General features: G+C 40.0%; 4 protein-coding genes across 4 annotated transcripts; 3 read left to right on the top strand and 1 right to left on the bottom strand.

The window, feature by feature from the left end:
- Positions 1–3,278: 3,278 nt before the first annotated feature.
- Positions 3,279–6,641, top strand: LOC149160150 (uncharacterized). Its single transcript, XM_089434522.1, has 2 exons — positions 3,279–4,471; positions 4,994–6,641. Exons 1-2 carry the CDS (start codon positions 3,279–3,281, stop codon positions 6,639–6,641), a joined length of 2,841 nt encoding a protein of 946 aa, XP_089290648.1.
- Positions 6,642–6,653: 12 nt separating this feature from the next.
- Positions 6,654–7,205, top strand: LOC149160149 (uncharacterized). The gene has a single exon (XM_089434521.1). The coding sequence runs from the start codon at positions 6,654–6,656 to the stop codon at positions 7,203–7,205; it is 552 nt and encodes a 183-aa protein (XP_089290647.1).
- A 25,549-nt stretch (positions 7,206–32,754) lies between these two features.
- Positions 32,755–64,311, top strand: LOC149160148 (small ribosomal subunit protein eS6-like). The gene is made up of 7 exons (XM_089436639.1): positions 32,755–32,909; positions 61,854–61,918; positions 62,901–62,958; positions 63,108–63,216; positions 63,298–63,414; positions 63,511–63,666; positions 63,791–64,311. Exons 1-7 carry the CDS (start codon positions 32,904–32,906, stop codon positions 64,033–64,035), a joined length of 756 nt encoding a protein of 251 aa, XP_089292765.1. The 5' UTR covers positions 32,755–32,903; the 3' UTR covers positions 64,036–64,311.
- A 4,416-nt stretch (positions 64,312–68,727) lies between these two features.
- On the bottom strand, positions 68,728–69,597 carry LOC149160147 (uncharacterized). The gene has a single exon (XM_089434520.1). The coding sequence runs from the start codon at positions 69,595–69,597 to the stop codon at positions 68,728–68,730; it is 870 nt and encodes a 289-aa protein (XP_089290646.1).
- Positions 69,598–72,089: the final 2,492 nt, after the last annotated feature.

Raw genomic sequence — 72,089 nt, 5'->3', positions numbered from 1 at the left:
TAGACTTTAGACACATGCCTCTAAGTTTACCTACCTTGGATGATAATAAATCTAGTCTAATCTAGCACCCTAGATTGGCCACTACACTCGGCTAAATCGAAATCTAAGAGCCAATACGACAAGAATCTCAGGTTGGTTTTAATGTCCGTAAATTATGGACTTATTCGTTTTCATATGTAGATAAATTCTGGACATCGGTTTTTATTGCATATGTCGATAAATTATTTTGAAACACCAACCTGTTCATTCACTTTGCTGAGAAAATCCATATTTTGTAATCTCTGCGATGTGAAAAAATTCAAATTGATTGAAATCATAATTAATCCTTTCAATCATTAACAATCAATATTAATTGATGTTACGAAATAGAAGAAATGGATAATTTTTAGCGTGTAAATTTAACGTCTGGAGAGTCTCATCGGTTTCATACCACATGTAAACATTTGGAGGCCCTGGACCTCAATCTGGTAGGAAACATTTTATTGGAGTTGGATTGGCTAAAAACATGTCCCGAGAATGAATTTTTGACCACTGAGATACCTCCACATTTTGGTAATCTTGGTGAGAAACCAACCCTTCGTCTTTTATCATCAACCTGACAAAATCAATTTCTTAGGAATTAGTCACTTTGATGCAACCTTGAATCCAAGAGTTCTACCCAAATCAATGAGATTCAAGCAAAGGGTGATGTAATTGGAAATCTATGCATGACGAGCAAGGACAAGTGTCCATATAAATCCATTAAGAAAAGAAGGGTAATTGAGTAAAGAAGGAAAAATGTCCATATAAATCCATTAAGTAAAGAAAGGTCCACCAAAAATAGAACATTATATTCAAGTTTCTCCTTTCAAAACAAATTCATTCTTCGAACATTATATATAGTTGATATAGTTGAACATTATATTCAAGTAAATTTCTACCTTTCAAGTTTCTCATTTGAGCTCACTATTTTTAGTTGGTTGGATTGTTAGGTGATATTTAAATTGGTTCTATGATTCCTTTTTGCTCTAGAAGTGCAGAGTGAAATTGTTAAAAATTGTAGATGACAGTAAATGTGAATATATTTATTTCTCAATTAAAAATACAATAATATTTACACTCAATGTCAATAATATTACAATAATAAAAATAGAAATAATATTACAATATTATTTACAACAATAGAAATAGATAACAATCCATGTGATTAAGGGATTTTTGTTAAAGGATGTGATTGGATCTCATGATGGGCGCGATGGCTCTGAAACCGCGCTCCACAGAAGACCGCGACGGTTTCGGGTAAAACAACGCATCGGACACAGGACCACAGAACGGTTGTTTTCGGTCGGGAGTTAGGGTTTCTTGAACAGGTGACAGCTCGACGTCGACGGTTGTTGTTCGCTCTCGGTCGCAATGGAGGACTTTCCGGTAACGGACCTCGTGGATTATTCCGAGGATCCGCTATCCGGACAGGCGGTGTTCACCGACCCTATATTCTCATCTCCGTTTCAGGCAACTGTTACAGATTCTGACCTCCTGTCTAGGGCAAACTTGTCGTCAATTTCCACTGCTGATCAGGGTCTCGAGGCACCTCCCCTATCGCCTGCTACCGCTTACTTGCTCGCATCTTCATACCCAGAGACTCTGACTCTGGATGACATTCCTCCCACACCGATTATTCTTCCTTCCTCACTCCCGGATCCTAGGGTTCATGTGCCCCCGCTGTCGAACCCGGCTACCCCTCTTGCGTCATCCGGGTCAAAGCCCTCTGGATGTTTTGGCACACCAGTGATAAATTCTAGCGCTCCGGGGTCCTCCTCGGCGGGCAATACAAATCCCCTCTCTGAACACCCATCCGCCCCGCGAACAAAGAAGCCGAAGGCAAGATGTGTTAGGGCTATCAGGAAGGACACCACCGTTACCTTTGGGAATTCGACAAGCTTCGAAGAGACCATGGCGCTCGCCTGCACCGTCTTGGTGGGTCACGTGCGAGGGCGCACATTCTCGGTTGATCGTTTGATTCGATGGGTGAAGGAAATCTGGGGCTCTTTGCTTCCAAAGCTCCCAGAGGTTGAGGTACTCCCACGGGGATGGTTTACACTCCAATTTGCGCACGAAGATCACACGAACATCGTACTTGAGAACTATTGGCACATAGAAACAGCCCCTGTACTCCTGAAACGTTGGACCCCGCTATTTGACCCTGAGAGGGAGCAGATCGCTGCTGGACCTCTGTGGGTAAGATTGCCTGGACTCCCTAAGCAATATTGGAATGAGGAGGCGTTCATCAAAATTGGAAACGCTCTGGGGACATACCTGGATCATGACCGCTCTTATATAGATACTCGGAGAAGAACCTTGGCTCACATCCTGGTACATCTTGACACCAGGGAAGGATTGGAGGAGGACATCACCCTGCAATGGGGTAGGCACAAGCGCATCCAGATTCTGGACTACGAGGGTGTCCCATTTCGGTGCAACAGATGCCACCAGGTAGGGCATCTCTATAAGGATTGCCCTCTCAATAATCGTGGGAACAGTCCACCAAAGCATACTCCCATTGTTTCCCGAAGATCGGCGCCACAGATCTCCCCGCCTCAGATGGCTTCATCAGCACCACAGGGAGGGTTTCAACATCCACCGTCTTCTGCAAAGGGCACAGCCACTCCTCCCATGACGAGGACAAGGGCAGCTGCGACAGCTTATCAGAAATCAGGTTCTGACTTACCTCCCTTATCACAATCTCTTTCCCTTACATCTGATTGCATTCACTCTATCTCTGTATCTAAGGCTCAATGCTCAATTCCGCCGCCCCCTCCTACTACTGCCACTATCCCCCCTTCCCTTACCCATGATCGCTCCCTGTCCCCATCTCGCCCCAATGTGCCTCTTTCTGGATCAAATCCGCCTCACCATTATTCACTCCGGCCCCGTCCCTCTCAATCTGTATCTGAGGGTACCTCGGGGTTGTGCATTATTCCCCCTGAACCTGGTCACACCTCATCCAGGGGTCGAAAATCCAATTTGAATAAAGCCATTAGGCGTGCTGGGGCTGAAGTTGCTTCGGGACGTCAATCCACCATTGTCGGGGCCCTTAGAGCTACAAACCCCCCTCGGAGGGTTCCCCCATGAAGTGTCTCTCATTCAACTGCAGGGGTCTAGCTAGCACCCCGAAAAAGCTAGCCCTAAAACGACTTTTTCAGGTCGAAAATCCTGACATCATCCTCCTTCAAGAAACCCTGGGTTCTGCAGAAGCCATATCTCTTGCCTTGAAATCGATTGCGCCAAAGTGGCAATACATGGGGTTGGATGCTATGGGCCGTTCAGGTGGTCTGGCCATTGGGCTCAACCCTCTTTCCATCAGATTGGACTCCTCATGGGGCGGACCAGGATATTTGGGTGCTGACATTTTTTCAAAAGACCTTGGGATGCCACTGCGCATCATCAATATTTATGGTCCTTGTCAGCAGAGGGAAGGATTCTGGCGCACCCTCCTTAATCGTTCTTTGCTGCAAGAGGAAAACCTGATCATTGGAGGCGACCTAAACTTCTCCTTGGGATATGGTGAATCTTGGGGCTCATCTGCTCAATCAGATCCCATTTCAGACTTCATGAGGAATCTGCTTGAACAGCACGATCTCATCGACATCCCTATGCATCACCCTCTTCCCACATGGAGGAACCGAAGGATCAGATCAGCAGCCTTGGCTCGTCGTCTTGATCGTTATCTGATCAAGGGACCGTTGCTCCGCAATCTCCATCACTATAAACAGTGGGTAAGTTCCGGGGGAATCTCGGATCACTCTCCCATCCTGATGGAAATTCTGGGCCCTCACCCTAAACCAAAAGCTCCTTTTAAATTCAACCATCATTGGTTACAGGACCCTGGTTTCTCTAAGCTGGTCACTGACTTTTGGGCAGCTCACCCTATTGACAGAGAACCCTCTTTGGCCAGGGGATTTGTAAAAAATTTGACGGAACTCAAGCATATTGTGATTGAATGGGCCAAGAGGAAAAAGGAAAGGGAAGATGAACTGCTCACCACGATAGAAGCAGACATACACGCCCTGTTGGATGAACAAAACTTGGGCTTTATCTCTGTGGAAAGCAAGCATAGGCTGGTTGATCTAGAAGAGCAGAAGTCTAGCATTCTCAGACTCAGAGAAGAATCGATCAGGCTGAGAAGTAGAGCTACTTGGCTCAAGGCTGGGGATGAAAATTCCAGATTCTTCCATAATTTTGCAAATGGGAGGAGGGTTGCAAATACCATCTGGAACCTTCCCTATCCGGATGGGGGTTTGGCAGACTCTTTCAACAAGCTCTCTAGCATGGGTACCTCCTATTTCAAAGGCATCTTCAAATGCCCTGAGGGCTCCAACCTGGCTGAAATCTTCCGTGTTGCTTCCCATTTCCCGAGGTTCGTTAACAATGAAGACTTGGAGGATCTAAATGCACCTATCACCATGATTGAATTGGAGAACACCATTAAATGGTTTCAGAAGGAAAAGAGCCCGGGCCCTGATGGATGGACCATTGAATTCTATCTGGCCTTTTTTGACATCTTGGGTGAGGACATATTAAGGGTGGTAGAGGAAAGCAGAACCTCAGGTCAGATCTATCATGCTATAAATTCTACCTTCATTGCACTTATTCCCAAGTCCGACTCGCCATCATCCTTTGCTGATTTTCGTCCCATTTCGCTATGCAATGTACTCTACAAGATCATATCCAAGATCATAGCCAACAGGATCAGACCCATCCTTTCCAATCACATTGCTCCTCAGCAATTTGCTTTCTTGGAAAACAGGCAGATTCATGAAGCCATTGGATCTGCCCAGGAAGCCATTCACTCTATCTGGACCAAGCACCTCAAGAGTATTCTTCTCAAAATCGATCTCTCAAAGGCTTTCGATAGAGTCAGCTGGCTTTACATCAAAATGATTCTCATTCACCTGGGCTTTCCACATCAGCTTATCACTTGGATTATGGCATGCATTACCTCTCCTACTTATAGTATTCTGATAAATGGTGCTGCATCCCATTTCTTCCACTCTGAAAGGGGACTTCATCAAGGATGTCCCCTTTCCCCCCTCTTGTTCCTATTGGTTACAGAAGCGCTCAGTCGTCTCATCATTGATGCAAAGAGGGAAGGAACTATCCGGGGCCTAAAGATCTCAGAAGCTTGCTTCCTAACTCACCTTCTATTTGTGGACGATGTCCTTATACTTCTCGATGGAAGTATTCGAGATACCTCATCTTTCAACAGAATCCTTAATCTTTTTTCACATGCCACGGGCATGGTGGTCAACCATGAGAAGTCTTCCATCACTATGGTTGGTACATCTGTAGCTGAATCACAATCGGCTATGCAGGCTTTTCCATTTATCACACAACCTCTGGATCGAGGTCTTAAATACCTTGGATATTGGCTAAAGCCTACAAAACAAAAAATTGCCGACTGGGTATGGCTTGTCACCAAGATTGAAAAGAATATAACTTGTTGGTACTTCAGATACCTATCCAGAGCAGGCAGATTAACTCTGATCAAATCTGTGCTGGAAGCAACTCCTGTTTTTTGGATGGCTTTAGCATGGATTCCCCGAAACATTCTCTCAAAGATTCAGAGACTCTGCAACAGATATTTGTGGGCTGGAAAGGAAGAGAAGCGCACCTTTGCTTGGATCTCCTGGAGTAAGATTGCCCTCCCTAAGACGTGGGGGGGCTGGGGATTAAAGGACCTGGCATCCTTTGCAAAAGCCCTCGCTGCTAAAATGGGTTGGGCATTGCTGACTTCCCACAGTTTATGGACAGAGATTGTATACCATAAGTACATCTGGCCTCTCGACATCATCGATTGGGCCAGACTCCCAAGCTGGAACAGAACGGGCATCTCTTCCATTTGGAAAGCCCTCCTACACTCCCTCCCCCTCCTCAGGAGCAACATCATATGGCGCATAAAAAGTGGGAACAGAGCACGCATCGGAATGGATCCATGGAGTGGATGCGGAGGAAGACACAGACTTCACTCAGACCTGATTGCCCTCCTAAACTCCCGTGGCATTAGAGTGCTTGCGCAGATCGCTGACCCTGAGGGCTCGGACATATTGCATCAGGCTTGGAAATCTGGCACACAGTTAGACATCCCGATCAGATGGCACGAACCATGGAAAGCATACTGTGATGCCCTCTCAGAATCCCATATCAGAATTGTGGAAGGACCGGATGAACTCATCTGGCAGATTGCTGATTGTGGGATTTACTCTCCTCGTGAGGGATACAAAGTCATTATTTCTCACAGAAAGCCGGAGGTGCTTGATAGATGGTGGCACCAGATTTGGAAGCTTAATGCATCGCCCAGGTCTAAGTTATTTACTTGGTGTGTCCTTCGCAACCGCATTCCCACTGACGAACACCTCAAGCGCAGGGCGGTATCCGGTCCTTCGCGTTGTGTGCTGTGCAAAGCAGACACAGAGACCACCGAACACCTATTTTTAAGATGCCCCATTGTAAATCAATTATGGCATCATATCAAACATCACATACAGTTTTCGGGCGATTGGTCTGGCACAGACCTTATCAACGCGTGGATGGATTGGGGGAACAGACACAGTGGTTCGAAATCTGTAAACCTTCCGATCATAGTAAATTGGTCTATATGGTAGACTAGGAACAGAATGATATTCGATGGATGGGAGCCTACATGGTCTCTCGTTGAAGCTGGTATCATTACAGCATATAACGAACTACCGAATCCCCCTCCCCCAAAACAGCGACGGCCGACCCCTCCTCCCAATATCGACATAAGCTCACCTTGGGCTTTCTTCGATGGGGCTGCAAACGAACATGGCTGTGGAGGGGGCATCATTATACACAAATCATTGAGGCACTTCTATCACATCAAAGTAGGACTGGGGGCTGGCACAAACAATTACTCTGAGCTCATATCTCTCCGCCATTTACTTCATTTTGCACTCAGCCATCATTGCACCAGCATCAACATCTATGGAGATTCTCAGATTGTCGTTAATTGGGTCAATAGAGTTACCACATGTCACTCACACACTCTAAATATACTGCTTGATGAAGTCTTTATACTAATGGAGGCTTTTAACTCATTTCACATTTCTCATATATACAGAGAACATAACCAGACTGCTGACAAGCTTTCCAAGGAGGCCGCGGTGATGGAAAATGGCTTATGGGAAATCACTGAATCTTTGGAATAGCAGGAGCAGAAATACCACCATCGACCATATATAGACCCGTTATATCCTACTGCGGGTCTACAAGCGACTTAACAATCAGTCTTTCTTGTTTTTTGACTGCACAATATGATATATATGTAAATAGATCGAGGTTTGCCTTAAATGGCACCATTTTTGCACAATTTTTGTAAATGTAACAGACAGATATACAGCACTGATCTGCAAATATCTTGAAAATGCACTGAACAGTTTGGCATATGCGACAAAGCATCTACATATGTAATCTTTCATATTTATAATGAAATATTACGGATTTTTCCAGTGGAAAAAAGATAACAATCCATGTGAATATTTTCATGGTTGCGCTTACTTTAGTGTTATCATAATGAACACTATGGATGTTATTTAAAGCACAATTTCAAAGAATTTTCATGGAATCTTTGTAATATATTATTAAAGTAGATACCTTGGAACATATTCAATATATCTTGTGAATGTTGAGCAATATAAGCACACTATCAAATCTTGGTGGCTAAAAGATTTGAAATATTAATATTAATAAATCAAGGATTGGCCACACTTCCATTGCTTGGGGTGGTTGTGAACCTCGTTTTATTCACCAATATAATGCACTGTAAGAACTACTTATTTATAATGCATCATACCTTTTTTTTTAGACAAAGTTCGGGTGCTGTTCATTAACTGAAAAAAGATGAGGCTAAAGCCTTACATAGGATGCTTCTGGAGCATTTTTGGGCCAAGGAATTACAAAAAGGAATTTTTCCTTGGTCCTTGCCTTAACTGGACTGCTACTAATGCTACTTAAGCTGCTATAGATATTGACATACTGCTGTCCCCAAAATTTACATTTACAAAGCATGATTAGTCAATCTCAATGTGACTCATCTTTCTTGCTGTTGATCCTTCTGGGTCCATATCGACTTCGATTGGCTTGACACTTGAGGAGGAAGTGGCTTCTTTCTTTTCCAGCATCTTCTTGAGAGTTTCAATCTTTTCTTCAGCATGGATGCATCTTTCTTCAGCATGGATGCATCTGTTGTGCAGATCGCTGTACTGTTCATGGAGGGTGTGGACCCTATGCAGAAAAAGATTCATTTCTGCTCTATACTTATCATGGAGGATTTTGACTTGCTCTTCCAGCCTATTCTCCAGAATGCGGACTTTGTCTTCCATCCGATTCTCCATGCTGCGAACTAGGTCCTCCAATGCTCTTTGCTGGGCTCGGACTTCATTGAATTCCATGTTCAGGTCGCGGCAGTGAAAGCAATCCTCTGGGCGCTCCATATTTTCCTTTGTCTGAGTATTAACTGTGTTCTTTTGCTTTTGTCCTTGGTGTTGTCGATTCGCTTGGCTGTTGGTATGGATTCTGCTAAGACTCTCTGTGGTGATAAGAGCACTTAGAAGACAGCACGTTGAGTGCCTGAGACTGCCGCTAATACCTTTTGAGGATCGTTGAACATCAACGGCGCTCCCACTGTATAACAGAGTGAGAGCGAAACTTCTAAAACGCTCCACAATCTTGCTTCTGTCCTGCTTACTAAGATGGCCTGCAAATTCGGCTTCTCTCTCGAAATTACAGTGGGAATTTTCAGATGTGAGTTGAAGCTTATGCGCTGAAGGGGTACTTAAAGAATTTCTACGGTTACAATGGCGGGAGAGGGATCTACTCTTCCCGATGCTCCTCTGGATATTTCTGCGCATATCTTGACTGAGATCAACTTTCCTGAGACAAGGACGATTTCCTGGGCTGTGAATCTTGGTTCCCCTGCTTTGAAATGTGCTTCTGTGCCGTCTGCTGATACCCATGCTATCATTCTGATCTGTTCTGACCTGTGATCCGTTGATTTGGTTGCTGTGGCAGGTTCTGTTGGATGGGATACCGCGCGAGCTGATTAGATGTTTGTATTTCATGGCAGCAGTTGGATGGATACGCAATCATTGCAGCGGAGCTGGCCTTTGGGTTGGTTACATGCTTGGTTGGCGTGGTGGTCCGCCTTTTTGTTGAGTCCCCTTAAGATATGAAAATAGTGGGCTTCTTCCAGCATTCTGTGTAAAATTTGATTTCTGTTATTGATTTGTTGCAGTAGAATGTTTGGTGAAGTCCGCTTTTGCTCCATGAGCCGGATGATAATTGCTGAGTCACCAAAGACATTCACTTTCTTTATGCCCAGCTTGATCACTTGATTTAATCCTTGGAATAAAGCCAGTCCTTCAGCCCGATTGTTGGATAGGTCACCCAATCCCCATTCAAAATACAAGATAGTCTTACCATTTGCATTGCATATGATACCTCCAGCGCCTGCGAGACCAGGATTAGATTTTGAGGCCCCATCGAAGAAGAGGCAATATTTGTTGCAGTTGCCCAGCCAAAGGGCGAAATCCTCCTCCTTAGGCCTCAGCTTCCAGGCTGTAGCTGTCTCTTTTGAGTTTGAGTTATCCTTTTCTTGTTCATGGGCACTGATTATGCTGCCATAATTAATCAGGTTTCTCTCTTCAGCACTGAAGCTGCTGAGATTGATTTTGCTGTGGGAGCGAATGGTCACAGCTTCTACAGCTAAGCTGATAGCTTTGTGACACATGTATCTGGAGTTGTGTCTTTTGTCTTGGAACACCTTCTTGTTTCTGGCTATCCAGATGCTCCAAAGCAGTGTTAATGGTAAAGTGCTCCATATCCTCTGAGATAATTTGATCTTCTTGCTCTTCCATGGGCAAAGTTTCTTCCAATTTTGGATTGCCTCTGCTATGCTTGGCTTAGGATTCCATTCTATTCCCCCTACAGATGCTATTTCTTTCCAACAATTGGCAGCCACTTGGCAATCCATAAACAGATGCTGTATAGTCTCTTATGCTTGAAGACAGATTGGACACCTAGAAGGGCCTGGGATGCCTCTTTTTTTGAGGTTTTCAGCTGTTAAGATCTTACCTTTCAGAAGGAGCCAGCAGAAGAATTTAACTTTAGGAGGGGCTTCCGCTTTCCAAACCAGTCTCCAATGATTCCATGTATCCTGCGGAAAAGTATTGGCGCATAAATGGTGGTATCCTACTTTGGCTGTGTATTCAGTGCCTGAGGGGTCCCATCGAAAGCTATCTCTGTCTCCCTTATGAATAGGAGCCTTACTGTGCAATTGGTCTTTTAGAGCGATGAAGCTTGTTTCCAGATCCCTTGGGTAGTTCGGCAAAGCCCAGCCAATCCAAGCTTGGGAGGAGCTTCCCCACTTGGAGATTTGGGCTAAATTCCAGATTCCTTTGTTATTTAACCAATTTATAGCTGGGATTGCTTCTGCTTTGGATTCTATGGGGCTCTGACCTAGGATTCTATCTTTAGAAATGCTGATGCTGCTTCCCTCTCCTGGGACTTTGGAGACGTGCTGGGCCATGATAGGGATAATTTTCTTGCATAATTTCCAGATGTTGGAGCTGTCTCTGTTGGGTATGTTTACCTCTAGGAGCTTGTGCCTAGAAGCGCTGAGATACTTGGCTTCTAAAACTGATTTCCACCAGGCAGGGTTCCCTGTGATTAATCTCCAAACTATTTTAGCCCCGAGAGCTAGATTCAAAAGATAAGGAGACCTTATTCCGAGACCTCCTTTTTCTTGGGGCTGAATGACACTTTTCCAACCAACCAAATTGAATTTTTTTTTCTCTGATTTCCCTCCTTGCCAGAGAAAAAAGCGAAGGGCCTTTTCCAATTTGTGGTGAAAATTCATTGGAGCTTGTAGCAAAGTAAAACGATAGATAGGGAGAGAGATCAAACCTGATTTGAGAAGAACAAGACGGCCTGCTGGGTTCAGCCACATGGTTCCCCATTGCTGGATTTTCCTTTTGATTTTATCGAGAATTGTATTCCAAGTTTCAGTCTTCAGGGGACCTTTGCTCACCGGCATCCCTAGATAGGTGAAATGGTTCCAATCAATCTTGTAAGAGACCTCTAAAATATTTGCAATACTTTGAATGGTGTGAGCTGGTGTATTCCATCCGTATATGCAGCTTTTGCCTTGGCTGATTCTTCCTCCAGAGCAGTCCATAAATTGGTCCAGGATCCTTTTGAAGCGCCTGGCAATGATAGTCGATGCACCACCCATCAGAAGGGTATCATCAGCGAATTGGGAGTGGTTGATGTTCTTTGTGCCCTGCTCGAATTGGATACCTGTAATTAATCCTGTTCTTCGATTGTATTCCAATGCTTTGCTGAGGGATTCAGCTATAAGAATGAAAAGGTAGGGAGAAAGGGGGCAGCCTTGCCTGAGTCCTCGGGAGGATTGAAAAGCTGCACAGGGTCTTCCATTCACTAGAGGCGAGATCCAAGGATTAGAGATACAAGCTTTGATCATGTTAATGAAGGAAGCATTGAATCCTAGCTTGCTCAAGACAGCAAAAAGGAAGGAGTGTCTGACTCTATCGAAAGCATTTGCTAGATCAAGTTTAAGGATAAAACCTTTTTCCTTTCGACTAAGACTAGAGTGAATGGCTTCTTGTACCAGAAGGATAGAGTCGGAGATGTGCCTGTTGGCTAAAACACCGCCCTGATTTTCCGAAATTAAGGAAGGGAGGAGAGGCTTGAGTCTTGTGGATAGGATTTTTGTGATTATTTTGTAAGCAGAGTTGCACAGGGATATTGGCCGGAATCTAGAGAAGGAGATTGGCCTATTCTCTTTAGGGATGAGGGCTAAAAAAGTTGAGTTGGTATAGCCTCCTAGTTTGCCTTTCCTGAGGACCCAACGAATCATCTTGAGAATGTCCTTTTTAATCATTGACCAATATTCTCTATAGAAGCTGATTGGGAACCCATCGGGGCCTGGGGCTTTGTCCGGATGAAGGCTCCATATCGCCTTTTTGACTTCATCCTCATCGACTTCTTGGGTGAGACTGATATTCATTTCTTGGGTGACTTCTCTGCTCATGTGTTGGAGGAAGTTTGAGAAGTCCTCCTCGTTGTTGTCCTCTGTCAAGAGAGATTTGAAGTGGGCGGTTGCAGCAGCCTTGATAGAGTCTTGAGTTTCATGATTGTTCCCTTCTCTGTCTCTGATTGTATTAACTGTGTTTCTTGCCTTCCTGATTGTGGCTTGTTTATGAAAGTAAGAGGTGTTTTTATCACCTTCACGCAAGCAGGTCTGCCGAGATTTTAATCTCCATTTGGTTTCTTCATCTCTAACTGTTTGGGTTAACGCTGCATACAGTCTGATCTCTTTTTGTCTTGCTTGCTGAGTGAGCCCTTCCGCTTCAATACTTTGCTGTAGTTTTTCAAGGTTCTGTTTGATATCTTTTTTAGCTGTCTCGGGTTCCTTGTAATTGGTTTTTGCCCATGTTTTTAGCGCCTGCCTCGTTTGCTTCAGTTTTGACTCCCAAATGAATATAGGGGAGCCCTCCACGTGCTGTGACCATGCATGCTTGACTATGTCACGGGCTGCTGGAATTTGGTTCCAAAGGGAGGAGTATTTGAAGGGGAGGGGGCCGAGATGGCTTTGGCTTTGCAAGGTAAGAGTGATGGGGAAGTGGTCCGAGGCGGAAGTATTGAGGATGTCAGACTGTCCGTTGGAGAATGAGGACAGAAAAGCGATATTAACAAGGAAACGGTCAAGACGTTCCATAATGTTACCTGCTCCCAACCGCCTATTGCTCCATGTATATTTGCGGTTCTTGGGCTTTAAATCAACCAGATCTTTTTCTTGCATAATGCGTTCCAGCCGGTTTCGAAAATGATCAGCAGTGAAGTTTCCTCCCCTTTTTTCATTTGAGTGCAAGACCAGATTTAGGTCCCCTGCTAGGATGAGGTTGTTATCACGATCTTCATCTAATTCTTCCTCTAAGGTGGTCCAGCAGACTTCTTTTTCCCTGAAGTGGTTGGGAGAGTAGATGTTGTAGATTTTAACTTCTGTGCCATTGTCCTTGTTTTCCAATTTAATACTTATCCAATGCTGCTGTGTTTTGACCACGCTACAGCTCCATTTGTTGACGTTCCACATCGTTAAAATTCCCCCTGAAGCTCCTCTAGCTTCACTGGTGCAACCATCGTACTGTTTTTGTTGGCCAATGAGTCTGCTGATTTCGGACTGATTTAATTTTGTTTCTTGAATAAGTAAGATATCAGGTTTTTCGCTGTGGATTAACTCCATGAGGGCAGCTTTTTTGGAGGGGTGCCCTAGTCCCCTGTTGTTCCAAGACAGCACTTTCATCATGATTTACTTGTGGTGTGCGGAGGTGCTCGCCTCTCTTTGCCTTTGATGTTGTTTTCCTTGTCCGAAATTCCTAGTATGAAGGTTTCAATCGGTGTCTGAGATCCCATTGCTATGTCCTTTTGCGCACTTTCTTCTCTATGCTGTTTTGCCGACTTCCTTCCTGGTCCATGTTTTTTTTGAATCTCACTAGATGCTCCTAGATCCTTTGATAGGCTTCTTGTGATTCTTGTTGAGGTGGTTTCCGGGGAAGGTTGAGTGGTATGGGGGGAAGAAGGGATATGCTGCTCAGATTCTTGAATGGGATCTTCTTCGGAAAGGGATGCAAAAGGGTTTGAGGACGGAGGGATGGAGGGGTCAGAGGACCGTGGAGGAGAGGAGGGGGAAGGAGGAGGTACTTGCTGAGAGGAGGAGGGTGGAGGCCCCGAACTGGATGGATGCATGGAGGGGGAGGGTGTTTTCGATGAGGGATCAACTGAATCGAGAGGAGGGTTTGCCTTTTTTTTTTTTTTTCCGGACTATTTCCCATGCTTCCTCAGGAGCTTCTTTATTGCTATTATCTTCTGATCTAGATTTGCTGCATCTGTTAGCAAAATGACCGTATTCATGACATACCTTGCATTTGAAAGGGAGCTGCTCGTAGTCCACTTGCTGAATGTGCGTCCACTGGTCTACTTTGAGTTTGATTGCCTCTGGTAAGCCTTTGCCTAGGTCCACTTCTACGCATATCCTCGCACAAGCATACATATTCTCCTTTGGCTCCGATCTGTCTACATATTTCCCTACTGCATTTCCGATAGCGGGAACGGATTCATCTCCCCAACAGTGGAGTGGGAGATGTGGCAGATGAACCCATACTGGGACCGCGTTAGGGACATCCATTTCTGGATCGAAGTCAGGAGTCCATCGATTGAGATAAAGTCCTCTGGTGTCCATGAAATAGGGTCCGTTTCTAAAAATGAGGTTGCGATCTTCCACTGATTCAAAGAGGAAGGTAAAGAATCCCCTTCCACAAAATCTTATAGCGATTTTCCCTTGGACCATCGCATTCCAGTTTCTTTCCACCCAGCGTTGAACCGTGCGGGGGGAAGGCCATAACCCCGTGAACTGTCCGACTAATCCACGATCTGCAAGAGCCACAACAGCTCTTCTTGGAAGTGCTGATGGAAGAGGGACCTCCGGGATTTCATCCAACTTTTTAACAAACTTTGAAGCTGTAGGACGGATCCTTTCCTTATTGGTCTCTGGAATGAGAGAAGCGAAAGCTTTCTCCATTTCTACTTGCTCTTGAGAAGGCTGAGCCATATTTCCACTCAGAGGCGCAGGAGGACAGCTGGGAGGACTAGCGGCTCGAAGGTGAAGAGGGCAGAAGGCCTTGGGGAGGAGAAAGGTCAGCAGGGGCCGCAGCCAGCCTCAGGGCTGCCGCGGGGAGGGCAGGAGGCCCGAATAGGGCGTAAAAGCCAGAGGCTCGGGGGGGAGAGCAGGAGGCTCAGGTCGAAGGAGACCAGAGCAGGGAGCTGCGGCCCAGCAGCAGGGCTGCCAGGCACTGCGTGCTCAGGAGATCAGGGGCGAGCCAGAGGCGGGGGGTTGCTATCCATCTCCGCAGAATCCTTTGCTCATTTTTACAAAAGATTTGTGAGATCAATTATTGTTATATAATGCATCATACCTAAAGTAAAAAGAAGTAAGAAAATTATTGATTAAATAGCATGAACTATTATACCTTTTGGCTTCAAAGTTTGAGATCACAACTTTAATTTTCATATACACACCATCTTTACTATAAATATTTCAATAAAATACATTTTTTTTATACACTCCGTTGGAATAGAAAATCGGTGATGGGTGCTTTGCAAAGACCCAGTTTGGCCTTTTGGTTTTAATTTGATAGCAGAGCATGTTTATTGCAATATTTAAATTGATAGCAACTTGACAAGGAGCGTGATTGGTTTTTTTAGCATGTCTCCTCCCCTAGCACAGGGCATAACCACCCCTCGTGAGTTTTGATCCTAGGTCACCTTGCTAAGGAGGTCATTTTTTTTCTTCCCAAATCTTTTATTCCTTCGGTGTATCTTTGCACCTTTTGGGGCAATTGCTAGTTTCAACATTGAGGAGGGATGTGGTTGATTTCGATGAAGCATAAAGGAAGTGAAGGTACCAAAATTGTACATTCTAAGAGGCAATTTTTACCATGTTCAAGTCTCTTGTCAAGAGATAATCAATGAACGAGTTGATCTTATTTTTGTTCATCAACAGTCTTAGGGGCATTTTGGCCATGCAAGCATGTTTTCCACCCTTGGTTCTAGTCTTGGGGACGCATGTTTTTCAAGACTAGCCACTTGGGTTGGATACCTGCAAACCTATGGATTAATTTGTCTTCGTTGTGTTGCTCTTGCAACTCTCTATAATGGAAAACTTCAAACTTTGTTATTTGTAAATACAATAATGAAAATTTAAGCTTGGTATTAAAAATTATGCTTTCGCTAATAGGAATGAATCAAATGATATCTTTGTATTAATGAATTGAGAATAGGAATGAATCAAATGATATCTATGTATTAATGAATTGAGAATAGGAATGAATCAAATGATATCTTCGTATTAATGAATTGAGAATATCAAAGGCCAAAGAAATTGATTCTTAATCAAAGCAACGTTAAGTGGATTATAGGGTTACATGCGAGTAGGTGATATAATTGTGGTACATAGATGGCTTTGGAGTGGTTGGCAAGGTTTTTATAGGAATATTATTAATTCTTCATGGATTCTCAAAGGTTTCATTAATATTTGTTTTGAGCACATGGATTTACGTTGAGTTCAATGGAAATGGCTTAAAAAATGATAGTTACCACACATGCACACATGCATTAGTAATTAATTTAGGCTATAAATTCATCCTTGTGTAGAGGGGAGTTGGCCAAGTGTTATGGCTTAGTTGTAGTGCTCAGGATGCAAGCCAAGGCTAGCCACTTGGCTTGGATAACTAAAACCCTATCCATTGAGTTGGCTGACTTTGGTAATTTTTGTCTGAGGGACAAAAAAGGGCTTTGTATCCAAACAAAACAATTAGAATTGTAGGTCTAACATTGCCATTAGTTACATGTTAAAAGAACTAGAAGTAAAATGCAAGAGAACATGTGGATCTGCATGTATGAATTCATCTAATTCAAGTTCAAATATATCCATCTGTCACTTGAGCCAAATGAAAAAATGCAATACTAGACTTCTAACAAACAAAGAATGAATTACTAAGAGACAATGAATCAACATTTTCATCTATATTGTTAAGGAACTATTAAAATACATATCTTGAAACTAAAACTGATTAATCTAAAACGTAGCTAAAGTAATTTTACATTATTGAGGGTAATGTGGAAGAGTCCTTATGGTAAATACTTCCATAAAGGCATTTAGTGAATAATTTTAGCTTTGTTAACCTAGAAAATTGTCAATAATTGATATTTTAATAGCCTGACCTTATAACATGCATTTGGAGAATGATAAAGGACTCGCATGGCATGCCTTTGAGCTCATGAATTATATAGCAATAAGTTTTAAACTAGGAAACTCTAATGATAAACCCGCAATTTGTAGTAAATCTATATGCATAAGCATGGCATTGTGTTTTGTTATTTTCGCGTCGTTCACTTGGGCTTATCTTGGGAAATTTGACATAAAGAACCTGACCATATAATAGGTTGATATATGCAATAAACTACCTTCTAAAGGACACAAGTATTTGTTAGTAGAAGCAACATTCCCACATTTGCAAGTGTTCATAGTATATCCCCAACATTTGCTTATGTTCCTATAGGTGTTCATATATTTTTATGTGTTCCTAATTGAACATTGTGTCATAGGAGGTAAAGAAACCATCGTCGAAATAAAAGTAGCAACATAACAAAAAGCAGTTCCAAGTCCAATACTAATAGTAGAAGCAGGAGCATTGGTTTCTTCTTTAGAAGCAAATTCAAAGGCATTGACGTAAGTTGCATTTGGAAAAAATTAAAAGGAATACAGAGATGGGCCCACTTCAGAGTATATTTTTATTTTAGGCACATAACCTATTGAAATTTACCCTTCATTAGTAAATGATCTAGTAGATCCACCGGGAATAGAGTAAACAAGAAAGGGGTACCTCATCTAGTGGCATTCCATATTAATTTACCGTAAGCAAATATAGATGCATAAAATACAAAGGCAGGGACAAAGTCTATAAAGCAAAATCCATTTGAACCCAAGCTTCTAGCACAAGATCTTGTTCCAACACGAAACATATCTATGGTGGCATAGATAGGTGTAGCAAGACCATCTTTTAGCTTTCAAGAAAGGAACTTGTACAAGTATATCCCTAATGTTAAACTAGCAATCAAAATGAAAGCTTATTTTGTGTAGATATTTAAAAAAGAATACAAAAACGAAGGTTTGGTTGAAATGTAGCAATTTGATGTTCTTGGAGATACCACTCTCATGTGATTCTAGGGCTTGTTTTTATGATGAATATGGTTTATTCTATAAAATTAAACCCTAGAGAAGAACATGTTGATGGTTCTTATGATTTCAACCCTAGTAGAGGACATGGAGATTGGAGTTAATGCCCTGCATGATTTCAGGGCATTATTGTTTTGAGATGTAAGGCTAGGGAAAGATCAGAAAGTTCATGTTTCCTTGATAATCCATGGTGTTCTTGGTGCTTGCGAAGATGCAGGAGTTGGAAACCTAGAGTTTGAGGATTCAACCCCAAAATGCACATGTGGACTTAGAGGCTAACACTAAAATTTGTCTTGCCATATACTTGTGTGATGCAACATGGATAAGGATTTCAAACCCTAAGGAAAACAACCATGCTAGAGTGGAGAGCTCATATGATACAACCTTGATGTTGAAGCCAATGAGGACTTGTTGGTGTTGTTGCTTGCTTGTTGGAGATCTTTGGTGGTGGCCTTGGTTTTCATGGTTTCCACAGCTAGGGTTTTGGAGAGCTTGAAAGATTATATCAGCTTTATGATAAAACTATGGTATGCATTTGTACTTCAATTTTATACATAATTCTAGTTCTGATTTCCAACTATCATTATCTTCTTGCTTTGGTAATTTCCAACACTTGTATGTCCTGTTGATTTCACATATGTTAAGGCTAAAATTGTGAAGTGGTATGAAAAACATTTTCAAGATGATAGGAATATTTAATGTGATAAATTATATTTTAATAAAGTGAATTTCATATGAGGTTTATGCTTGGAAAAGTGTGCCCTAAGGGTTGAAACTTGTTAATATAAGTTTAGTGTAACGAACATGGTTCACATGAATTAAATCACATCCATGTGAAAATAAATTAACTAAATTCAAGGATAAGTATAGTTGATGCTCCCTAATCACGGTGGTATGCGAGGGTTTCTCAATTGTTGGTGGATATTATCACGGTCTGGGGAGAATTCCTGTCAAATGTTGTCTATTTTTCTTAATCGTGAGGATTTACTTTTATCAGGACAATAATCTTCTTGAGTTTAGGTTCTTTGTTCGATTAATGGACAATTAGATGTTGGGGAATTACTTTATTTTGGGCTCAATAGTTTGATTCGTTAGTTTTCCGTTGTATTTGTCCTCTTTTGTGCATGGAGTTGGAGGACTTAGTTGATTATAAGCCTAAGGATTCCCCATGTGATCGCATCTTTTTCGCTTTTCTTGGGGAGATAAAAAAAACTCATCTCATTTAGTGTGTTTTCTACTAATTTCTCTAGGTGGGCGCATATTCATCGATACAGTGATCGGGGAGGCTTGGGACAAGGCAATCATTTTGGGGGAGGCAGATGCCTCCAAAATAAGACCTGTCACTAGCAATGGGGAGGACACTCGACATGTTTCTGAGGGCTAGAGTTTGGGATCTATGGGTCCAACATGGAGTTTGGGCCGCTCTAGGCCTGTCTTCCTTTCATAATTCCTTCTGAATACTCCTCTTGTAGTTGGTCCCATTTAATTGGAGACCTTGGTTTTTAGGAAGGATTTGGTTATAGTAAGGGTTTCACTCAGCCAGGTGATTTTCAATATTATGTTATGGTTCCAGACTTTAATCCATTTCAATTTATAAACCCTCAAGGACTCGACATCAACAATCAGGTTGGGTCGCAAAGGCAAACCCCTATCGTAAGGTCATTGAACTCACAAGGTTTTCCACTAAAGTTGCACGAGGAAGAAACCCAATAAAAATTCAAACCATATCAAGGTTGCCTCTCTTAATAAACCTAATTGTATTCGAAAGGCCATTCATACTAAAATTCTCTGTTTTTGGGCACAGATATTAAGATGAACATGGTTTCTACTCTTGAACAAAAATACTTGGTATGTTGGGTCGAGGGTCGACATTTTTCTGTTCAAACCCTAAAAGAGTTAGTTGACAATGACATTTCTCCTCTTGTTCGGGCTTCCTCGGGGGTCAAAACATTAGCTAAAGGTTGGATTAATTCAACGTTTCCTGAAGCTGAGGATGCCAAATTAATAAAAGAAAAGGTATGGCACATTGATTCCTTTCTAATGTTCAAATTTTGGATGCCCTTGTTTGATGCTCGTTAGGAACACTTAGAATTGGTCCTTTTTTGGGTTCGACTTCCTGGTTTTCCTTTGGCTTTCTGGGCAGATGAAATCTTTCAAGATATTGGGAATTCCATTAGTTCCTACCTCACACACGATTCCTCGTACGTTTCCATGGGGAAATCAACTATGGCCATAATTTTGATTAAGGGGGATCTTGAAAATGGTCTTCCTATTGAAATTGATCTTGGAGGGGAGGAGGGTATCATCCAAGACCCTGACTATGAAGGGGTCTTGTTTAAATGTCGTTGATGTCATCAATATGGTAATCTCATTAAGCATTGTGCAGTTCCTCCAGTGGTGGATGAGGAGGATGATTTTCTCTAGGAGTGCCCTAATCCACAGAATCATATGTCATTATTGTGTAGGGAGACTGGTGGTCTTTAAAGACAGTCAAAAGAGTTGGTTTCAACAGCAATAATGCCTCCTTTAGACCCCATTATCATGGATGGAGGGAATAAGGATCCCTTGGAGCACTATGTTCTAGGTACTCTTCCCTCTTCTTTGTCTATTAAATCTCAAATTTATGATAATTGTATGGATTTTCCTACTACTGACTCTCTTGGAACTGTAAATCCTTGTCCAATATTTGAGTTCTTACTGTATGATGTTGGGCTCTCCTCAAAATTGTCCTCGAGTCCACTGTTCTTTTCCCCTAGCTCAATGTGATTTATCTTCCTCAATTATATCCCTCTCTAATTCTTGTTCCTGCTTCTTAAGAGGGAGATCATCCTCCTACAATCTTCACCCTCGCACAAATGGGTTTTTGAAGAATCCTTTTGATTTGGGCCTTAGTCAAATTCAAATTTCTTGTTCTAAGAATAAGGGGAGGGGGATAAAATCCATCTGAACTAAATCTAAGGAGCATGCCAAAGTCGACCTGGATATTGGAAGACAATCTTCTATCCAAGGGGCCCTTAGAGTAGTTGTTGCCCTGGTGGGAGTGATTAAATGAAGATTTTATCTATCAATTGTCGGTGTCTTGCAAGTCTCCATAAACGACTTGATTTCAAAATAATTATTAAGTCATATTCCCTTGAGATTATTTTCTCCAAGAAACCCTGGGAGTCGATGCTTCTGTTATTCATTACCTTGAAGGACTTCTGTGTGGTTGGAGTTTTCTGAGTTCATATGCTTTTGGGCGCTCGGGGGGTCTTGTAGTAGGGTATAACCAATAGTGTATAATTCTTATAAATTCTTGGAGTATAGATTTTGGTTTATGTATGAAAATTTTCTCTGAAGAATTGGGAAGAATGCTCACTCTCCTCAATGTATATGGGTCATCTCAAAACCCAAAAGTTTTCTAGGAGGTATTTTTCAATAAATCCTTCTTAAATTTGCCTTCTTTAATTATAGGAGGTGATCTAAATTTCTATTTGGAGTCATCGAAATCATGGGGCGAAAGGGATTGAAAAGATTCACTGACAGATTATTTTTCCAGTCTGATTTCTAATCAGTCCCTTCTTGATGTGGAACCAGTGAAACTTCATCCCACATGGAGGAACAAGAGAATAGGCTTGGATAGGGTGGAAAAGAGACTTGACTGTTTTTTGGTGGTTGAATCTTTAATAAATCAATTTATGTACACAAAGAAATGGATTGGGGTGGGTGGTGCCTTAGATCATTCTCCTATTTTCTCAGAATTAAAAGGAGCCACTCACAAGCCCGTCTGTCCTTTCAAAATGAATTCTAGTTGGCTCAAAGAAGAAGAATTTGTGGAGTTGGTTCAAGAGGATTGGCATCCTCCTTATATTCCCCATGTGGGTGAATCTGCATGTAAACACTTTGAAAATAATCTGAAATGTATCAAACAAAAAGCAAAGAGTGGGATGAGAATAAGAAACATATTGAAACCGTGGAGCTTTGGGAGATAAAAAATCAGGCCTTTGCTGCTCAGGATAAGGAAGGCCTTATCTTTGTGGAATCTAGAGATAATCTTTTTCAGTTGGAAAAGAGGAGGAAAAAAAAATTATAAGATCATGAGGTCGAATTGAGGTTGAAAAGCAGAGCCATTTGGTTTGAATGTAGAGATGACAATACAAAATTTTCCTAGGCTTACGCTAGGGGAAGAAAAATGGGAAATATAATTTGGAATTTAAAAGATTAGGTTGGCAGGGAGGAATCCTCTTTCACAGCCTTAACAAATATGGGGAAATGTCATTTTGAAAATCTTTTTGAAGCCCTCAAAGAAGTCACCATTGTTGAAGTGATTCACACTACCCTTCCTTTCCCAAGTTTTATCGACGAGGAAGGCAATAAAGATCTCATGACTAAAGTCTTTGAAGATGAATTAAAGAAAGTATTGCATAGCTCTCAAAAGGATAAGAGCCCAGGGCTAGATGGATGGGGCATGGACTTTTTCTAGGCCTTTTTTATATTACTGGGAATGATATTCTTGTAGTGGTTGAAGAATCTAGGCGGAAGCATAGAATGCTTCCAACCTTTAACTCCACCATTATTGCCTTGATTCCAAAGGTCAACTTTCCCTCCACTTTCGAAGACTATAGACCTATATTGTTGTGTAATTTCATTTATAAGGTCATATTCAAAGTGATTGCTTTAAGGCTCAAGTCAATCTTCTCCTCCATAATTTCTAAGGAACAATTTGGCTTTCTCGAAGGCAGATAGATCTACAAAGCGATAAGGGTAGCTCAAGAGGGTTTGCACAACATTAAAAATTATGAGTTGAAAAATGCAATGTGATCAAAATTGACTTATCAAAAGCCTATGATTGTGTCAGTTGGATTTATCTAAGGCTCCTCCTTACTCATGTTGGTTTTAGCCTAGATTTTATTACATGGGTTATGAGCTATATACAATTTGCCACATTTGTTGTTGTAATCAATGGAGAAACTTCTCCTTTCTTTCATGCACACCATGGACTTCATTAGGGGTGCCCTCTCTCCCCCTTACTCTTCCTGTTGGTGGTGGAAGGCCTTAGTCAGCTATTGGAGGAAGCCAAACAAAGAGGATATTTTCAAGGTTGTTTGGTGTCTAGAACTTTGGTTATCTCTCATCTATTATTTATAGATGATATACTACTTTTTTGTAATGGAAGCCCCTGAGAGGTGGATTTGCTGAGGGAAATCCTCTCCTAGTTTGGGAAAGCAATCGATATGTTGATCAATCTTCATAAATCATCTCTTCTTGCTTCCAACATAGGGATTGTTGAAATTCAGCAAATCTCAGAACTCCTTTTGATGAGCATCAAAATGATGGACGATGGTCCCAAATATTTGGGTTTTCATTCGAAGCCCAATACCTATCAAATAACTGATTGGTTGGGCAGTTGATTATGATAAAGCTAGTCTTGGAAGCAATTCCAGTATATTGGACATCCTTGGTCTGGATCCCAAAGGTATTCTAGAATGTATCAAGTGTATATGCTCCAATTTTATTTGGTATGGAAACAAGGAGGAGGTAGTCCTTCCTTGGATTCGTTGGGAGCATATTTCTAGGCCAAAGTCTCTAGGTGGCTAGGGAATTAAGAATATCTTTATGTTTTCCCAAGCTTTGGCCACAAAATGTGGTTGGCATCTCTTGTCCACCCAAAGTTTGTGGACTATAGTTGTCATTCAAAAGTATATTCCCCCCCATTTAGTGAAAGAATGGGTTCACAAATCTTATTAGCCTAGGGGGGATATATCAACCGTCTAGAGGGTTGTTTTAAATACTTTTGAAATCATAAGAAGGGGCCTTGCACGGAAAGTTGGCTTGGGTGATCATGTTTATATTGGTTACGACCCCTAGCCTGGGAGTGGTTGCGGCCATCTCCTTCCTCCTTCCTTAATTGAATATCCCAAAAATAGGGCCATCACCAAGCTAGCCGATATAACCAATTTGACATCCACAATCATTTAATGGTAGGGTTGGAGATCTACCACTGATCTAGACATTCCCATGGTCTTTCAGGGTTTGTGGAGCAACTATTTAAGGGCTTTACAATATGGCCATGCTCGATTATTAGATAGGGCTAATGAATTAGTATGGAATGTGTCTCCATTTGGCTTCTATACTCCAAAGTTGGGATATGTTTACATTAATACTTAGATATTTCCCGTTGATCCCAAATGGTGGTGGAAAATAGCCTGGAAATTGCATTGTCCGCCAAAAGAAAAAGAAAAAATTCATGTGGTGCATCATTGAAAACAAAGTCCTAACATGGGATGTTCTTTGAAAACGGTTTGCTCACGGTCTTGGCCAGTGTTCCCTTTTTCACGATAATGATGAATCTATTAAACATCTATTTCTATCTTGTCCATTTAGCCAAAAAATATGGTCGATTTGTAGGTCTGTTGAGGAAAAAATTGTTCAATGGTCTGGTCAATCCGTTGAAGAAGCTTGGAAATGTCGGTTGTCCTTCCCTTCTTCACGTGTCTTTAAAGCTCTTCCTCTGATAATTTTCTGAGGGATTTGGATTGCTCAGAATTTTGCTATATTCAAAGACAAGGTATCTTCAACTAGATTCATCACAATAGAAGTAATGGCAATTCTTAGTCAGTACCCCTAGGATAAAGATGTCTGTAGAGTTCAAGTTATTGACGCTGAACATATTGATAATTCGATCCCATGGGCCTTCTTTGATGGGGCCTCCATAGATTTTTGTCAAAAGAGTTGGGGAGGCTTCATTTTACATATTTTTGACTCCTATTATTTTCATGTTTACATGGCTCTTGGGTCGAGCACACATAATCAAGTTGAAATCTTGTCCTACATAAATCTTCTTTCATTTGCAATCAAGTGAGGGGTTTCTCATATTCAACTTTTTAGTGATTCTATGCTTGTGGTTAATTTGATGAATTATATTCAGTCATGTCGAAATATATATCTTGCTCCTCTTTTGGATGATGCTCTATAGCTAAAAAACTCAATTATTTTTTTTACATGTCATCGTCTATACAAGGAACGCAACTAAGATGTTGAGAGATTATCAAAATCAACCCCAAATTTGGATTAGGGTCTTTGGCAGATTACAGAGGTTTGTTTGGGTTCCAACCCCTCATATTCACGTAGGGTTTTTCTGGAGCCTCATGTTCAACTGATATGGGACCTTTCAGAGTCATATAAAATATATATTCAAGGACAATATGTTTATCAATTGTTTATTTTATCGACCTATGCTCTATGCTTCTATTTCATTAAAAGAACCTTTTTGTTTTAATTTTCATATACACTATGTGTGTTTACTAAATGTAATTTGTATTCTCTTAATAAAAATTATGGTTTTTTTCTTTAGAAATAAAAAACAAACATGATTTGTATACACATCGAAAATATTCAGAATATCCATCATGGGATGAATAATATATTTATATAAGAATGTTTGAATACAAAAGATATGAGATATATGAGATACAATTACAAATAAGGGTCCGTTTATATACCGAGGTAGGTGACCCTTCATGAACAGTCATGTCCTTATAGACATGTTTCTTCAATATACTAATCATTATTTAATTAACCATTATTTATGATTATTAATATTTGTATTGTTGAATTTAGGCTTATGTATGTCCTTATAGACATGTTTCTTCAATATACTAATCATTATTTAATTAACCATTATTTATGATTATTAATATTTATATTGTTGAATTTAGGCTTCTGTGATCCATATCAAGTTTTTGAGAAGAGTTTTAGGCCAAAATCACATAATAATTTCTCTTAATGAAAAAAAACATTTATCTTAATAATTTAAATTATATTTAATTAATAAATATATATATTTTATTAAAATTTAAATAAATATTAAGATTATAAATATAAAATAGTTTTTTTTTTTTTAACTAAAACGGTTATATGATTTTTATTTATCTGGAAACAAATGGGACTTTTTCTTGCTGTCCTCCATTACATTGCATTTCTCTGGATACTGCCTTTTTTCCTCTATTACAAAATTCAGGGCATTTGCATAAAACTATTTTCGTTAACGAAGATAAGCCCTTTCATGATTGCACTTCCTTTGTTTGCCATTTTGTCCGCTTCACTGTTTAAATTTCTGAGAATATGATAGAATTTGCAGCTGTCAAAGAATTGGAGTACTCTTTTCAGCCTTTCCAGCATTTTGTTGAGGCTAGGATTGTTGAATCGATCCCCCATATTTAAATTTTTTATTATCAATTCTGAGTCTCCGAAGACTTGCAGCTTTTTCACTCCTTTATCTCTTGCAATTTGACAGGCTTTGAGAAGTCCTAACAGCTCAGCCTGGTTATTGGACTTCTGTCCTAATCCCCAGTAAAAGACGTCTTTTGAGTCATCGTCCGGAGAGTAGATGACTCCCCCTGCTCCAGCTGTCCCTGGATTCCCTTTTGACGCCCCATCAAAGAAGGCTGTGTGTATTTTTTGTGATCTCCACCAATTCTGAAAGTAGTCCTCTTTATCTCTTAATCGCCATTCCTGATTGTTACTTTGTGGTTTAGGATGGTTTCTGCTCGGATAAGGCACTAGAGAGCCTAACCACCTCTTTTCTTCTGGCAGAAGCAAGGAATCTTCTTTTATATATTGTTGTTGGGCTGCTTCCATCAAAAAGGCCTTAGCTTTTGCAGCTATTTGCAGCGATGTGTGTCTCACCTCATTGAAAATCTGTTGATTGCGTGCCAACCAGATCTGCCAGCAAACGTATTTGGGAATCGCTGTCCAGATTCTGTTCCAGAAGGATTTTTGGGGAATTTGATGTGGGTAATGATGCTTCCATGAGGCAAACAGGTCAGCTGCGGAGTTAAAAGAAGGAACAGTTGTCTGCAAATCCATTAATATGAGTCCCCAAACTTCTTGAGCTATGCTGCATTCCATAAATAGATGATGGGCTGTTTCTAAGTTGTTTTTGCACATAGCACACCTATGAGGCCCTGCTATTTTCCGCTTCTCCAGGTTATCTCCCGTGAGAATTTTGTTATGGATCAGTGTCCAGCAAAAGAAATTACCTTTGGAGTGGCAAACGAATCCCATACGCTTTTCCAGAAAGTTGAAGAATGATTGCTATTTCTTATCCCCTGCAGAACGCGGTAGCCATCTGTTGTGGAGTAAACTCCAGTTTGACCCCACCCCCAACAGTATTTTGCGGCTCTATGAACAGGGGCGGCGTCCTCCAGGTATTCTTCCAGCAGTGTTTGTTGATTTTTCAACCTATTCGGGACTCCAAAGAGGTCCCAGCCCTCCCACTCGCCTCGCTGATTCCACTTCGATAGATCGTAGAGGCGATTGACTCCCGCGCGCTTTAACTAAGTTCTCAGCTCTGTTATATCCACTTTATCTACTAAGGGGGCGTTCCTCATTATACTATCCGTCCATATATTGATATGCTTGCCACTTCCAGGGATACGATATAGGTGATTTTTGAAGTGTTGACTGCTTTTACAACACAGGTTCCAGAGTTGCGTGCTTTTAGCTGTGGATATATGAGTTACGTTGCTGAGGTCTTTGCTTATTCCATACTTTGACCGCAGAGTGCTACTGACAGGATGGGTGGGATCGTGGATCAATTTCCACAGGATTTTTCCTCCCAGGGCCAGGTTCACAAGATGAGGGTCTCTTATCTGTAATCCCCCCTCTTCCTTCGTTCTCTTTACAACATCCCAATTCACCAGATGAAATCTTTTTTCACTGCCTTTCCCTCCTTGCCACAAAAATTCTCTGAGTAGTTTGGAGATCTGCTCCATAACATTGCGAGGGGCCAAGAGGAAAGCTGCCTGGAAGATTGGGTACGCTGACAGCACCGATTTGATTAAGACAACTTTGCCACCCTTAGTCAACCAGTAACCCCCCCATGCTGCGATCTTGTTTTTCATTTTTGAGATTATTCCACTCCATAAGGCTCTTTTATTGATTCCTGAGATAATAGGCAGGCCTAGGTAGGTGAATCTATCCCATTCTGTGTGTCCTTTGAACCCAAGAATGGATGTTATACCAGCTAGTTCATGCTGATTTATATTCCAACTAAAAACTTCGCTCTTGTTGTTGTTAACTGCCGCTCCAGTGACTCTGCAATAACTTCTAAGGACCGAGTCAAATGCTCGGGCTATTCTTGTGGATGCTCCACCTAGGAGGAGTGAATCATCTGCAAAAAGTGCATGGTTCGAAGGCTCAGTTCCTATTGTTGTTTTGAGGCCTGGTAAGATACCTGTATCTCTTTCTGCATTGAGCTTTCTGCTTAGAGAGTCTGCCATAAGAATGTACAGATAAGGGGAGAGTGGGCATCCCTGTCGTATGCCTCTCTTAGCTTTAAAAAAGTTTGTTGGTCGACCATTAACAAGGGGCGCGATCCATGGATTGTCAATGCAGGCTTTGATGAGTTGAACAAAAGAAGGCGAGAAGCCAAATGTGAGAAGCACTTTGCTAAGGAAATTGCGGTTTACCCTATCAAACGCATTTGCCATGTCTAATTTTATCACCATTCCTTTCTCTTTCCTCTATTTGCTGGAGTGGATTGTCTCTTGAACCTGGATTACATTATCCAGAATATGTCGACCTTCTACAAATCCACTTTAGGAGCTGGATATCACCCTTTTTAGCAGTGGCTTAATTCTGTTTGCTAACAATTTGGCCAATATTTTGTAAGACGCATTACACAATGATATTGGTCGAAATCTGGAAAAAGTTTCTGGATTGGAGTCTTTGGGGATTAAAGCTAGGTAAGTAGAGTTGGTACCTCCACCTATCTTGGCTTTTTCCATAAACCCTCTTATCATTTTCTGCAGGTCTTCCTTGATAATATGCCAGCATGTTTTATAGAAGTGGATTGTAAATCCATCGGGCCCCGGTGCCTTGTCCGCTTCCATGGCCCAAATTACATTTATGATTTCCTTTTCTGTTATGGGTCTGCAGAGGGTTGCATTTTCTTCAGGGTTGATGAGTGTGGGGATATTTGAAAGAAATGCAGCAGTTTCCTCTTCGTTATTTTGAGCATCTGAATTGTAGAGATTCTGGAAGTGTGCTTCAGCAGCTGTCTTGACTTGATTGTATCCTTTGCACACTTGCCCATCTGCTGTTTTAATTTCTGCTATATAATTTCTTGACAGTCTTGCTCTATATTGCCTGTGGAAGTAAGCAGTATTCCGATCTCCCGCCTTTAACCACAGGCTTCTAGATTTTATTCTCCAGTATTCTTCCTCCTTTCGGAATGACTGATGTACTGATCGTTGTGCTTGAGTTTCTGTTTCCAACACTTCTGTTGTGATCTCTTTAATTTCCATGTCAGTTTGCAGTGCTTGTAATGATTGAACTGCTTCTTTTCTTTGTTGTGTTGGCGTATGGATTGGTTTCTTAATCCAGTCTTTCAAGGCTTGTTTGGTAGCTTTTAACTTTTGTTCCCAAACATAACTAGTTGATCCATTGATGGGTTTGGACCAAGCTTCTTTTACCGTGTCTAAGAAATCCTCTCTCTCAATCCACTGGGGACTGAAACGAAATGGGATTGGTCCCAGATCTTCTTCTTCTTCTAGGAGGAGCTGAACTGGCTTATGATCTGATGTAAGTTTAGGTAAAATTTTTGTGATGATGATTTTTTTTGCCATCATTATGGAGCTTTGCACTAGAAAGCGGTCAAGTCTTGCAGATATGTGATCCGAGCCAGTCCGGTTATTGGACCAGGTATATATACCCCGTACTGGATTGAAATCCAATAGGTCCCAGGTTTGGGTGAGTTCCTCAACCATGGGTAGCAAGGGGTCCCTGCTGTCTATTCCTCCTCTCTTCACTTTTGCTTTCATAATAATATTTAGATCGCCTGCTATTATGATATTGATGGGAGATGATAATTCTAAAAAGGCAGAGAGGCTGTTCCAGCATTCTCTTTTTTCAGTATAAGAAACTGGCACATAAAGATTAAATAGAGATATAGTTAACTTACTTGCTTTGTGTTTCAATTTCGTGAAGATCCAGTGCTGGGTTGCTTGGAAGTTATTCAGTTGGAAGAGCTCTTCAGACCAAAGGGTTGCCAAGCCCCCGGAGGTGCCTCTTGCACTGACTGCTTTACCTGCTTTTTTGTTCCACTTTGATTTACTGATCTCTAAAAGGGCTTGCCCTTCTAGTTTTGTCTCTTGGAGCATGAGAATTTCTGAGGGTTCATCTTTCATTAGGTCTTTGACGGCCTCGATTTTGGAGGGATTCCCCAGTCCTCTACAATTCCAAGAGACTAATTTCATTATTTATTATTTTGATTGATGAGTCCTCCCTTGGAGGGCTTTGGCCTGGAGTTTCGCCCTATAGACATTTCTATTGTGGGCTGACTTCCTTGTGTTTTGTGTCTTTCTGCCTCCTCCTCCCTTTTTTCCTTTCGGGATTTCCTTCCTGCTTTTTTTGATGGGCGCTCGTAGATTTCATCTTCCGAAGAATCCGAGCTCTCCCTTGGTTTTTTCTTTGCCATATCAGCATATGATAGGTTGGTGGGGCTGCCCTGATTGGGTTCTCTCAGTTCTGCTTCCTCTCCCTCTTTGTGCAATGGAGTATTATTTTCCTGCTTCTCGTGCTCCTTTGTTGGGTTCACTTGGTGGCTCTGCTGTTCGCCTTCTATCCCTTTTGATCTTGCTTCTGTTTCTTGGTTTATTTTGGGTCTGCTAGTTTCTCCATTCCTATGCTGTTCACTTTGTGTCTCATTTGGATTTTCTTCCTCCTCTTGATTTATTTTGGATCTGCTGGTTTCTCCATTCCTATTGTCTTTTCCTGTGCCTTTTTTTGCATTTGCATTTTTCTGCACTAGGGTCCACTGATCCCCGTTTTGTTTGCCCATTTGATCCTCAGTCTTTTTCTTGCAGTGCTTTGCGAAATGACCATGACCATGGCAATGTCTGCATTTAAACGACAACTGCTCATAGTCTAGCTCCTGTACATACGTCCACCCAGCTACTGTAAGTTTGATGGCTTCTGGGAGCCCTTCTTCCAGGTCCACTTCGACACAGATGCGTGCACAGGAATATTGGTCCTTCCTTGCTGCTTGATCTATGTATTTTCCCAAGGCATTCCCTATGATCTGGAGGTGATTCCAACAGTGGAGGGGCAGATGGGGAAGCCTGACCCAAACCGGGACAACTGAAGGAACGTCTTGAGTAGGATCAAAGTCAGGTGACCATTTGTTTAGGTAAAGGCCCTGAGGGCCCATGAAGTAAGGTCCATTTCTGAAGATTAATCCTTTATCATCAGGGCTTTCGAATACAAAAACAAAGAATCCCTTACCCACGAAGTAGCTTTTGACACCCTCTTTTATGAGGGGCTTCCAATTCCTTTGAGTCCACTCCTCTACCGTTTTTGGCGATGGCCAGAGGCCTGTGAACTGGCCTATGAGGCCTTTTTCAGCTAGATTCAAGGCAGCTTTGCAAGTATCTTCTTCCGGCAGAGCCACTGATGGGATAGTGTCCATCTTTTTGACAAACTTCTGCATGGTCGCAGAAGGAGGACGCTTGGGGCCAGAAGCCACTAACGACTTGAAGGCCAGGACCTCCGGTGGCAGGGGATCCATGATCCACCCGTATTAGACCAAACAGAGCTGCGTTACACTGGTACGATCATCCTTTCTCACCGCTGTAGATGGCAGAGCCGCAGAGAAGTGGGGGCAGAGGGCCACCCCCGATCAGATCAGGAAGAACTCCAACAACACCGACCAGAGCAGCTAAGCACCTGCTGCGCAGACAACCTCAGGCCCGGGCCTGAGCGCCTCTCCGGCAACCCTAATCGCAGTCTGACCTAGCTCGTTTCGCAGAGCTCTTCCTAAAATAGTTAAAAACCACCAAAAATAACATATATATATATATATATATATATATATTATTATTATTTTTTTTTTTTTTCCATGGAAAAAAGTTGTAATTTCTATTGATATAAAGAAATTACATTTTGTAGATGCCAAGTGCATATTCATATGGAGGCAAAGAAGCCTGACGAGTTCACAATCTATAGATCGTAAGGATTGTCTGTAATATCTCCACGCAGGGAGTCCACAAAGGCTGTACTAGTTGAAATTGAAATAAGTAGATCAAAAATTAAGTCCTGCTCTACGCAGAGAGCAACAAAAAAAACTGTACGTTACCAAAAAAAGAGTTGTTACTCATGACCAAGTAGTGGATATATATACATGATAATACAAAAGCTGTTCTGATTATATGAGGGCCTTATAGCCCATTTCTATAGGATCATCAAAAGGTCTATGATAATGCTGGTAGAAAGTTCTGTCTATCTCCTCCTGTATCAACCAGTCATTTCCTTGTCTGTGCGCTGCCTCTTTGGATAGTTGATCTGCTTCTGTGTTTTGTTCCCTGTAAATGTGTCGAAAAAATAACATATTATTAATAATGATATTACATTAATACATACAAAAAATGTTTGATCTCTTTAGTATGATGTGAGTTTTAAGTAAAATTTTATTTTTGGAAATTTTAATAATAGAAATTTATTTTAAAATTTGGTCAATTTTATTATTAAAAATATTTGAAAATAAATTTGTAAAATTATTCAGATTTTTAATTATTATTTTATATAATTTCCGTAAAATTTAAAATTTTGAAATTAAAAAAAATAAAATATTTCTATATTATAAAATACAAAGGATTTTTTGTTTTTTTAAATTAAAATTAAAATTAACCCACAAAAATATTAGCCCTCTAAAATTTCAGCATGTGAAGATAACAAACCCTGTGCAAGCGAAATTAACAAACCCATTCGAAGTACTATCAGCCGCATGACCGGATACACTATACTATTATTATAATCCATTCTCTTTTTTCACTTAACAAATACCAACTTTATGAGAAAATATTTAATGCTTAGATATGCCATGTGGCGTGACATTCAAATAAAGCCCTATTTGCAAAACCCTAAAACCGTTAAAACCCTAGACTATTAAAACTTGCGAAGAATTCGTTTTTCTTTTTGTTAGGACGTTTTGTGGATACAGGGAGCCATTTGCAGAAGAAGAAATTTGCATCGCGCATTATTCGTCTGAGGGAAGATGAAGGTCCGTTAATTAATTATTTTCCTGTTTCTGTTTAGGTTTTATTAGTAAACGAAATTACTTACCCTAATTCATTTAAAAACCTTGAAATAACCCGGAAACAGATTTTTGCTTGTTGCTAGGCAGTGTTTTCGGGTAAAGTGTAGATTCTGATGTGTATGCTATTTCCCATGGAAAACTCTGAAGTGGGTTTGCCGATTAACAATGGCTGCAAGATTGTTTATAACCAAAAAATAAAATAGAAGCTGATTATTTCTTTTATTTTACACCTGAGCACCGTCAGTAATGAAATTATTCCATGCATACTTGGCAAATCATTTATCTTTCAAGGCAGAGGTTCAAATCTCATCCATCCTTTGCGCTGTGTTAAAGTGGCTTATTGGCCGCGTTAATTTGGAGCTGGGGTTCAAAGCACCTCACGGGTACTAAATTTAGGCAAACTTGGAATTTCGAAGTGTTCTTAAAGTGACTTAAGGTCGCTATACATGTATATGCTCAGTCACCGCGTTTGGCATTTTTTTCAGAAGAATTGAATTTTGTTGTATCTTAAGCCCATAATTATCTAGGTAAGGTCTTCTAATACTTTGTAAAAATAATACTAAGTTTTGTTTTTTTTTTTTTTTTTTTTAAGTTTAATCGGTGCAAAAATGTTTAAGATCTGTGTTCTTTTAAAACATAATTTATAAACCGTGATGAAGAGAGCGGAGGTGTACATGGGCGGCGGCGGTGGTTAGGGTTTAACCTAGGTACCCTTTTTTCTGTTCAATGTTGCGACCCCATCCTGCAGAAGCCTTTCATTATTTTCTGCCCTGAGAGATCTGCCATTCATTGGTGAGTTGTTGTCTATCTCTGATGTTCTGAGAGAATTTGCTCTTGAAAGTGGCCATTGTGATTTGTCAGCAGGGAAGTTACAATCATGGGAATCTCACCCCTTCAAATGGATCCAAAGGAACTGTTTGCTTCATAGATTGAAGCATTCAAGTTATTAGTTATCACGAATAAGAGGGCCAAAGCCCTAGAAAGAGGTCTAAAGACCTCAGGTTGATATACTGACTGGACTGAGGTAGTAAGAAGGCTAGCCGAGGCCTTAAGGAGTTAGTTCACAAGTTAGAGGGGAAGGGTCGAGAGGCCGCAAAGGGTTGACTGGGTTGACTGCAGGACCAAGTTATTTCAGGCCTAGGAAAAGGTCAGCAAAGGTTTAGGGTCTGATATTCATGGAAGAAGTACCTTCCATTAATTTTCTTGGATGAAAACACCTCCGGAGCCATTAGGGACAAGATGGGTCCTATATCATATGCTGAAACTGGTCATGCTCCTTCTGTATATGCTGGTGGTTCAATAGGGGACAGACTATGCATCTACTCCCCTAGCTACCCTTTTTTCTGTTCAATGTTGCGACCCCATCCTGCAGAAGCCTTTCATTATTTTCTGCCCTGAGAGATCTGCCATTCATTGGTGAGTTGTTGTCTATCTCTGATGTTATGAGAGAATTTGCTCTTGAAAGTGGCCATTGTGATTTGTCAGCAGGGAAGTTACAATCATGGGAATCTCACCCCTTCAAATGGATCCAAAGGAACTGTTTGCTTCATAGATTGAAGCATTCAAGTTATTAGTTATCACGAATAAGAGGGCCTAAGCCCTAGAAAGAGGTCTAAAGACCTCAGGTTGATATACTGACTGGACTGAGGTAGTAAGAAGGCTAGCCGAGGCCTTAAGGAGTTAGTTCACAAGTTAGAGGGGAAGGGTCGAGAGGCCGCAAAGGGTTGACTGCAGGACCAAGTTATTTCAGGCCTAGGAAAAGGTCAGCAAAGGTTTAGGGTCTGATATTCATGGAAGAAGTACCTTCCATTAATTTTCTTGGATGAAAACACCTCCGGAGCCATTAGGGACAAGATGGGTCAAAAGAGCTTAACTAAAAGGAAATTATCATACTTGTGATAAATATTCGTGGAAGTGGATTTGGAGAAGATTCTATGAGAGGTGCTGCAAATAATTATTGACAGATGGTGCCACCTACAATAAATAAATTATGATCAACTCCCCCTTCATTTGCAACTCTTGCCATGAGTAGAGCAACTCCATTTCAAGTGCAACTGTTGCCATGAGTAAAGCTTTTTGTGAAAATATGCTTGAAGACTTGGGATGAATAGGCTCTTACTAATTAGTGTTTGAATGAGAAATTGCTTGAAGACTTGCGAGGAATAAACTCTTACTAATTGGTGTTTGCAACCATTCAGCCGAACAGAGCATAATCCAATCATGCTAGTCAATAAGTAGGTAACAAACAATCTAAGGTGACACAATAAACAAATATAATCTAGGAAGGATTGTTCAAAGTGCATGTTAATGACTTTGAGGTGCTTGAGAATTTAGAATCTATGGAAAAGGAAAATGAGGACCTAGAGGGGTAACCACTATAGGAAGAGCCGAACGTTGAAATCAAAGCCCGTATCTAGATTAACAAAGATTAAGAGGTTGTTCTAGGAGTAGAAACCTTACAAGCCTTACTAGTTGGAGATGAAAAAGCAATCAACCAATTTTAGGGTCTTCTTAAAAATGGGGAAATGACCAAGTGCTTCTAGAAAGACATTGCTAAGCAGTGTTGCAAACATCTTGATTTAATCATGAAAAAATTGTGATTTTTTGGCCTACGGTTGATGTTTGTCAAATTTTATGGATATTTTGGTGGTATCTTAATTGTTTCGATGTTTTGATTTGTATCAATATTTTCTTGATTTTTACGATTTTTTGTTTTGTTTTTTGGACCCTTGCCAATTTTATCCCAACGCCGATGTTTGCAACATTGTTGCCAAGCAAAAAAGAACCTCAAATCATTGAGCTTGCTATTTTCTCAACATCTCTTATATCAATGCCTCAACTCACCAGTAGTGAAGGTGCTTAATAATTTAGATCGTCTTATTAGAGGGGGTAGGGAATCATTCAGGAACATCAAGAGATAGAAGTAGAACAAAACAAAGTTCTGTTAGGATATTCTGACACATAGGATATAGTTAAGTTCAACTTGGTCTAGTATAGAGTTAGGTTAGAGTTAGGTAAAGTGTGTTTCTTTACCGTTGTACTTTTTGTAACTTACAATCCGACGGTCACGATATGTAGTGATCCGACGGTTCACTCTCACCTCGGTATTACCGACACTTGATCCGTGGCTTGACACCCGATTGGTCCATGAGTTCTATTTAAAGCGCATGGAGGGTCATTGTTCGGGTAATCCGTGCATGAGAGAAGCTTATGTAAATTTTCATTCTTTGATTAATAAATTGCCTGTAGTACCCACGTTGGGACAGGCTGTGGACTGTTTCCCTCCTTGCACTCTGAGGGTTTTAACCACGTCAAAAATACTGGTGTATTGATTTGAGATCTGGTTGTGAGCGGTGTCCTTTTGGTATTCTTCTGTGGAACTTGCCCTGTAAATTCTTACATGGTATCAGAGCTATTTGAGGGCCGCGTCCGTTGGTGATCCAAATCTGAAGCCGGTAGAACTGCATGCGGCTGTCGTTTCCTAGATCTGTTGTTTCTGACTGCTTTCGGGCCGAGAGGACTGCTCTGTTGCGTTCAGAGCATCTGTTCCAGTAAGGAACCCCTTTCGTTTCATGCGAAAAGGTTTCCGGTAGCCCTAGCTGCGTCATTTTCTAGATCGGGAGGTATACAGTGTTTTTTTTTTGCAGTTTACTGTTAATTTCTCTCTGCTTATTTCGGTCTCAGTTTATTTAGCCTTTTTTTTTAACCGGATCTATACCTTTCATTTCTGCGTATGCTCTTTGCCTTGCGACTCTGTGCGATCTGGGCAAATCAGAAACAGAAAGGAAGGATTTTTCTCATGCGTATGCTCTTTTCCCTGCACCTTAGTGTGATCTCGGAAAATCAGAAACATTGAGAAAAATATTTAGTTTTTCGGATAAAGCTAACTTTGAGATTTTTTTTTTAAAATTTCTAGTTTTTTGGCTAAAGCTAACTTTGAGCCGTAAGGTTCGTTTTTTTTTGCATATTCGTGTTGGGTTTTGTTTTTTGTGTTTTGTAGGGAAAAAGAGCTTTTTCAAGGCAAGCACGCAAATCGAGGCCCCCCCCCCCCCCCCTCTCTCTCTCTCTCTCTCTCAAATTTTTTGTATAGATCAATTGGTTCAAAGCTATTTTTAGAGAGTAGAGGTCTTGGGTTCAAGTCTCCATTTTGTGGGGGCGGATTTTTTCATTCCCGCACATTCGCGCACTTTGCCGGCAACGTCAACAAGTTTTTTTCAAAAAGCCATAACTTCTTCATCCGGAAGCCTTTTTCAGAGCCGTTTTTTTTTAAACCGCCTATTTTTTCGAGATCTATCCGTTGGTACACTTACTTTCAGCATCTTCAGCTTCAGTTTTAAAAAAAAAAATGGAAAGTCCATGCCAAGTCATTCTTGACAGCACTAACTACTTCCAATGGGTAGAATACATGGAAGATTTACTTAGAAGTAAAGGTCTCTTCAGAATAGCCACAAACCAAGAGAAGAAACCCAAAGATGAAGACAAGGCGGCAAAATGGGAAAATAGACAAGATCAAGCACGTGGTTTGATAGGGATGTCTATTTCTCCTGATCTTAGATTCCACATTGCAGGACTTGAGACTCCTCATGAAGCATTAGAAAAACTTGCTAAAGTTTTTGGGATTAAAAATGAAATTAGATCCCATCAACTTGAAAATGAGTTGCTTACTTTGGATCCTAATAATTTTTCTTGCATTGAAGATTTCTTATCAAAATTCAAGACTCTTAGATATCTCTTGGAAGGTGTTAAAGTTAAGAAAGATGATGGTAACCTTATTTATTCCATCCTTACTAAGTTAGGACCAGCCTACTCTGTATTTGTTTCCACTTTCCATTCTACAAGGGAAGCTTTCATTTGTCAAGGACAAGACTACAAGGCCCCTTCCTTTGACTCCTTTTGTGATTCCTTAATAAGAGAACAAGAAAAACTCTTACACCTTGGTCTTCTTAATCTTGGAAACTCTTCCACAAAAGCGTTAGCCGCCCAGCAGCACCCAAATTCAAAGAATCCTAAGAAGTCATATCCTCAAAAGAATGGTCCTAAACCATCTCAGCCTCAAAATGAAAGATCATTTCAGCAAAATGATAAGCCAATAAAAACAAATGGAAGAAAACTGATAGACATTGTAACTTTTGTAATCGAGATGGCCACTTAGAATCTAAATGCTTTAAGAAGATGGAAGCCTTGGAAGCCGCAATGAAGAAACATAACATCCATCTGGAGCCTACTTCAACTTCAACTTCCGGAACGGCATTTTCTGCATGTCATCGTCAATCATCTCAGTCTGGTTATGCATTAAATGTATCTTCTTCTTCTTCTTCTCATTCTCATGAGTGGCTCATTGATTCTGGAGCCTCTTGTCACATGGCCAAAAACCAAGCCATGTTTTCTTCTTTAAATGATTGTAACACCAAAAATATATATGTTGGTGATGATAGATCTCTTAATGTTGTAGGGACTGGAACTGTTCATCTAGACAATGGTCAGTTCAATGATGTATTATGTGTTCCAAACTTATCCTGCAACCTTCTATCTGTCTATCAGATAACTCATTCAGGTGAAGGTAAAATTGTTGAATTTTCACCTCATGATGTTGTAATCAAGGATCTAAAAGATCCTAAACAGATTCTAGCTACTGGTCTTGCTGATGATTCCAAAAGGTTGTATAAGTTTCACAACTTTGGGTCATCCCATCTTCCCTCAGTATTTGTTGCTCATAATGATGAAGTGAGCAAACTTTGGCATGAGCGGTTTGGTCACTTAAACTATCGCTCCCTTCAGCATCTATGTAAAGAAAATATGGTGACAGGTCTTCCTATGGTATCTTGCAAAGATGGTGTTTGTTCCGGATGTGTACTCGGAAAACATCATCGGGACAGTTTTGACAAACGTGCCTCTTGGCACGCCTCAGCCCCTTTACAGCTTGTGCACAGTGATTTATGTGGTCCTCTTCCTGTTGCTTCATTCTCTGGCTGCAAGTACTTCTTAACTTTCATTGATGATTTCTCTAGACGCACTTGGGTATACTTCTTAAAACTCAAGAGCGAAGTATTTAGCACTTTTTTGGCCTTCAAAGCATTTGTTGAAAAACAATCTGGACATCAAATTCTTAAGCTAAGAACTGATAATGGTGGAGAATATGTTAAAAACGCATTCATCAACTTTTGCACCGAAAATGGAATTCAAATGCAACATACTGTTCCATACACTCCACAACAAAATGGTGTAGCTGAAAGGAAAAATCGCACCTTAAAGGAAATGGCTAATTGTATGCTGCAATCTAAAGGACTCAGTCTTAGTTTTTGGGCCGAAGCAATTAATTGTGCAAATTATATAATCAATCGCACTCCTACTAAGGTTCTAGAGAATATCACTCCAGAAGAAGCTTGGAGTTCCATTAAACCAGATGTAAGTCACTTTCGTGTGTTTGGAAGTGAAGCATGGGCCCATATTCCAGATGAAAAGCATAAAGCTTTAGAACCTAAGAGTGAGAAATGTACTTTTGTTGGATATTCTGAAGATGTAAAAGGTTATAGACTTATTCCATTTAAGTCCAAAAATGTTATCATTAGAAGAGATGTAAAATTTGATGAAAATAAATCGGCCTGCGAGCCTAGTCCGGCGGATGTGCCACCTCTTCCTATCTCTTCTATCTTTGAAAACATTTCTTCTTCTGATGATGAAAGCGAGGATGATAATCCTTCCCCACCTTCTCAGGATCCTCAACTTCCAAGATGGGTCCGTGCTACTCGGGATGCAGCAGGTGATCTTGCCGGTGATCCTACAGATCAGCGACGTACACGTTCTCAGTTTGAAAGAGCCTCTTCTTTACTGGCTCAAGCTCCAGTAAATCATGATCCTGACACTTTTGCAGAAGCTTCAGGCCATCCACATTGGGAAGCAGCTATGAATGAAGAATATCATTCATTGATGACAAATGATACATGGGATCTTGTTCCTCTACCAAAGGGACGCAAACTTGTTAGATGCAAATGGGTTTACAGAACCAAGTATGGACCAGATGGGAAAGTTGATAAACATAAAGCTCGTCTAGTTGCTAAGGTTGAAGGCATTGACTACACTGAAACCTTCTCTCCAGTTGCCAAAATGAACTCTATCCGCCTTGTTCTTTCCCTTGCTGCCTCTTTAAAATGGGAAGTCCATCAAATGGATGTTAAATCTGCCTTCTTGCATGGGGACTTGCAGGAAGAAATCTATATGGAACAACCCATTGGCTTCATACAAACAGACTCCAGCCTCGTTTGTCGACTTAAGAAATCCCTTTATGGCCTCAAGCAAGCTCCTCGAGCTTGGTATGCCAAAATGGATAGCTTTCTTTTAGAATCTGGCTTTTCTAGGTGTCATTCTGACAATACTGTCTACACCAAGAAAGTGGGCAACTCTCTTATCATCCTTGTTCTTTATGTTGATGATCTTATTCTTACTGGTAGTGATCCCAACCTTATAAACCATGTGAAGTCCAGCCTTAAAAAGAAATTTGAAATGACAGACTTAGGACACTTACACTATTTTCTCGGTCTTCAAGTCTTGCAATCCCAAGAAGGTATTTTCCTCTCCCAGTCCAAGTATGCTTGTGATATTCTTCGTCATTTTCACATGGAAGACTGTAAGCCAGCCCCTTCTCCCTTTCAGTCTGGAGTCAAACTTTCAGTCTCTTGTACTTCTCCTGAAGTTGATGCTACCTTATACCGTCAACTTGTCAGAAAACTCTTGTATTTAACCCATACTCGTCCTGATCTTTCCTTTGCTGTTGGCCTTGTTGCTCGTTTTATGCAAAACCCCCGTGAAAGTCATTGGAAAGCAGCTAAAAGAATACTTCGTTATGTTCGAGGTACAGTACAGTTTGGGATTCATTACAGTGCCAAAGCAGCTCCTCTGTTAGTTGGTTTCACTGATTCTGATTGGGCTGGTGACCTTGATGATCGGAAGTCTACTGCCGGTTATGTCTTCACTCTTGGTTCAGGACCTATTACATGGGCTTGTAAGAAACAGGCTGCCATTTCTCTTTCGTCAGCAGAAGCAGAGTATCGTGGTGCAGTGGAAGCTAGTAAGGAAGCCTTGTGGCTTCGTCAGATCCTATCAGAGTTTGGCTTTGAGCAGCAGCATCCAACCACACTTTGGTGTGATAATCAAAGTGCCATTCAGCTATGCAAAGATCCAGTCCAGCATCAGCGCAGCAAACACATTGAACTACACATGCACTTCATCAGAAAGCTCATTCATGACCATGTTCTTGAAGTGCAATATTGTCCAACGGATGATCAGGTTGCAGACATCTTCACAAAGGCTCTCACAGAGGCGAAGTTCACAAAACTTCGATATATGCTTGGAGTTCAGGAAGTTGTCACTAAGGGGGGATAGGCTCTAGTGCCTCCTTCCTTCTCCTATTGTGTCATATTTGTAAATCCTTCAATCCTATCCCAAGTTGTTCTTAAGGGGGGATGTTAGGATATTCCGACACATAGGATATAGTTAAGTTCAACTTGGTCTAGTATAGAGTTAGGTTAGAGTTAGGTAAAGTGTGTTTCTTTACCGTTGTACTTTTTGTAACTTACAATCCGACGGTCACGATATGTAGTGATCCGACGGTTCACTCTCACCTCGGTATTACCGACACTTGATCCGTGGCTTGACACCCGATTGGTCCATGAGTTCTATTTAAAGCGCATGGAGGGTCATTGTTCAGGTAATCCGTGCATGAGAGAAGCTTATGTAAATTTTCATTCTTTGATTAATAAATTGCCTGTAGTACCCACGTTGGGACAGGCCGTGGACTGTTTCCCTCCTTGCACTCTGAGGGTTTTAACCACGTCAAAAATACTGGTGTATTGATTTGAGATCTGGTTGTGAGCGGTGTCCTTTTGGTATTCTTCTGTGGAACTTACCCTGTAAATTCTTACAAGTTCGCGGTAGTCACAATTCACTTGTTGGTTCCTATTCAATTACTTTTGATGTAACTACATTTTGGGGCTCATTCATGTAATGTTTTTTTTGCATAGTTTTATTGTTATTTCAATATAGGCAAAGTGTTAAACATTCTATGTTTTAGCTTTTGAGACAAGCATCGATCACCATTCTTGGCTTATCCCTCTTAATACCACATATTTCCCATGCTGTCATTAATGGAGATTTAAGTCGTATCATTATATTGATGCAAGCTGTCTTTGAAGCACAATGAAACTCATAACTAGCTAGACAAATGAGCGTGGACAACTTGTGCCCTCCTTTGCCACATGCATATGTGATACAAAATGACTTCATATCCAGGTGAAATATACTCTGCTAGTTCAACAAGGCTCTAGACATCAACCTAGGGTAGAGATTGGGAGCATTCCACTAGCCTTTCCATGTTGATGCAAGGGAGATATCTTTAACACCTCCATGCCTCGATACTTTTAACTGTCACCTATGACCAATACTTAAGGTGGCCAAATACTAAGATAAATAATATAAAGTACACATAATGAGCATAGTCACTTCTAGTATTGGTTCGTCATAAAGGAATCAAACTTCTTGTAGAACTGCCTGGGAAACTACTTTAGGCCATACAACAATTTCCTCAGCTTGCAAACTAATCATCCATTGCAATGTCGTTCAAAACCTTTTCGTTGTTCCATTTAAATCTTCTCATCCAACTACAAATCAATCAAAGCAACTAGTGCCAACACAATATGAATAGATACAAGTTCAACAACTGGCAAAGGATTTCATGGAAATCTGTACTTACCATTTGAGGGTAACCTTTTGTGACTAGTTTGGCCTTATATCTTTCAATATTACCATCAACACCTCTCTTCAATTTGAAAATCCACTTGCTTCCAACAACTTTTTATCTTTCAAAAGTTATACCAGATATCAAGTTCTGCTCCTTTCCCAGGCATTAAATTTTGGTAGTTGTGGTCGGTATTCTTCACTACAAATTGACCCTAAAGAAAAATAAAAAAGAAGAAATTTGATATTTAAATTTTGAATTTAATTTTTGCCTCAAAAATGTATGGTCGACTCCAATTGTTTAAGTCGTCCCAAGACTAATAGATGTGCCCCTTGGGGCAAATTAGATTGCTATAAATGTTTCACTCGAGCTCCTGCGCTTGACACAATTTAGATCTCAACAAAAACAATCTATTGTTTGTTCACATGTGAGAAAGAGAGAGAGGAGAAGACGACAAAAGTTTGATTTGCATTGACCAAGACTATTTTTGTTCTGTTTGATCGAGATTTTGGGCAGTTGATCGAAACTATTTCTAGGTAGTTTGATTGTAGTTGACTAGGGTTTTTGAGGTAGTTGTAGGAGGTTGAAATTTGGCTTGTTTGACTAGACTTTGACCAAGTTGTAGGAGGGCGGAAAAGTGGTATGTTTGACCAAGTTTGACTTGTTGGATTTTGTGGTTAGTTTGACAGATTTTGACTAGGAAAATCAAATTGTACTTTTGATGATTTGAATAATTTATCCTAAGAAAAGATTGCAGGGTTTTACTTAGTTAGGGTTTTCCTAGGGTAAAAAATTGTCTCTTGTGTTTGGCTGTCTCTTCATGATCCTACTATCATTATTATTTCACTATTGATATTTTCTATGTATAATTGCTTACTGATAAATGTGGCACAAGAAGGATTAATTAAGAAATTATTGGAAAGTAATTATTTGACTCGAAGATCATGCAAAATCAACATGGAATCAGAGCATAGGTGAAAGAGCAACCTTGACGAAGCTTTGTTTGAAATTGAGAGTCCAAGTTTTGTAGCCCTTAGATTAGGGTAGGAGAGCTCAAACCAATACAAAAAGATAAATTAATGATTCTTTTGACTCCGTCTTAGGAAGGAGAAGTTTCTATTGTCTGTTGCTTCAAGGAGACCAAGGCTTTGTTTTATATTTAAAAAGAGCATTGAAGCCCTCAGGTTGATATACTGGCTAGAATGAGGTAGTAAGAAGGCTAGCTGAGGCCTTAAGGAGTACTTCACAAGTTAGAGAGGAAGGGTTGAGAGGCCTCAAAGGATTGAGAGGAGGACCGAGTTATCTCAGGCATAGGAAAAGGCCAACAAAGGTGCCTTAGTGTCTGATATTCATTGAAGAAGGGCTAGTCTAGCCCTAGGAGTTTCTAGGACCGAATTTGTTTTAGAAGTCTGTGCCCAAGCGTTAGCCAATATTCTGTTGATGGCCTTAGCCCTAGTTGTAGGAAGGCCAAAGAGCCTAAGTTCAAGAACAAGGAAGCCAAGAAGCCTCAATTAAGAGGGTAGAAGAAGCTAAAATATACGAGACCCTTGAAGAGGCCAATGAAGTTGCCTTTTTGTGTAGGGGGCTTGCTAAAGTTTGTTTAATGAAATTTGAGTAGCATGGTTTGATGCTTCCTAGAATTGTAATCTGTACTTTTGAACCTCAGATTGTGGAGAAGACTATTCATTATAAGATGATTATGAAGTCTGTTAGCAGCTGTGTATACAAGACAAGGAGCTTTTGATTGATACCTTGCATATGCTATTGAAAATAAACTATACTACTAAGGTGACATTACTTAATTCTTGCCAGAATGGATTGGAAGATTGGTTGATTTAATGAAGCTAGAACCATACGAAGCTAATCTTTAGTTCCTAGTTCTCAGATTGACGCTTACCATTGTTTGAAGAAGTAAGGCGTCAACAAAGTTTTAAGGAAGTAATCTCAATATGCTTCACTCTTTGAAGGGTATAAAACCATTCTCTCAAAATTTGAAAGAAGAATGTTGCCATTAATCTTGTACTATTGTGGAAATGAGGTTAAATAAGAATTTTTGACAAGTATGTGATGCCTTGTATATGCTATTGATGTTTGCATTGGCAGAGATATGTTAAGCAGATTGAAAGTTAAAAGCAAGAAGAGTCATAACACTTGTGCTAAAATATGACCTCCGCTCTTCGAAGAGTTGATAGACTTAGGGTTTTGTAAAAGCTTTGAAAGCCCTGAAGGTTATGACTTGATAAAGGGTTTGTGAAACCCTAGAACATGACCATGAATGTTGAGTAGGGATGTTGAGTAGGGGCATGCACTTAACTGTCGTTAGCTTGCAGTTGAGTCTTTGGTGTGGATGGACAAACTCACAAATGAAGAAACCCTAGCTCATGCAAGGAAGGAAAGGAAAGCAACAAGCTGATGATGAGTACGAGGATGATGAGTTTGTAGATGGATTTCAATGATTTTTGCAAGAAGGCAAGGATCATGAGAGAGTTAACAATTCCCTACAATCCTTAGATCAAAAGATAAGCACTTTATTTCTTTCTTCCTCGATTATTGTTTTATTTTTAGTCAACCTCTTGTCTTTGTATCTTTTGCCTGGTTATAATTGTTTCTTCCATGACCTCCTAATGAAGGTGGTTGCAGATACATCATGAAGGCTTCTAGGGCTTTGGCAGCAGATGGAAGCATTAGGAAGAATGAAGAAAAGCTTGTGGCAAGAGGATTCTCCCAGTATTGAGCATAAAAGTCAGCTAGAGTGATTTGTGTTGAAGAGGGAGGAATTGTACTGACATCCAAAACCGCGCCTGATGGCTGTAAGAACCCCTATTTCATAGGGAGTAGACAGACCAACAAGTTTGAAGGATGCCATGATAGAGAAAATTGTGCCAAAGAGAAGTCAGTGGTGACTTCGATTAGAAAATGTAACTAGGTTTGGTCTTCATAATGATCTTTGTACTTATATCATTGTATATTTTATGTAAAAGAGAGAAGAAAAAGAAGTAAAATAATAATAATTCTAATTATTTTATTAGATAAGCACATTCTTCATGCTTCTAGGATGTGTTGAGTCAAAGAGTCAAAGTCCTATTTGGATCTATTTTAAAGAAAAAAAATAATTTTTAAATATATAATTTGGGTCAAAAACCCCTCTAGATGCCAAGTCAGCCCTGCGCCAATGGACATGTCTTTTCAAACTCCTCTGGATAGTATAAATAGAAGGAGAGTTGAGCTCATTTGGACACACACAATTCACATGATTTGATTTGAAATTTTGCAGAAGGAAGGAGGACCGAAATATGAAAGAAGGGTTTTCCATGAGCTTGAGTTTGTGGAACTTCTGCCTTGATGTATCTCTCGTTAAGGATCTGTTTTGATGATGAATATGCTGCTAGTCTCTTGCTGTTGATGAATTCGCTATGAAGGAAGGTTCTACTTGGCATCTAGAAGGGTCATGGGTCTTGGATATCTCACTTTTATTTGATTTTATAAGAAGATAATTTTTTTGGGTTCCCCCGTGGAGGAGTTTTGCCATGGCTTGCAACCTATATCTTGTGTTTACTGTATTTGTGATCTTCATGTTTTGTAAACGTGATAATTGTTTGATGAAGAAGAAACATAATTAAATTAATAATAAGCCAACAAATTTTACAAGCAGTTATCAAGAAAGAGAAATTTAACTTAAATTGCAAAGCCTCTCGATTTCTCAATAACTTCCAAGTGGATCTACGAAATCAAGTATGCAATAGATGGCAACATGGAGACGTATAAAGCGAAATTTGTGAGGATTCTCCTAGAAAGAGGGAGAGCACTATGAGGAGACATTTGCTCCAGTTGTCAGAAGGACTCACATGACAAAGGTAGCAATAGTGGCAGGAGGATTTGATTTTGTGGTAAAGAGTTGACCTCTGAGATTGAGATGAAGGATCTTGGTTGGATACATTACTTGGGACTAGAAGTGTGGTAGAAGTCGGTTGAGATCTTCCTTGGACAACTAGTCTGTGGCCACTCCCATGGTAACTAATCTTAAGAAGCTGAGTGGTAGAGGGAACAACCAGGATCACCACAATAGGATTTGTTTCAGTGTTAGAGGGAGCACCTAGCCAGGGTGATCGAAAAATAGCTATGACACAACATGTGTTGAGGTACTGGCATGGTACAGTTGGATATGGATTAGGATACATCTCAAATGGTGAAGTACAACTATATTGTTTCATAGATTCTAATTGGGCAAGAAATACTGAAGACAAGAAGAGCATATCGGGATGTTGTTTTAGTTTGGGTTCTGCTATGGTATCTTGGATGAGTAGGAAGCAATCTGTCGCACTCAACACTGCTAAAGCTGATAATATTGTAGCTTGTTTGGCGAGTTGTAAAGCAGTGTGGCTTCAGAAGTTACTCGCAAGATTGTTTGATCAAGTGTAGGCAATGACCATGATGACAAGTCAAAGCACATTAAGATCATGGTACCACCACTTTCGAGACATGGTACAAAAGGGAGCAGTGAGGCTCTAATGCATTTCTATGGACGAACGAGCAGGTTGTTGACATTCTCACAAAGCCACTGTCCTAAGATGAAGTTTGTATACTTTAGGGACAATTTTGGAGTGGTTGAGAATGCTTCCCTTGGTTAATGGGAGTGTTCATGTTGTAGCATCAAAGGGCTGAGATTCTCCCTAGGTCAAGGGTATTGACCAGGGGCCATGTAATGTGGATAGGGAGATTGGACCAGATAACATCAAGGCTCAGAGTGCACCCTTGGTCAGGGGTTGCTTGACCATATTGCTAATGGTTATTTGGCTAGTGGGTTGAGTGAGTGCCTTATAGCATTAGGCAAGTGTTATACCATTCAATAGCATGTGACAACATGTGGGAGTGGTAAGTGGGCCTAGGGTTTCACCATTGGTTAGGGGGTTCTTGACATGGATCCAAGTGATGACTTGTTGAGCTGGTGACCCAAGACTAGTCTTGTTGACCCTTGTCAGAAAGTTCTAACCATATTGCCATGGGTTTTGTTTTGTGGGTGATTAGATCCATTAGCAAAAGGTATGTGACTAGTGAGTGAATAGATCCCTTTGCATGATGCTAATGCAAGATGCTATCCACAATGTAGTGGATGGATACATCAACATAGCTAGATCATTCAATCTTTTCTTGGGGTGGAGAAAATTGTCTTCTAAATGTACATTTGAGGAACTCAAAGAGAATACCTCCCTAGCTAAAAGGGAGTGTTGAATTTTGGTAGTTGCGGTCGGTATTCTTCAGTGCAAGTTGACCTTAAAAAATATGAAAAAGAAGAAAATTGAAATTTAGAATTTGAATTTAATGTTTGCTTTCAAAATATAAGGTCGACTGTAATTGTTTAAGTCAACCCAACATTAAGGGGTGTGCCCCTTAGGGCACCTTAGATCACTATAAATGAAGCACTCAACCTCCTCCACTTGATACAATTTGCATCGCCAAAAACCATATGTTCTCTGTTCACATGTGTGGAGGAGAGAGAGGAGAAGAAGACAAAGGTTTGACTTGTGTTGACCAAGACTTTCTATTCTATTTGACTGAGATTCTGGGCAGTTTACCACATTTGTTTCTGGTTAGTTTCATTGTAGTTCACTAGGGTTTATGATGTAGTTCTAGGAGGCCGAAATTTGACTTGTTTGACCAAACTTTGACCAAGTTGCAGGAGGTCGAAAAAGTGGTATGTTTGACCAAGTTTGACTTATTGGATTTTCTGGTCAGTTTGACAAATTTTGACTAGGAAAATTCGATTTTACTTTTGATGAATTGAATAACTTCTCCTAAGAAAAGATTGCTAGGTTTTTCCCTAGTTAGGGTTTTCCTATGGTAAAAATATGTCTCTTGTGTTTGGCTTTCTCTTCATGATTTTACAGTCATTATTATTTTACTGTTGAGATTTTTTTATGTATAATTGCTTAATGACAAATGTGACACAAGAAAAATTAATTAAGAAATCATTGGAAAGTAATTATTAGACTATAAGATCATGAAAAATTAACACAAGGCATCCATTTCTTGTCTATAAGATCATGAAAAATCAACACAAGGCATCCATTTCTTCTTTCATTGTTGCCATCCATTTGGCATTATTGATATCATCTATTGCTTCTTGAAAAACAAGAAGGTTCTCTATAAGCAAAGCAATAGATGAAGTGAAATCAATATGCCTTTTAGGAGGTTTTATTTCTTGTGTAGATCTTTTTGGTGTTGGTTTTGGACTTTCAACATTTTCCAGAATGTCTTCAACATCTACAACTTCTTTATCATCATAAACTTCTTCTTGCTTCCATGTGTTCGTGGATGGTTCAGTCTCAAACTGAATTTGTTGATTGGTCCATGTTTCTGTTTCAAAACATCTTATGCATGATCTGATTTAATGAGAGAAGATTCTTCAAATATCACAACTCTGTGGATGACAATTTTGTCGGTAGTAAGATCCCATAGCCTATATCCCTATCATAACCATCAAAGGTGTATTTCTTCGACATAGGGTTTGAAGGTTGATTCGTAGGAGTATGAGTGTACACATCACAACATTTTTTTTAAATTCGAATAATCACAAAGATGACTACCTTTTTAGGAATTTTGCATTTTATTGGAATAGATGGTGATTTATTCACTAGATAACAAGCAACATTGACTACTTTTGCCTACAACTCTTGTTGTGAACTAACATTGCTTAGCATGCCTTTTTGCTTTTTCTAGAATAGTCCTATTCATGCGTTTTGCCACACCATTTTGTTGATGAGTATTAACTATGGTTTTGTGTCTCTCAATTCCAACTTCCTTGCAATATTCTTCAAATTCTAAAGAAGTGAACTTACCTTTGTTATTTGTTCTTAGACATTTGATTGCCTTGCCAATTCTCTTGTTAACCATAATTCTAAAAGACACATTTTTCCAAATAAATCATCTAGAAATGAAACAAAATATAGGATCAATAGGGGATGACCCTCAAACATCAAAATGAATGTAATCAAGAGTACCTTTACTACTATGGCTGCTCGCTTAAAATTTTTGTCTACATTGTTTTCAAAATATACAATATTTCCAGAAACTTAAATTCAAAGATTTCAAGTTTGGAAGTAGCTTGCAGTTTATCAATACATGTAGTCCCTCCTTGCTCATATGACCCAATTGTTGATGCCATGAACGAGTGGATTTTTCTGCCTCCTCTGATGCCACTAGTGATTCGCTGATCTGAGTGCTTCCATCTAGCTTGTAAAGGTTCCTTGTCTTGGTAGCCTTCATGACACTAAAGCACCCTTGGATACTTTTAGTGCTCTACCTTGACCTGTCCATTTATAACCTCCTCCTGAATCCATTGCTCCCAAAGAATTTAGATTTTTCTTTAATTCAAGTTCATGTCTCACATTTGTTAATGTTTTGACAATACCATCAAACATATCGATTTTGACACTCCCAACCCCAATAGTATTACAGGATAAGGACAAATTCACCATCAACAACTTATATGTTGAAAACCAATTTTATGCAAACACATGATCAAATGTGCCAGATTCTAATACCAATCTTCATAATATTTAGGAACATTAGAAATTGATAATACTTCATTGATCATACTTGAACTCGATTCAATTGGATTTGCCTCTTTTTTTGTATCTTCCTTGGATTCCTGCCTTTTTTAGCAATCTTTCTTGAGATGCCCTTATTTGTTGTAGAACCAACATCTCATTTTACTTGTCTTGCCTTTTGCTGAATTTACGTCTTAATTTGTCTCCTTTCTCTTTGGAGCAACCTCCAATCACCATTGCTTTTGGCATTGATGTTTCAATGCTTGATTCCTCCTCATATCTTCAGGCAAGAGAGGTCGAACAACAACATCAAATTCAAAAGTTTCCGTTGTGCTTAAGCTTATGGTGATTACAAAATGGTCTCATGATTCATGCAACAAACACAACAATGTAACTGCCTTATCTTCGCCATCGAGTTTGACTTTTATACTATTCAACCGACAAATAAGAGTATTAAACACATTTAGGTATCTGCAATTTTTGTACCTTCTTTCATCTTCAAGTTGTACAACTCCCTCTTTAAGTAGATCCGGTTCAACAAGGATTTCGTCATATATATAGACCTTCCAACTTGGTCCACAAGCTTGCTATTGTCAATTCTCGAATTATGTTGAATATAACATCTTCACTGAGACAATTGAATTGTATTGAGGGCTTTGGCATCTAGGTCCTCCCATTCATCATTGGTCCTATCACAGGCGTCTTGCTCTTGCTACCTAACTCCTTATGAAAACCTTGTTATACTTGTATATCCTATGTAACTTCCACAATACAAAAATTCCTTTCCAATTAAAGTTTTCAACTTTAAATTTTGTATTTGCCATTATTCTTAACACCATCTTCTTCCAAAAAAATTTAATGCTACAAATTGAAAATAACTACTTTCAAGAAAACTTGTTTAGAAACCCCATTCAAATTCTGTTCCCTTTTTCATAAAACCCCATTCAAATTCTGTTCCATGTTTCATAATCCTTGCCTCGTTTCAAAAATCCCCTTTGAAACCCTGTTATATAATTGGTTTCTTTATAGATTTGAATGTTAAAAGAAATTGAATCTATGGTAGGGTTTTCTTCACCAAAGGTTTTGTTCACATAAATTCTTTAGACAAAGTTTTTTTAACCAAGGGTTTTATTCATAGAAATTCTTTAGACAATTTCCATTCACAAGATTCTTTTCCTTCAATAAAAATCTTTACTAGGGTTTTAGGTTCTTCAAAAAATTAGATAAATACCATGAAATTAAAATATGTTGTACTCGTTTTGTAGTGAACTCGTTGTTTGGTGGCGTCTACGACTTCTCCTCTCATTTGCCATCTTGGGACTCTGTTTAGTAGTTTCTTCGTCCTAACAACTTTGAATCTTAGCTAGACTATTCTACAAAAGCAGCTAAAAAAATGCAGCCTCCTTTGTTGGACCATCACTTTTGTGCACAACTCTAAACTCTGGTGGAATGCGGCTCTACACTTTCGTATCCCAATTTCTCTCTTTGCAAAATGACGATGCGCCCTGTTTCTGTTGGCATTATGACACAGGTTTGGTGCTATGACACAGGTGTTGTCCTTGATGGCAACTCACTCAGATGACAAATCACAGTTTAGGATCACAGAATGAAGGAAAAAGAGATATATGTAGGTTCCCCTTGACCAAACCGTGTGTACACGCGTGTTCGCAGACCAAAAGACGCGTATGCATATACACACACTTTCACACAAGGAAAAGCACGTACATGTTGGAAAACTTGGTTTTAGTCTGTGGTATTTGGTCCAAGGTATTGATTCTAAGTGGTTTTGGACCATGGTATTGAGTAAGGCCTAAGACTATAAAAGGAGGAGGAGATCATTAGGCAAGTGCACTAAAGCAATTGAATATCTAATGAAGAGCAAGATCTAGAACAGTGGTCATTGGGTTATGGTGCATAGCTGAATTTGAATCAAGGAGGAACCTGAGCGCTTGAAGAAGGATAAGTTCTATTGATGGGTCAAGATCCTAAGGCTTGAAGAGAAGTATCTTCGTGTGGTTTCGATCTTTTATAATTGGCGCATGTCGTAATCTGTAAATCTGATGATCTGGGTATAACCGATGTCTGAATAGTTGTAAAGGTTAAGTCATCTTTTACAGATCTATACGTAGGTTCAGTATAGCAAAGGTGCGTATACACGTTGGTTTGACATTTCAAAACAGCGTATACGCAGGTTTGCCTTCATATAATAACGTATGAACGCAGGTTCGACACATTGAAGTAGCGTACGACTCATAAAATATGTTTTAGCTACTTCTGTTTGTTGTTGCAGTGTTCTGGGTTCTGGCTTGGGTTCTGATACTGTTATTGTAATTTGGTTACAGGATTCAGAGAAGTAATTGTTTGATTCAGTCTTGGTTGGTGCAAAGGAGATTGATTGATGCAAATATATTTGATGTTTGATTGATGGATCCAGTCTGAAAATTTATGAAGCGTGGTCCCTAGAAGAAAAGAGAAGGTTGTAGCCTTCTGTAGGTCAGTACCTACGTACTAGTACATCAACTAGTACAAGAGCCAAGGGGGTTGTAGCTCCCTTCCAGGAGAAGTTGGAGAATGAGAGAAGGTTGCAGCCTTCTGCAGGTAGAAGCTTGCGTACTGGTATAACACTGCACCAGTACATAAATATTGTAAAAAGAAGTTTCTTATTAAAAGAAGATAGAGACGAATTGCAATAGGTGGTTTTCACCCACATTGGGTTTCCACCTTATATCTTGTGTTCTTGTGTGTGATTGTCTGCTCTGTTTTTATTGTCTCTAATTACGGTTATATGGTTCTGATGCATAGATTAAAGAGCAACATCTGATAAATTAATTAAATTATTAGTCTGCAGGATATATTCTAGTTTATTTAACTACAGTGCGTATATACGCAAGTTTCATTAATTGAAGTAGCGTGTACAAATCTGATTGTGAAAAGAAATATTATTGACTTGCTAATACTGATTCACCCCCCCCCCCCAAGTATTATTTCCAACAATTGGTATCAGAGGAGGTCCTTCAGAAGAAGCTTGATTGCTTGAAGGAAGATCTATCATCATGAGTAACTACTAAAGAGAGGCATCCATTAGACCACCAATCTTTGATGGGAGCAACTAAGTCTATTGGAAGGTAAGAACCACAACCTATCTTCAATATCTTGGAATAGATGTTTGAGAAATCGTGGAAGGAGGATACACATTTCCATCAGCAATTCCTACAGATATGGTAGGTAAAAAGCAGTATGAAACAAATGCCAAGGCTGTCAATACTCTATTGGGGACTCTGTTACAATCAGAATTTGTCAAGGTTATGCAGCGCAAAACTGCCAAAGAAATATGGGACAAGATCATTCTAAGCTATAAAGGAGACGATCAGGTAAAATGTGCAAAACTACAATCTCTCAGAATTCAATATGAAACTCTCAGAATGCACAATGATGAAAGTATAGCTAATTATTTCTTATGTATAGATGAGATTGTTAATTGCATGAAAAACTTGGGTGAAGAGGTAAAAGAAGTTACTTTAGTTGAAAAGGTTTTAAGATCCTTGTCTTCTAAGTTTGAATCAAAAGTTTTTGCCATAGAAGAAAAGCGGGATCTTCAGAGTATTATTATGTCACAGCTACACGGAATCCTAACTGCTTTCAAAATGAGAAAAGGGGGTCCATCAGATATGAGAGCAGCCGCATTCAAAGCTTCATGAAGAGGAGAACTCAATGAATCAGGACATACGTCAGAAGGAGAGGAAGAATCAAACTTTGTTAAGAACCTTCAACGAGGTTCCAGAAGATTTAGAGGTAAACTACCTTTCAAATGTTTTTCTTGTGGAAGAGTCGGTCATTATGCTGCCAAATGTCCTCATAAAGTAAAGCTTGATAAAGGTAAGGAATCAACAAAATGGAATAGAAAACAAAGTGTAAATAAGAAGAGCTACTATACGCATGAAAATAGCGATGGTTTATCAAATAGTGATGAAGATGAAAATAGTAATGATTATAGACTTCTGATGGCTTTTGAAGATGATGTTTACTTGGATGCTTGAGATGAAGATGGTCTTTAACTTAAAATTTGTTTAGAAGAAAAGAATATGATTATAGATACTCTGACATTCCAACTTGCTGAAAGGGAAAAGCACAATGAAAAATTAGAATGTGAAAATGTGGGTCTAAGAAAAGATATTGAGAAAACAAAAGCTCTCAATCTCAGATTTGCTAAAGGATTAGAAACTTTAGATGAAATTATCAAAGTGCAACCTTCTCCTTTGATAAAGACAGGTCTTGGATACACTGAAAAAGCATCTCAAACACAGAATCTGTCAACTTCCAAAAGCTATCTTGATGCAGTAAGGAGAAGTGAACAGTTTGACAATTGTAAACAAAGGCATAAAGCAGATCACCAGGTAAATCGGGTTCAATCTACTTCAAGGATGAACAGAAGCTACGACCAACCACAGGTAAATCATACTCATTCGTTTCAAGAATGAATCACCAAGACAATAGATTCAATAATCGCAAGAACTACTTTAATGGCCAATGTTTTTCATGTCATAACTTTGGACACAAAGCTGCTCAATGTGTTGCTTACAAGACCATCATGACTAGAGAAGCACAAAATCAAAGGAATGTAACTGGGATCATGAAAAGGACCTACAATAACTTTTGTCCTCTTGAAAATGAAATAGAATGATCTATCTGTAACAACTTCGGTCATGTAGATTCTGAATGCAGGAGCAAGTTTCGGCAAACATCTCAGAAGGAGCAAACTTCATTGGGTCCCAAAACATGGAGAAAGAAAGAACCACAAACAGAAAGATGTGGTATAGCCTTGTATGTAGGACAAGAAAATCAATGGTATATTGATAGTGGATGCTCGAAACACATGATAGGTGATAAAGAAAAACTTCAGTCATATAGTGCCTTAGAAAAGGAAAAGAAGGTCTCATTTGGAAATGACACTCCTGCTGTCATAAAAGGTAAAGGTTCTGTTCTCTTAAAAGAAAAGGTTAAAGCTGGGAATGTTATGTATGTTGATGGTCTTAAGCATAACCTATTGAGTGTCAGTCAAATGTGTGATCAAGGAAATGAAGTAGTATTTCGATCAAATGGATGTGTTGTTCGTGAGCTTGATACAGGAGAAACAATGATCAAAGGCATAAGAACTCCAAATAATTTATACATACTCAAGGGAGGACAACAACAATGCTATCTAAGCAAAAATGATGAACACTGGCTATGGCACAGAAGATTGGGGCATCTAAGCTTCCCTCAAATAAGGAAAGCATGCAAATTCCAGGCTGTTCGTGATCTTCCTGACATCAGAATTCCAGAAAATACAATATGCAAATCATGTCAATTTGGTAAGCAAACCAGAGCACATTTCCCAGAAAAGGAAGGATCAGCTAGCAAGCCTCTTGAACTTGTTCATACTGATTTATGCGGTCCTTCAAGGAAAAAGTCACCTCGTGGAGAAGAATAATTTATATTGTTCATTGACGATTTTTCCAGAATGTGTTGGATAGGACTTCTAAAGCACAAAGATGAAGCATTTGAAAAGTTCAAAGCCTTCAAAGCTTTGGTTGAAAATGAATCAAATCGCAAAATCAAATGCCTTAGATCTGATCGAGGAGGGGAATTTACCTCAGATGAATTCTTCGACTTTTGTGAAGAACATGGAATAAGAAGTGAATTTTCCACTGTGAGGACTCTTCAGCAAAATGGAGTGGTAGAAAGGATGAACAAAACTATTCAACAAATGGTTCGTGCCATGCTAGATGAGTCTGGAACTCTTGCAACCTTCTGGGGTGAAGCTACATTTGCTACTGTCATCAACAAAACAAACGTTCGGGTAAACAGCGCTCAAACTCCTCATGAACTTTGGTATGGTAAGACTCCTACTGTAAAATACTTCAAACTTTTTAGAAGAAAATGTTACATCAAAAGGACTGATGAAAAACTTGGCAAGTTTGAACTTAGAGCAGATGAAGGCATTCTCCTTGGTTACTCTTCCCGAAGTAAAGGATACAAGTGTTATACTAAAAGACTAGGGAAAATTGTTGAAAGTATTGATGTTGTGGTTGATGAAGCAGGCGAAAATCCAAAGCAGGTAAAAACTGAAGAGTGGGAAGAAGATGAGGATTATCCTTCCACATCAAATCAAACTAATGCTGAAGAAGAAACCAATGAAGCACCAGAGGAGCAGATAACGACAGAAGAAAAGACTCCATCTAGATATGTTCAGAAAAATCATCCAGAGACTCAAATTTTGGGACAGAAAGAGGCAGGGGTGTAGACAAGAAGAACTACTACAGAAGCTTCGAGTTATCTAGCATTTCTCTCCTCTATTGAACCTCAAAATGTAAATGAAGCATGCAAAGATGAATGTTGAGTAAAGGCCATGAATGAAGAACTTGAGCAAATTGAAAATAATAATACTTGAGAATTAGTTCCTAGACTTCATGATAAGAATATCATAGGAACCAACTGGATATTAAAAACAAGCTGAATGAAAATGGAGAAGTTATTAGAAACAAGGCCAGACTTGTTTGTAAAGGGTATGCTCAACAAGAAAGTATAGACTTTGAAGAAACTTTTGCACCTGTTGCTAGACTTGAAGCCATAAGAATGTTCCTTGCTCTTTCTAGCTTTTAGAAGTCCAAAGCATATCAAATGGATGTGAAATCTGTCTTTCTTAATGGAGACCTAGAAGAAGAAGTTTATATTGAGCAACCAGACGGATTCATCCTTGGAAATGATCCAAAACTTGTATGCAGGCTCAGAAAGGCTCTCTATGGTCTAAAACAAGCTCCAAGGACCTGGTGTTATCATCTTGACAAATACCTTCATCAACAAGGTTTTTCAAAAGGATCCGCTGATAGCAATCTATATATAAAAATTGACAATGATAAATTGCTAATACTTGTTGTGTATGTTGATGATATCATTTTTGGTAGCAATGAAGAAGCCATGAGTCAAAACTTGGTAATGTAGAAAGAATTTGAAATGTCCCTGCTTGGTGAGCTCACATATTTTCTTGGTTTACAAGTTCAACAAAACAAAGATGGTATTTTTCTATCACAAACCAAGTACCTCAAGCATATCTTGAAGAAATATGGCATGGAAGATTCTAAATCAGTATGTACCCCTATGGTAAATGGATGGAGACTTAGCGCAAATGATGAATCAACAGCAGTACATCAACCAACCTACAGATCCATGATTGGTAGTCTACTCTATCTAATAGGTACCCGACCAGACATCATGCATGCAGTAGGAATAGTTGGAAGATTCCAAGCAAATCCAAAGGAATCACACCTTCAGGCAGTCAAAAGGATTTTCAAATATCTTCAAGGAACACAAAACTTTGGTTTATGGTATCCTAGGGATATAGATCTTACACTTCATGCATATACAGATGCAAATTGGGCAAGAAGCGTGGATAACAGAAAAAACACTAGTGGTGGTGCATTCTCTATGGGTTCCAGATTAGTATCTTGGTTCAGCAGGAAACAAAGTTCAATTGCATTATCTACAACTGAAGCAGAATATATGGCTGCTGCATCTTGTTGCACACAACTCCTTTGGATGATGCAAACATTGCAAGACATTCAAATCACATGTACTCCACCCATCTCCATTCTATGTGATAATACAAGTGCAATCAGTATTTCAAAGAATCCTGTTATGCATTCCAAGACCAAGCACATACTTATCAAATATCATTTTCTCCGGGAACAAGTGCTTGAACAAAAGGTCAAATTGGAGTATGTTCCCTCCAAGGAACAGGTTGCTGATATATTCACCAAACCATTGCCCATATAGACATTTGAATATCTCAGACAAAAGCTGGGAGTAGTTGATGCATCATCTTGCTGTTGAAACCTATCTGGTTCAGAGAAAAGTGGTTGTACGCGAGTTTAATGAAGCATATCCACGTACATACGCCGGTTGCCATGGATACAATCGCGTATATGTTGGTTTGAAGAAAAACAGTGGGTCGGACTCGGGATGAAAAGAGTCTGATATGGGTTTGACAAGAGACCATCTGGCACAGGTTCAGGGGGAGCATATACTTCTAATAATGCATTGTTGGCATTATCTTAGAAGATCTTGGTACAATTTCACAATTGTGTTTTGATTCAGGTGGAACAGGTGGAGAGGGAGATCATGGTTGCTGATCTGGACGGTGATTAACAGATGCTGCTGATGATAGTTGCTGATGACTATCATAGTCTTGTTTTAGATATTTTGTCTCTATGTCATGTATATCTTTTATTATCAAGGCCATGTAATGACCTATTTTGTTTCTTCACTATGCCTGGGATGGATGATGTAATGTTCTTGTCTTATCATGTATAAACCTTTGTTTGTATCACCACTTGGTTGGGTGGATGAGTCAATCTTGGTATATCCCCACTTGGTTGGGAGATGGATGTTTGTATGAGTAGTTGGTGATAGGAAGGTCATTTATGATGTGTAGAGTCATGTTCTTCTTGTAGAACATCTTTTTGCAAGCCTTGCTTACAGTCAAGGGGTGCATGAACAACACACTTCAGCATATCAAAGAATTCAGCATGTACTCAGGGGGAGCATAACCCTTTGCCCTTGATGACAAAGGGGGAGAATGACTTGGGGTTGCCATCAAGTCCAAAGGGGGAGATTGTTGGCATTATGACATAGGTGTTGTCCTTGATGGCAACTCACTCAGATGACAGATCACAGTTAAGGATCACAAAATGAAGGAAAAAGAGATATACGCAGGTTTCCCTTGACCAAACCGCGTGTACACGTGTATGCGTATACACGCACTTTCACGCAAGGAAAAGCGCATATATGTTGAAAAACTTGGTTTTAGTCCGTGGTATTTGGTCCTTGGTATTTTGACCCATGATATTGGTCCAAGGTATCTTGTCTGAAGTGTTGACCCCAGGTATTTGGTCCAAGGTATTGATTCTAAGTGGTTTTGGACCATGGTATTGAGTAAGGCCTAAGACTATAAAAGGAGGAGGATATCATTAGGCAAGTGCACTAAAGCAATTGAATATCTAATGAAGAGCAAGATCTAGAATACTGGTCATTGGGTTATGGTGCATAGCTGGATCTGAATCAAGGAGGAACCTGAGCTCTTGAAGAAGGATAAGTTCTATTGATGGGTCAAGATCTTAAGGCTTGAAGAAAAATATCTTTGTGTGGTTTTGATCTTTTGTAATTGGCGCATGTCGTAATCTGTAAATCTGATGATTTGGGTATAACCGATGTCTAAATAGTTGTAAAGGTTCAATCATCTTTTACAGATCTGTACGTAGGTTCAGTATAGCAAAGGCGCGTATACACGTTGGTTCGGCATTTCAAAACAGCGTATATGCAGGTTTGCCTTCATATAACAGCATATGAATGCAGGTTCGACACATTGAAGTAGCGTACGACTCATAAAATATGTTTTAGCTACTTCTGTTTGTTGTTGCAGTGTTCTGGGTTCTGGTACTTTTACTGTAATTTGGTTACAGGATTCAGAGAAGTAATTGTTTGATTCAGTCTTGGTTGGTGCAAAGGAGATTGATTGATGCAGATATATTTGATGTTTGATTGATGTTATTGATAGATCCAGTCTGAAAATTTATGAAACGTGGTCCTTGGAAGAAAAGAGAAGGTTGTAGCCTTCTGTAGGTCAGCACCTAGGTACTAGTACATCAGCTAGTACAAGAGCTAAGGGGGTTGTAGCTCCCTTCTAGGAGAAGCTGGAGAATGAGAGAAGGTTGTAGCCTTCTGCAGGTAGAGGCTTGTGTACTGGTATAACACTGCACCAGTAAAGAAATATTGTAAAAAGGATTTTCTTATTAAAAGAAGATAGAGACGAATTGCAGCAGGTGGTTTTCACCCACATTGGGTTTCCACCTTATATCTTGTGTTCTTGTGTGTGATTGTCTGCTCTGTTTTTACTGTACTTGATTACTGTTATATGGTTCTGATGCATAGATTAAAGATCATCATCTGATGAATTAACTAAATTATAAGTCTGCAGGACACAACTTATGTAATTTTCAATTTTTCATTTTGGTTGAAGTGTCCTTGACTTAGCTTTCCCTCTTTCTTGAGTGTGCACTCCAAGTTTTGAACTTGGCCCAGAATGTCGATTGCTTGGACTTACCTCTAGACCTTAGTCAAATATATGACTATTTTGAAGTCTGTGAGTTTTTCATTTTGGTTACCTGGGCTTAACTTTTCTAATGAAGAGAGTTTTGATAGCACTTTGGGAAATGCCTGTTTTTCATTTTGGTTAGCTGTGCTTGATTTCTCTAATAAAGAGAGTTTTGATAGGATTTGGGATAGCAATTTGAATTCTCATAATTCTGGCCCATTTTTTTTTTCAAGCCTAGCTATGGCTCAAGTAGTTGCCCTTGGCCTAACTTTCCTTCTTTCTTGAGTTTGCCCATTAAGTTTTGAACCTAGGCCAAAATGTTAGGTGCTCTTTATTTGAAAGAAAGCCTCATGAGGAAACCCATCAGCATAGACTAGTGTGCCTCACCCAAAGGGATTTGAAATAGACCTAACTTTCCCTCTTTCTTGAGTGTGTCCCCCAAGTTTTGAATTGGGCCATAATTTTGAGTGCTCTGACCTTTTTTGGTCTATGGAAAACCTCATGGAGAAATCTTAAGGGATATTTGTCAATATTCATGGATAAGATCTTTAGGAAACCTGCTGGCATAGATCATTGTCTTTGCCATAGTTCTTACTGGCATGGAACTAAGCAAATGCCCAACAACATTGTTTTTGCTTAAGTGCTTTGACTTAAATATACTTTGTGTGATTTTCACTTGAATTTTTCATTAATAGACTTGAGAAACTGACTTGAATTTTTCATTTTGGTTAATCAGCTTGATTTTTCTAAGGGTGAGAGAATGGATATGGCTTTGGGACACCATCTTGAATACATCCTTTTAATCATATGTTCTTAATTTATCTAATGAAGAGAGGTTGGATAGGACTTTTTGAAGCTGGCTAGAGTTCTTCATATTAGTTAATTGGATTAATTTCTCTAATGAAGAGAGGTTAGATGCCTTTGTGAAGTGATCTCGAATTCTTCCTTTTGGTTAATTGGGTTTAATTTCTCTAATGAAGAGGAATGCCAATACACAAAATGGTCATTACATTTGAAGGTTAATATTAAAATCAATGGATAGAGGTTTTATGTAATTCAAAAGTTGTGCAGTTCAAGGTCAGAAGGCTGAAGCTTATGTGGTGGTTTGAGAAATTCTACCACTGTTCTTATGTTTGTTATCTTGTGGATGCCAATTGCAACAGATTCATGTCTGATAATTTCTTCAGGGTTAAATCTGGATATCTGCCACATGAAATATAATGAAATGAATAACTTGAAAAGGAATGCCCACAAAATTTTGTTGAGGCTCTCCATATCTTAATCTATTATATGAATTGCAATGACGATTATTATTCTTCTAAAAAAGATTGTGCTGCTGTTGCACTTGTTGTTACCGATGTGCAGTGAAGGATCATTTTATAAAAAATATATATATATCATTTTATCAAATTATAAATGGAGCTTCGTTCAGTTTTCTACTGTTAATTGTTTATGTTCATTTATTATTGCTTTCTAATATTGCAGTTGAATTTTTGATGCAGTTCAATATTGCAAATCCCACTACAGGGTGTCAGAAGAAATTGGAAATTGATGATGATCAGAAACTGTGAGTAGCGTTTGTTATTGTCATGCCACAGTTTTATGTTTATCATGCATAGAAAGCATACAGAATATAGAAAAAACATACTGAAGTAGCCCAACAATTAACATTGGAATTAACGTTTTGAATTTCATTTTTAAGAGTGCAATTGAGACCAATTAAATTTGCATTTTGTTGGTCTGCAAGATTTGAGAGTGTATTGAAATCCTGCAAGCTTTTCTTTATATAATTTAATTTCTGTGAAAATGCCCAGCTAAACGCTGTTACGATGTATGGCCTGTCAGCAATCATGCACTAACTCAATTGGAATCCCTCATGAAGTTCCATTTATGTTTTTCAGTTTCTTAGTTCATGAAAGAACTATTCTTGTAATATGCACCAGTATCATGCCACTACACTCTGGGATTTCCCTTAGTTTGGCCTTTGTAACCAAGCTGTTTGGTTTTTTAGAATTTCCCATGCCATTTTGTTTTTTAGAATTTCCCATTGTTTGTCCAATGTTGTTGTATTCAACTCCCAGTCTTTGGTCATTGGACTTCAATTTCCCATAGTTTGCCCATATATATATATATATATTTTATTTTTTTTTTAAATTTCTATCTTTTAATGTTAATCTTTTACTTGGAATGAAACAAGGAAACCCCAGAACACTTCCCCACATTTCCTGGATGGTTGGCCCTAATTACAGGCCCCAACCCAAGGAATCCAAAGAGAGTCGAACCAGCGATCAGCGACAACTAGCAATAATATCAAAGAACTTCATGTCTGGCTCTAGACCAATTGACTCAATGAGCTAACCCCTGGGGCTAGTTTGCCCAAAATTTTATATCCAATAGCGATATTATTTCCACAAGCACATGTTAAAAAAGTTAATGTTTATCACTTGTAGCTGCTTTGTCTTTGTAGCCTTAAATTCTTTGTAATTACTTTGACTTGTAAGCCAAAATTTGGTTGGTCTGACTTAATGCTTTGTTTACTTCTTGAACAGCCGTGCATTCTATGACAAAAGACTTTCCCAGGAGGTCAATGGAGATGCCCTTGGTGACGTATGTTTATTTCCTTCCAGGCTTGTGACTTTTTCTTTATTTGTTTTCATTATTTCTGAGAGTGATTACTGGCGGTTTGTTGTTTTCATTATTTTTGAGAGTGAGTGATTACTGGCATTTTATTGTTTTTATTTTACTTTTAATTACAGGAATTCAAGGGCTATGTCTTCAAAATTATGGGAGGATGTGACAAGCAGGGATTTCCCATGAAACAAGGAGTCCTTACTCCAGGCCGAGTTAGACTCTTGTTGCACAGAGGTGCTACTAATTTAACACAGCCTTTTATTTTTAGTAATTGGGGCTCTATGTTCAATTCTTACTTACTATTGCCATGTTCAGGTACACCTTGCTTCCGGGGGTATGGCAGGCGTAAGGGAGAGCGAAGACGTAAATCAGTGAGAGGATGCATTGTGAGCCAGGATCTGTCTGTATTGAACTTAGTTATTGTGAAAAAGGGTATATGCAATGATTCTCACATGCTATGCAACATGCTTCTATCTGTTTTTCTACGGTCGGTGAAATTTTGGACTGATATTTCTGTTTTCTGGTTAGGTGAAAATGATCTTCCTGGTCTCACTGACATTGAAAGGCCGAGGATGAGGGGGCCCAAGAGGGCATCTAAGATAAGGAAGTTGTTCAACCTTTCAAAGGATGACGACGTGCGACAATATGTTAACACTTACCGTCGAACTTTTGTAACAAAATCAGGTTTGCATATCTTTTAAGACTGCTTTTCTGTTGTGCATAGATGACAGAGGTCACTGAAGGTGTGCTCACATGAATTCCTCAACTTTTTTAATGACTCGCCTGTGTGTTGGCAATGTTGTTTTAGGTAAGAAATGCAGCAAGGCACCTAAGATCCAGAGGCTGGTGACTCCCCTAACACTGCAAAGGAAGCGCAGTAGAATTGCAGAAAAGAGGAAGCGGGTTGCTAAGGCCAAGTCAGAGGCAGCTGAATACCAGAAGCTCCTTGCAACGAGGTTGAAAGAACAGCGCGACCGTAGAAGCGAGAGTTTGGCAAAGAAGAGAGCAACCCGCTTATCTTCAACTGCATCAAAACCATCTTCTACGGACTAAGCATTAATTCTGATTATAGAGGAAGATGTGTTTCTCTATGCGGAGCTGAGTTTTTTTTCCATAGTTAAGTAGTTCACTAGCTATAGTGAGAAAGTAGTTCACTCGCTATAGTGAGATAGTGAGAATGCGGATATTTGAATTATGGATGTTTGAGGAGAGTTTTTAATGATTTAGTGGTTTTGAACTTCTTTTCGAGAAGCTAGTCTCTTGTTTTCTTTGGCTAGTAGTTGGTTAGGATACTAGTCTCTTTCTGCAATAAATGCAAGATTTTGTAAACGTTATTGGAGTGCTGGGTGTGGTACTGTGGGTGTGGTTCTAAATAGTGTGTAACGTTTGGGAACTTGCGAAGTGATGTTTTGGGTAAATAATAAATATCGGTAAATTACTTCTGAGCAGAACACAAGTAGAAATTGGCAAATGATTAGATAACATCAGATAATCAGTTTGATTACTAAATTTCTCAATTGGCACGTTCTTGCTGTCGTAAATTATAATCTTAAATTAAATAAGTGTGCCTATCCTTGTAAATATTTGTGGGCTTTAGTGTCATATAAAATTACGCTTTTTTGAGTTGCACTGCGAAGTTAATTTTTGGGTAAAAAAGATTATATTAATATATAGTGTCAGTATATTAATATATTTTTTAGGCAATGTATGACAGCCCATCCTACAAAAGTAGGACTTCTCTAGCCCTTGAATTCATAACTGTTTAACGCATACCGTATCGTACGATTAAACATTTTTGGAAACCTAATTCTTATGGATTATGATTTTTGGAAACCTAATCCCATATATTTATAGTGATTAATGATATTCTTTTAAGGGATAATTCGAAGAATCATAGATGAAAGTGAATGGTAAATTGGGTCTCAAAGATCAATTAATTTAAACGTCAAAAACATTGTTTTTTTTTTGCGACAGTAACGGTTAGTTTTATTTGGGTGGCAAACAAGCTACCGCGTGCTTTTACAGTTCTGCTTTGTCAAAGACAGAGATCTGGGGAGTTCTTAATGGAGTTGGGATTGTTCGCCTCTAATTCGGAGATTTGCTAGTCCATCCGATGTTCGGGGTCAGAGAAAAGAGCTTCGTCGACTTTGACATGAGATCTCTTAGTGTTGGCTGTTGGAGTAGGAGGAACAATGCACAGTGCCAGAGGATTTCCTACGGAGCCTGATCTTGCTGTGCCAAAGAGCATCAATGCTGTTGATCTTCCTACGGATCTTGATCTTGCTGTGCCAAAGAGCATCGATGGCGTAGGAACCTGATTGACCACGCTTTGGAGAGATTGCTTCTTCAGCGGGAAGCTCTAACGCAAGTTTTGCGAAGTACAATGGATGCTGCTTTCCGGAAGTGAGAGGTTCTGTTTATGCTGAACCTAGCCTTCAGGATTGAGAATGGAGTGAGTATCAACGCTGAAACTGAGTTGCGCCCTTGAGGGTCCTTTGAGGGCTCTTAGTAAGCGGGAACTCAACAGTAAACAGAGGTCGATAACACGGTAGTTGATATCAGGCTTGAAGTCTTTGGTTTGCTTAGTTTGATTTGAGAAGAGGTCTCGAAGAACAGGAATGAGGGAGGAATAGGCAGCCCTTAGATCAAGAAGGAACGGAGGGTCGAACAGCAGGGGTATTAAGGGATGAAACAAGAAGATTCAATTAAATTGACCTAGGGATCTCCGAGAACAGAGGGAGCCCAGATTGGCCTCCATATCAGCTTGAGAATTGAGGTTCCTTAAGATATGATAGAAGGAGATTTTGTTGAATTTGGGCAGTAATAGCCTGATTTTTCTGATGATGGTGGCTGAATGAACATGATGGGAGGTCTTAGGGTGTAGCATTGCCTGGATGATAATTCTTGAATCTCCAAAGACAGAGAGAGAAATGATATTTCTGTTAATCGCCAGAGTCAGCCCCTGCCACAATGCAAGAGCCTCCGCTCTGTTGTTAGTTTCGATTCCCAGAGCCCAATGGAATCTCAGTTCTGGAGTGCCTCCAGGTCTCAATAGAACTCCACCATTGCCAGCAACCCCAGGGTTTCCTTTAGAGGCCTCGTCGAAAAATAAACAATGGTCATCCAGGGCCGATCTCCACTTAATGAACTCTAGTTCTTCCAGCCTAATCTCCCAGTTGGCATGGACGGAAACAGGAGGAATGGGGCTTTCCTTCAGATTTGGGACCAGAGCTTTGAACCATTGCTCCTCCTCTTTGACCAGACTCATTTCGTTCCTTGAGGAAGTATTGGCTTCCAAAGCCTCGCCCAACAAAGCTTTTATTTTTGAGATAACTCTTATTGCAGTGCAACTTTCTTCTCGAAAAATTCTGTTATTCCTTTCCAACCACAGTTTCCAGCAAATGAATTTAGGGATCCACATCCAACTGGTTTTAAGAAGACTTTTATTTTTAAGGCAGAAGGGAGATAAGCTGGCCCAAGTTCTGAACAGGGCAGGGATGTTATCTGGAAAATCAAGGTTAGTTGGATCTAACAGCAGAACTCCCCTCCAGATTTCTTGAGCATAGGGGCAAAGCAGCAACAGGTGACTGATAGTTTCTTCATCAGACTAGCAAAATGGACATCTGGAAGGTCCTTCCATCCCTCGTCTTCGCAAATTATCTCTGGTAAAGATGCTTTGAACGGTCCAACAGAAGAAGTCGATTTTGGGAAGAGCTGGGAAGTCCCATATAAATTTCCATTGGGCTGGATTAGGAGGAGCATATGGGACAACCATAGTTCTTTTATAACCTTCGGAAACAGTGTAATGGCCAGAGATGGATCCCCAGCCTCTTTTGTCTTTAGCAGTGGTTTTTGAAGGAGATTTACCTTGGAGCAGATCTAATAGTAATGAAGTTTCCCCCTGCAGCGTAATGGGGACCTCCCCTAGGTTCCAACCATCCCAGGTTCTATCAGGAGCTTCTTTCCATTTCGAGATATCCCACAATGTGTGCAGATTGCAAGACTGAAGCCAATCTTTGATGTTTGCAAGACCTTCCACATGGTTCATTGGTTGATCACCCAAGATCGAATCATCCCAGATTTTGATTTTCCTTCCATTACCAGGGATCCAATAAAGGTAATGGCTGAATTGCTCCCTAGCAGCATTACAAAGATTGAAGATCGGAGATCCTTTCTGAATTCTTGGAGGCTTATCCAGGCATCTCAAGTGCTGCCCTTGGAAGTATTTCTTCCAAGTGACTCTTTTACTCCAGCTAGTATTTCCAGAGACTAAATTCCACAGAATCTTGGATCCCAAAGCAAGATTTTGGGCAGCCAAGTTACGCAGATGGAGGCCTCCTTCCAGAAATGGTCTCTTGAGAGTTTCCCAGTTCACTAAATGGATCCTTCTATCATTGTTATTCCCACCTTCCCACAAAAATCTTCTCAACAGGCTGTCCAATTTACTGAGAAAGGTTTTGGGGGCAAGGAGAATAGAGTTTTGGTATAGGGGCATACTTATTAGGACCGATTTCGTTAGGGTGACTTTCCCTGCATTATTCAGCCAAGAGGCACCCCAAGCTTGGATTCTATTCTTTATCTTATCGAGCAGGGGCAGCCAGTGGACAACTTTAGGCTTAGATTTGAAGATTGGGATCTCGAGGTATTTAAATGACTCCCAGTTTCGAATTCCATCCATTTCTAAAAGTCTTGCAATATCAAACAGCTCTTTGATCGAACAGTTCCAGCGATAGATAGAGCATTTTCGATAATTGATTTTGCTGCCTGAGATCAACCTGTAAATGTCCAGCTCCCTCTTGAAATGTTTGGCAGAGATTACGCTGGCTCCTCCGAGCAACAAGGTGTCGTCGGCGAACTGGGCATGATTAATGTCTTTCACCTTGTGAGTAGTTCTGAGGCCTGGCAGAGTTTGATTTTGCTGGTTATGATCTAGTTGGAAACTAAGCACCGAGGCCTGGACAACATATAGAAGCGGAGACAAAGGACATCCTTGTCTCAGGCCCCTAGAAGCTTGGAAGAAGTCAATAGAACGACCATTGACCAAAGGCGCGATCCATGGTGAGGCAATACAGGCTTTCACCCAGTTTATGAAGTCTGTTGAGAAGCCTAGCTTCTTCATCACAACGAACAAAATTCATGTCTCACCCTATCAAATGCGTTAGCCAGATCGAGCTTAATTACCATACCTTTCTCGTTTCTTTGGCAACTAGAGTGAACTGCTTCTTGGACCAGCACAATGTTGTCCAATATCTTTCTTCCTTTTATGAATCCGCCTTGATTTTCAGGGATGATGTCTGGCAAAATGTTTTTAAGCCTGTTGGCTATTATTTTGGAGACCAACTTATAACTGGAATTGCACAAAGATATTGGCCTAAATCTGCTGAAGTCTGAGGCGCCTTTCTCTTTTGGGATCAAGGCGAGAAAGGCTGAGTTGATGCCACCGCCCAGCTTTACACAATTCTGGGATTTTCTGACCATTCTCAATAGGTCTTTTTTAATTGTTGACCAGCAAGTCAAAAGAAACCTGACAGAGAACCCATCTGGGCCTGGGGCTTTATCAGGCTCCATGCTGTTCAGAACATCCTTTAGTTCTTCCATACTAATCGGAGCTGTCAGCATGGCATTGTCCGAATCCTGGACGCATTTGGGAATTAAATCGATCGGATAGGAATGGGAGTCAATAGTTGGTTCTTCAGGAGCCGAATAAAGATCTTGATAGAAGGAATATGCAGCTCTCTTAATGCCTTAGAAATCCTTAATCACATAATTTTGGTAATGAATCTCTGAGACTGATTTGAAATTCTTTCGGGCTTCGGCTTGCTTATGAAAGAAGCTGGTGTTCTTATCTCCGGATTGCAACCAAAGATTCCTAGACTTCTGGCGCCAAAATTCTTCCTCCTCCCTGCTAGATCTATGAACCTCTTTTTGAAGCTCGACTTCTTTTAGGAGCAGGCTTTGAGAAACATGACTATGCTCCATATCTAACTGATGAGCAGCGAGCCTGTGTAGAGTTTCTTTTCTTTTGGCTGTGGGGGATTGCAGTGTTTTAGCCCAATCTTTAAGGTTTCTTTTTAGAACCCTGATTTTCTCTTCCCACACAAAGAATGGAGAACCATGGACGGCCCTGTTCCAAGATTCAGAGACCACCTCTTGAAAGCCTTCTTGCTGGATCCAAAGAGGGATGAACCGAAATGGAATGGGGCCTAGATTGCTATCCAGGGAAAGCTCGAGAAGAATGGGCTTATGATCAGAGGTGAGATTTGGAAGAATTTTAGAGGTTGCCATAAGACCGCAAGTTAGGAAAGAAGAGTGGACAAGGAATCTATCCAAACGGGCAACAATGTGGTTGGGGGCTATTCTTTTGTTGGACCAGGTGAATTTACCTGAAGAAGGTTTAATGTCCTCCAGGTCCCAGCCCAGCATTATATCTTCAACCCATTCTCTGGCAGGATCCCTGACGATGGAGCCTCCCTTTTTCTCATCAAGAGCAAGGGTGACATTCAGGTCACCTGCAATGATGATATTCTCGGGATTTTGCTCTAAAAGAAATGAATCAAGCGAGTTCCAATAGATTTTTTTCTCGCTTGGCAATATAGGAGCATAAACATTAAACATACTTGCTGACCAGAATCTTTGTGGAGAAGCTGAATGAAAAGCGAGTGGGGGCTGCTTTTTTCTTGAATAAAGTCATATATGGCGTTGTTCCAGAAGGTGGCTATTCCACCAGAGGCGCCTCTTGCACTAACCGCTCTTCCATGGCCTTTTTTCCAAAAAAACTTTACTGGATTGGAGGAGAGGAAGATCCTCCAACTTTGTCTCCTGGATGAGGAGGATTTCAGGCAAGTATATTCTCACTATATCTTTCAGGGCTTCCTCTTTCGACCTGCTACCTAAACCTCTGCAGTTCCAGGAGACGTATTTCATTATTTACTATTTTGGGGAGATGAGGCTCCTATTGGAGCCTTGTTACTCTTGCGCCCAGATCTGGTATTCATCATTGCTTTGAGAGTTTTTTGGGAACCCTGGAGGACATCTATGTAAGTTTTTTCCTCTCTCTGTTTCTTCTTGGATTTCCGCCCTCTAGTCGTCTTGATTGGGGTGACTAGCGAGTTGTCAGTTTCAGAATCTCTCTCTTCTGATTCTCCCTCAGAGTCTGAGGCTAGACTACTTCGTTGTCTTCATTTCCCCTCTGACAATCCTCAGGTGGAGGGACAGTTGGTTCAACTTCATTTACTTTCACTTGTTTCTCCTTATTTTCTGTTTCCTCTTGGGTTTCCTTGTCATCCACCTTTTCTCCAGAGGAGGATCCATCTTTAGAAGCAGCAACGACTTTTGGGTTAAAATGAGGCTTCCCCATTGGGACGAAGTTGTTCTGTCCCGGAGGCTTTGGAACAACCTTTCCCTTTCTGATTTCTTTCCATCCTTCTTCTTCAACCGTGTTCCTTGTTGGGGCTTTTGGGCAGTTTCTCTGGAAGTGTCCGTGTGCATGACAGGTTCGGCATTTGAAAGGCAACTGCTCGTAGTCCAGCTTTTGGTAGTGCTGCCATTCTCCAACTTTGAGTTTGATCGCTTCTGGTAGCCCGACTTCCAAATCGACTTCCACGCAGATTCTCGCACATGTATATTGGCCCTTGTGATCAGCGTTGTCAATGAATCGACCCAACCCATTACCAATCTTCTGCAGAGATTGATAGCTCCAACAGTGTAACGGGAGGTTAGGTAAGCGAACCTAGACCAGCGCCTCCTTGGGGACATCGACGGATGGGTCAAAGTCAGGACTCCATTTGTTGAGATACAGTCCCTGATTTCCCATAAAATATGGCCCGTTTCTGAATACCAGGTCGCGATCTTCTTTGGTGGTAAATTCAAAAATGAAATAGCCTCGTCCTACAGCATAACAAATCACATTATTTTTCAGCTGAGGTCTCCAGTTTCGCTGAATCCAATCGTCCGTGGTTTTGGTGGACAGCCAACGACCCATAAACTGCGCTACCAGGGCTCTGTCAGACAGCGCAAGAGCAATTTTAATCGGTTGTTCCTCGGGAAGTGCTATCTCTGGTATTTCCTCAAGCTTTTTTATGAATTTCGGCACCTCAGAGTCCTATTGCTTCTTCCCTTTCTGCGTTAACAGTCTTCGAAATGCATCTTCAGAGGATAATGGAGGGGTGGGAGCAGACTCCCCACCCCCAGGTCCGCTCATGGCTGCGTCCAAGAACTGTGGCAGCGGCAAACCTAATCTCGGCTCCGCGGTTCAGAGCAGAGCGCGCTAATTCTCAAAAACATTGTTTATATATATATATATCATTTTAATGAAATTCATCACATGTTTATATAAATACGTCTCCATTTTCATGTTTAATGTTTAACCGTGGCTTTCCAACGGTATCCAATTCCACATCAGTGCCTTTTTCTCCCAAACGAAAAAATAAATAGCTGGCAACGCTACTGAGGAAGCCAACTATCTCGATACTCTTTTTTGATATTCTATGTCTTGAAGGAAACCTTCTACTCCCACAGATCCTATTCCACATCAGTGCCTTTTTCTGCCAAACGAAAAAATAAATATCGGGCAACGCTACTGAGGAAGCCAACTAGCTCGATACTCTTTTTCGATATTGTCTGTCTTAACGGAAGCCTTCTACTCTCCCACGCATTCTTTGTTTCGCTTCCTCTTCACTACGGCACGATCGAGTTTTATAATGTATGCAGATAAATTTTATAATCAATGGATGAGTTTGCGGATTTTAATTGAAGATTGCCAATGTTTAAGGTTTCTACTCAAAACAAAGCTTTTTCTAGAAAGAGATTTGAGTATATGAGGATTTTTATCATCAGATATTTTTGATTTGTTTCAAAGGATCATTGATATTCGTGATAGTTCGTTTCAAAGGATAATTGATATATGTAGATTATGTTGACGAGTAGTGTAGTCAGCGTTGAGAGCAACGAGTAGTGAACAGGGAGCAATGTGAGAGCAGGGAGATTTTATGCAACAGAAGTATCGAACAATGAGCAAGGAGCAGCGATAACTTGAATAGATTTTATGCAACAGAAGTATCGAGCAACAAGCAAGGAGCAGTGATAACTTGAATATTGAGGAGCAGTGC

This window comes from Pinus tabuliformis, chromosome 5_2 (genome assembly GCF_031772625.1).
Source record: "Pinus tabuliformis cultivar Carrire ecotype Pingquan chromosome 5_2, CPIR1, whole genome shotgun sequence".
Lineage (NCBI taxonomy): Eukaryota > Viridiplantae > Streptophyta > Pinopsida > Pinales > Pinaceae > Pinus > Pinus tabuliformis.
The sequence above is the reverse complement of the archived record's forward strand: the minus strand, read 5'-3'. Positions and strand labels throughout refer to the sequence as shown.

What these genes read in the sequence shown, in the direction of transcription:
- LOC149160149 (XM_089434521.1), top strand. Translation starts at nt 6,654, where the DNA reads ATGATATTCGATGGATGGGAGCCTACATGGTCTCTCGTTGAAGCTGGT.
- LOC149160150 (XM_089434522.1), top strand. Translation starts at nt 3,279, where the DNA reads ATGGGGTTGGATGCTATGGGCCGTTCAGGTGGTCTGGCCATTGGGCTC. An exon ending in TTGGAGAACACCATTAAATG is followed by an intron (nt 4,472 to 4,993) that starts GTTTCAGAAGGA and finishes TCCTACTTATAG; the next exon opens with TATTCTGATAAATGGTGCTG.
- LOC149160147 (XM_089434520.1), bottom strand. Translation starts at nt 69,597, where the DNA reads ATGTTTAATGTTTATGCTCCTATATTGCCAAGCGAGAAAAAAATCTAT.
- LOC149160148 (XM_089436639.1), top strand. An exon ending in ATTGATGATGATCAGAAACT is followed by an intron (nt 61,919 to 62,900) that starts GTGAGTAGCGTT and finishes CTTCTTGAACAG; the next exon opens with CCGTGCATTCTATGACAAAA. An exon ending in AACTTTTGTAACAAAATCAG is followed by an intron (nt 63,667 to 63,790) that starts GTTTGCATATCT and finishes ATGTTGTTTTAG; the next exon opens with GTAAGAAATGCAGCAAGGCA.